The sequence below is a fragment of the Anomalospiza imberbis genome, chromosome 8 (genome assembly GCF_031753505.1).
Source record: "Anomalospiza imberbis isolate Cuckoo-Finch-1a 21T00152 chromosome 8, ASM3175350v1, whole genome shotgun sequence".
Lineage (NCBI taxonomy): Eukaryota > Metazoa > Chordata > Aves > Passeriformes > Viduidae > Anomalospiza > Anomalospiza imberbis.
The window spans coordinates 25386495-25439731 of NC_089688.1; the positions used below are offsets into that span (position 1 = coordinate 25386495).

The following is a 53237-nucleotide window of genomic DNA, read 5'->3' on the forward strand; positions in this document are numbered from 1 at the left end:
GCAGGGATTATCTGGCTGGCCAGATGAGGAAAGATGTGCTATGGGGTAGTTTGTTACAGCAAGACCTGACCATGTTGGCCCTCCACAAAATGAACAGCAGGTTCCAGTGGTGAAGGTTACTGAGGATTGCTACAATTTGTTCCCAGTGCTGCATGTGAACTCTGCATCTCCTTTCTTTCCACTCTCCTGGTAAATTTGAAGAGCAGAAGCAGCATTTTCCTCAGTGGACCCAGTAGTCAATAGGCTGCCACAAGTCCCAGCTGATAATTGATGTTTTAACATGGAAATTCCTGGAGGAGATAAGCCTACAGCTCTCAAATGCTCTATTGAGGAATCATTCTAGCCAAAAAAAAAAGAAAAATCAGATAATCTGCTTGCAATTTGCACAATCACTCTGCAGATGTGGACACATATGTGAAAACAATGAAAAAAAAAGTGGGTTTAGATAGAGGCAATGGCTTCTTTACAACTAAGATCTTTTGCTTCTTCTAAAAATCTTTCTGCTCTTCTCTTCATACCACTGCAGCTCCAACAGTGGACAACAGTGGCTGTATTATTTATTATTCATAAATAATAAACATCATAAGCCATGTGGCAAGAAAATCTAAACAGCACCATAGATGCTCATCATTTGACTTAATATATTTTAGTTGGATTTTCTCTCTGCTGTAATAAACATTATGTTTTTCCTCTTTTTCTCAAATAACTGTGACACAACCACAATGCAAGAAAGTTCCCTGCAAGCCCCCAGCATCATGCAGCCTCATTAGGAGCTTTGATTATTTGTTTGGCACGTCTCCAGCTTGCCTGAGTGGCTGAGTCTGTCAGTCCTGTGCACTGATTCATATCGCCAGTGGTTAATGCAGTTCAAGTGCCAAAGGCAAGCCAAAGGGCAAAGTCAAAATAGGTAATAGCATCAGCTGGGAAAAGTAACCAGTGCACATCATGTCAGTGACCTCATGATGACCCCACTGAGCTGGGTTTTTCAATGGTAGGCACTGGAAATGAAGATTTCATGCCTAGGGATGTATTGACAACTTCATAGAAATGACCATAGCCCCTCACTCTTCTTCTGTCAGTTGTCCTTTTAATGATTGCTAATCTTGTTTAAAGATGAGAAAAACTGCAATTTACTTGAATACTCTGGGTCTACAGGGAGGTTTCATTTCATTCTTCCCTTCCTCCTCTGAAGTACCAGATGCTACACAGGATTAGAGAGCAGTTTGAACTAGAATGCAAAAAAATAGCCTTAAGAAACATTTGCATTGCCTTAAAAGTCCTCTTGGAACCAGACGTCCAGATTTTGGTCCTCATTTGAACCAGCTATTTTTTACTTCACTGCAGCAGTGTTAAGGAGGTTGACTGAAAGTCAGCAAAGTTGTCTTACATATAATGCCCCTGGGACAACTGACCAATGACCCATTGACCATCTCCAGGTTTTAGTCAGCAGGACAGAAACGTACCTTCTGCCTTGTCTGGAAGTGCCCAGTTTTGATCTCTTTATCTTACACGAGAGGAAAAAACCAGCCCACTCTTTATTTTGTGAGAATCTGTTTTTGTAGAAACATTTCCTCTGATTTTTCACATCAAAACCTCACCTAGAAATTCTTCCCGACCATGCCGAAATATAAGCGATGAATATTATTGCCAAAGGAAGCAACAGATTAATAATAATAGCTTTTTTTTTAACATGTCCTTAAAAGGCATAAGGACCCCAGAGCTGTCCCACAGGAGTTATACTTTGCCACCACCGGATAAATAGAGATTTTTTCGGTTTGTGAAGCCCAAACCATCCATATTCATGTCAAACACATAGAGTTCCTGTCAAAAAGGCTTTAATCAGACACAAAGCAGAATGTAGGTTACTCTTACACCAATAGCTCCTGATATGGTGATCTAAAAAATGTCATAGCAACCAGTCCTGCAACGAGCTGGATTTTTCCTGAGTCCTATCAACAACTCAAATCATATCTTGGTATTCAGGCCAGAGCAAGGAACCAGCCCCAGGGACTTCCAGCACCCTCCTCTTCAAGCTGCTAAGTTCCTAAATTGCCTTGTAAGAGGAGAAAAAAAATGAATTAAAATAAAAAACAGAAGGAATTTGGACTGCAGATGTTCTTTCCACTGGTGTTAAACAGTATGTTAAAGTTGGAGCATTATGTTCAGGATCCAGCCTTTGAGAGGGCAAGTTTTCCACTCCAAGGGGTTGCTGGGATGGGATTTGGTTCCAGGTACAACATCCTTCCCAGCTGTCAGACTTCCTAGCACCCTTAAAGACTAGCTGGCTGGGCTGTGACCTTCCCAAAATACCAGCTTGTAACAGGAGAGACACACCTAGACCCAGCTACACTCCTCCAGCCCACCAAAGCTCTTGAGGGACTAGCACCAGAGAACTCTCCACCTGGAGGGTCATGACCTGGACATTTCAGGAGTACTAGAAATGTTTGGGCTGCATATAGCTCATGCAGCACAGCGTGGCCATGGTACGGCCTCAAACAGAGAATTCCAGGTGTTCTCCAGCCACAGAGCATCCCACACCAAGGCACGGTGTTATGGCTCCCACCACATCTTCAAAAAGCACTCTGGGACTCCACTGCTGTACAGCTGGCAGCTCCAGCAGCCAGGCAATGCAGCTTTTCCCACATTGTGTTTCCCTGTGTTTCCTCCCCAGCCTGTCCTTCACACTACAATCAGCCTTCAGACACCCTTCATCTCCTTGAAAGTCAGATTCCCATCTCTTCACATGCACACCATGTACTCCTCGTACTCTGCTGGGGACAAGGAGAAAAGGGGAAGGGGTCCTATCCCCCTTCAGGAAATACTAATTAGATTATTTCAACCTGCTCCCTTCGAAATGTACTGTTATGGACCAATAAATTGCACACCCAGAGGTGACATTCCCCAAATAAACGATTACTTAAGGATTAGTCACGCAGCTGTACGAAGGCATATGGCTGGCTTTGCAGGAAGGATTATTGGAGCACAGATGAATACAGATGACTCAAGCAGCCAGGGCAGGGACCCATCCTTCCACTTCAGCTGGGTATAAAGCTTCAGGCTTCAGGTCTGTCTACCTGTATTTGGCGTGTCCTAGGCACACCTACAACATTGCAGCTGGTAATTATGAAAGAAAGGAAATCCTTCGCAAAAAGAAAGAGTGACAAACTGAAAAAAGTGTTTGGCTTCCTGAAAAGGTCTTGATCAATGCACTTAAAATTCTTCCCCCTCCAACTGGCAGTTTCTGAAGGACAGTGGAAAGACAAGAACTTTCTGAAGCATTTTCAGAAGCAGAATTCATAGGGGTACCCGGGGAGCTCTTGGAGCAGCCTGAGCACATGGGCCTCAGGCTGCACAAGCAAACTCCTCTCCAAAGGGTCGTTCTCAGAGAGAGCTGAAGCTGGGGAGTTTGTGTTCTCCTTCAAAACTAGGAGCTGCACTCCCTCTAAGAAAAACTGTTCTCTGCAAGTGCATAATTCATATTTTAGCCTTGGTGGAGTGAAACGAAATGCTACAGCTGACTTCACTAAAGGTTTCATATCAACCCCATTATCTGTTACACTAATAATTGCAGCTTTTAGCATAGTGAAGCCCAGCAGTTTCTTAGGATGCAGCAGATGCCCTTTGATTGCTCTGCTTTTTTTCCTATTGCTAATTTAGGATAATGGTTGGACTCGATGATCTTAGAGATCTTTTCCAGCCTTAATGACTCTATCATTCTATTTATTACCTCCAGGACATCAATGGGACATTTCTTCCTTTTTTTTGGAAAGAGAGGATGGAGATACTGGCTGACACTGGCTGAGGCACCAGCATAGCAGAGGCAAATGTTCTCCAAGCAAAGACACCTGCACTCTGTATCCACCTAAACCCATAATCACTCCCTACTTCACTTAGGGCCCAAAAAATAATGAATAAGACTAACAGAACAAACTTGGTAGCAACAGGCATTATTAGTTTTATCAAGACTACTTTACCTTCATAATTTCAAACACTTTGTCAACAAAAATTGCTGAAAAAAAACAGCAGGTGACCGGGGAAATTGATTATGCGCTGTTTCCGCCTCATCTGTTTTTCCTTCGTCCACAGGTCTTTCCCACGTTTGCTCGCTCCCGCAGGGCTCGGGGGATGTGATCCCCGGCCGGCAGCTCCCCGTGGCCGGTCCGAGGGGTCCCTCTGCCGATGGGAAGCGGCGGCAGCGGCAGGAGCAGAGCGGGGGATGCCCCCGCGCTTTCCTTGCCCGGAGCTGCCCGACCAGCCCGGGATGCGCTGGCTCCCGGACCGCCCCGGCACCCCGCAACCTGCCCGGGATGCGCTGGCCCGAGCACCCCGCAACCTGCCCGGGATGCGCTGGCCCGAGCACCCCGCAACCTGCCCGGGATGCGCTGGCCCGAGCACCCCGCAACCTGCCCGGGATGCGCTGGCCCGAGCACCCCGCAACCTGCCCGGGATGTGCTGGCCCCGAGCACCCCGCAACCTGCCCGGGATGCGCTGGCTCCCGGACTGCCCCGGCACCCCACATCCTCCCGGATGCCCTGGATCCGTTCATCCCGCACCCTCCCGGGATGCCGTGGCCCCGGGCACTCCTCACCCTCCCGGGATGCCGTGGCCCCGGGCACTCCTCACCCTCCCGGGATGCCGTGGCCCCGGGCACTCCTCACCCTCCCGGGATGCCCTGGTCCCGGGCACTCCGCGCCCTCCCGGGATGCCCTGGCTCCCGGACCGCCCCGGCACCCCGCACCCTCCCGGGATGCGCTTGTACCCCCGGTCCAGCCCAGCAACACCGGACTCAGTCTTCTCCTTTCGGGTTTGTGCTTGTTTTCATACTAGAAGAGCGTTGAGGTGCTAGAGTGTGTGCAGAGAAGGGTCTAGAGCACCCATCATATGAGGAGCAGCTGTAGGAGCTGGGGGTTCTTAGCCTGGAGAAAAGGAGGCTCAGGGGAGACCTCGTCGGTCTCTACAACTCCCTGAAAGGAGGGCGTAGCCAGAAGAAGGTGAGACTCTTCTCCCAGGTAACAAGTGACAGGATGAGAGGAAACAGCCTCGGGTTGCACCAGGTGAGATTTAGATTGGACATTAGGAAAAATTTCTCTGCTGAAAGGGTGGTCAGGCATTGGAATAGGAGCCCTGGGAAGTGATGGAATCACCATCCCTGGAGGTGTTTGAAAGAAGTGTAGATGTGGTGATTAGGGACATGGTTTAGCGATGCTTTTGGCAGTGATGGGTAAATGTTGGACTCAATGATCTTAGAGGTTTTCTCCAACCTAAACAGTTTTATGATTCTATGATTTTAAGATGGGATTTTCATGGTGGTGCATAGCCCACTGGGGCAGGCAGCAAAGTACCAGGACAGGGCAGATACCCACCACGTCCAGGGCCATAGGATTACTTGCTCCTGCAGTAGTGCAGGTGACAGTGTGGCCCCACAGCATCCTCTCCTCCACCTCAGAGCAGGGAGGGGATCAGCAGGTCACAAACCAAACACAAAACAAGGCACTGCCTGCACTCAGGTTTTCAGGCTGCCAAATAATCTGAACTTGCATGAACAGAAAATACTATTCTTCCCCAGCCTCAGGGAAATGAATCTCTAAGTCCTCCCCTCAACAGAGACACAATCACAAATTCCAAATTCCCACACAGGCAGAAAAGGCAGAATAGGGAAAGGAGGAATGATCTTAGTGCAGTGGGCAGAGGATGGACCAATGTCAATTTTCATAAGTTCAGCAGCTCATACCCAACAAATTGTCTTCAAATACTTTTCTCACAAATCATCTACAGCAGATTTTCACTGATGTAGTTCAAAATAATGAAATCTAATTTAGAACATTATTTTCATTCTAAGTGCCCCAAATCACTGTATTGAAGATATGGATGATTCACCACCTCCAATGACCTGTCAAACCTGGGGCAAGGAGGTCAGAACCAAGGAGGTTTTTCTAAACTCCCCTGGGCTTAGTGGAGACCATAGAAATTCTACTAAGTGGAAAATAATTTGATGGTGGTCCCAATCCTTCTTTCACACTCATTTAGCCAGGTGCAAACCTGTAAATAGCAGTGGCAATACACTACTTTAACACAGGTTTAATTTAGCAGAGGGTCATGTCTGCTTTTTTCCCTGAAGAGCCTTTAGAAAAAGCAATCTGTCAGACCTTCCTATTCAGGTCATTCCCAAGTCGTGTTCTGCAATACAGTTCACAGAGAATAATGTAGAGTGTTTTCACTTTAAAGTGTGATGATAAAAGAGTACCTGATAGCCAGCAGGAAATTTTGAGGGGTGAGAGGAGTCCTTCCAACTCCTCTGGGGGTCTGACATTACATACTCGTCAGACAAGTAAGTTATTAAGTTGCTTCATTCACATCCTTTAGTGGGAAGCAGAACTAAGTGCAAATCCAAGTCCCAAGTGTTTCAGATTTCATTCCTGGTTTGCCATATTAACCATAACAGGTGTTTATCACCTGAGTAGCTCACCTTTAATGGAAGAAAAAATGTCCTCATGTTTGCTGAATACAGATGTTTGTAGCTGCACCTTTTCTAGGGGCAGTGTGCCAGCTTCCTGCCAGTGCTATAAGGCAGCAGTAAGGTGTTCTATAAACCAGAGAGGATGGCAGCTCAGAAAACTCTGAAGCATCTCTTCAACAGACTACCCAAATGGAGCTGCTGTGTTCCAGCAGTGACACACTCCAAAAAGGTCCCATCCTAATGTCCCTGATGGTGGCAATGACCCGTCATTCTCACTGACACCTGGACTATCTAAGAGCCCAGTCTTAGCCCCTCACGTGGGACTGGATATTTTGCTCCATGGTAACTCTTTTCAGTATGTTCACAGGTAATGGGCAGGACTGGCCTTGGGACCAAGTTTGCTGCAGAACACAGACATCTCTGCACACAAGCAGTTTCCTTTGCAGAGGCACTTACACATCCCTAAGCCATTTTTAGCCTAACAGAGAGGAGTTACAGGTGCCATCCGGAGAATGCGTTGCTCTTCTTATTACTTATCAGCAGAAGGTATTACTGCAGTCTGACAGTGCACTCACGCTTAGTGCTTCCTCTGCCTGGAAAAAGAGCACTAAGAGGAAACTTTATACTGCAATTTATTCCTATTTTACTTTCTTCTCATCAAAACTGCTCCCAGTCCAGCTTATAATGACAGTCTTATTCCCCAGCAAGGCAATCCTCATACCCTCAGAGATGCACTTCCCTCCACAGTTCTCACACTTACTAATGAAACTCCACTTTCTTGGCACCCTTAACCTCCAAGCACTTTGGAGGAGTGCCTGTGCCCCACTAAAGGGAACTGACAAATACACTGCCTCTGATTCTGATGGGCTCAAATTAATCTACAGGTTCAGCCCCAATTAGCTCCATCTGCAATGGACTCAAGCTCTTTGCCTGATTTGCAGAGGGCAAAAGCATTCAATAAGCTCCTTGAAAGAAGATTTGAAGATTCAAATGTGAAATCAGTATTATGGATTGATAACCACGTTTCACACAATGTTTTAATTGCCTGTTGTCCCTTTTCACAACCCAGGCTGGGAAAGCAAAATAGGTTTGTTTTACAAGCAGTACCATGCCAAAGAAGAAGCAGTGAGGACTTGGCAGTTCAGAAGCTGTCTGGCAGCTCTGGTGCTACCAAGAAACTTTGAGGGAGTTCAACACGTTCTGCAAGTTCAGCACATTGCAGTGTATTGCACAAAGAAGCCATAAGCTCTTTTCTGCATCCAACCCTGGGACAAGGATCCATTTGATCCATATCTCTTTGAGGCCCACCAAAACTTTCCCATTAGTTTGGATGAGGTTTGAGTTGGACCCAGAGACTATTTCCTAAAGAGTGACCTAGCTTTTGATAAGGTCCAGAATATAAAGATGTGAAGTATTTGTTTCTGCTTTGTGGATTTAAGATGTGTCTGTTGTATAAATAACAGGGACACCCACACCTGTAATTTCTAACTGCCAGGAGTGGGAGGGCAGGGCTGGAAGGGAGGAGAGCAGTGGCTGGATGAAGCTCTCCACCCAAAAGACAGAGCTCACCATCCCCTGTCCCTGCCAACCAGCTAATGAAGCTCTATTATGGCACCTAGGTAAAGGTCAAAATTTCCAAAATCACACCCTACTGTGGCTCTTGAAGGATGATTTTCCCACACATATGAAGGAAGGGAATATGCCCAAAGCAAAATTAGGATGTAGACATGTGAAGTGTGAAGCTGAAGGCTTATGGTATCTTTAATGTCTCAAACTCCATTAACAAGTTGATTTATTTTCCGGAAGGGTTCAATCCTGTTTCATACTTAGGGAAAGGGACAGGGTGTGAGAGTTCACAGTATTTAACTTCAGGCTTCCTTGAGAAACCCCTCTGTTGTTCCCCTGACAGGAAGCAAGGGCAGGCAAGATCTCCCACTTCTGTAGCACAGGGGGATAAATTAATGCCCAGGAGTCTAAAAGTGCAATTATCACAGATTTAGTGAGCTTTGGGATTTAAAATGTTAAATTTGATTCTGCCTAATTTTGGTAGACCATGTGTGTGCAGGGATATACTCATCCTGTCCAGAAAAAACAAAGCCAAGATCACATCAGGACAACCTAGCCTTAGCACACCCATGGCAGGCAAAATTAGTGGGTGGTGCACAGTATTAATTCAGCTCCTCACCCATGTGCGCCAGGATGCTGCCTTTAATTAAATTAGCATAAGCTATTTCTTTGACATTCTGATTTAATATTATAGACTCAAGGTTTTATCCCAGTAAATGCATAAAATGTGAATGCATCCAGGGTCATTTTTTCATGTTTCTCTATACGTTCGCTGTTTTTATTTTCTTAATGACCCAGTTTGTCTTTGCCAGCTGGAGCGTGTGTGTTACAGACCAAGCCAAGGTTTGGTCCTCAGAAGTGGAGGGCAAATCACTACAGTGGTTCTTTACTGCAGCCAGGGTGGAGGGGGTCCCCAGTGGGATGGAGGAGACTCATGGCTGCCACCTTCCCAAAAGTCATCCTGAGCCCGAGGAACAAGCAGTAACTGAGACCAGTTTGTGCTGGGCTTGAATCTACTGCTGCCCCATTCACCAGGGCAGAGCTCTTATAGGTCCCTTGACCATTCTCCAGCAAATTATGAGGGCTATGGAAAGGCTCCTCTTCTTGGGTTGTTTCCTCTGTTGAAAGAGCTTTGGCACTGTTGAGTCCTGTGAAAATGTCACAGATAGCTGAGAGTCATGTTAAATATGCAATATACACAGCAGGGCTATGTCACTCCGCCTTCCTCCTACAAGGAGATCCCCTGCACTCTGTTTGGGTAGGATTCCTTCCAGGTCCCTTGTGCATGAAGTCTCAGGACCACAGCGTCCCACCTGGCCAGGCTTATGTCCAGATCACTGCACAGCACCCTCCTTGATGGGTTTCTGCCACCCAGGTGCCAACCCAAACTCCATCCTGGACCCCACCTTGGTATGAGGACTTTTCCTTCAGACAGTGTTCTCTCTCCCTGTGTGCTGGAGGTTTGCTCTGGGGTGGTGAACTCAGGGGAACCAAGGAACCAAACTCTTCTACAGCATGTGATCTGTTGCTTCCACACAGCCTTCACATTTGCATGTTACTGAATTAATCACTTTAAATTAATGCTTGCTGGTTTTCTCATCTCAAGAAATGCACTGAATGCAAAACAGTGTCGTCCTTACAGGGACTATTTCTAGCTCTACAGCAGATTAAAACTAAATTAGCTGATGTTTCAAAACTGGCAAAACCATGTATCTGCTGTGCAATTTGTAATGCTGGCAGACTGTTATTAATGGTGGGATGGCTTGTATTAAAAATTCTATGTTTATGAAATGCACTTTTAAGTGCTTGGCTGTAGCAGCAGAACACTCCCTTGCTTTGTCCTTTAAAGGTAAAGGGAACCTGCTCTTCTCAGGGTCATTAACAAGGTCTGCTGCTTATCTGGTGCCATTGCATGTCTCCTCTTGATTCAGCAGCTGGAATTTCTCTGAATTTTTACAATTTTTCTACCCCACCTTGGGAACTCTTTTCTTCTGCTGCAGGTCTGTGTCCCCGATGTTTCTCCCTACAAAGAATATCTGAGCTGTGGTCGAGTGATGTCCCTCTGCACACAGAGAAATGGATAAATGGAGCTGGAACACCTTTTAGGCAGCCTCGCCTGTCCCAGTATTTGTACTTTTCTCTTGCAGAAAAGCCTCCTACTTTTTCAGGAACTTTTGCATTTATCCAGATCTTGCGCAGCAGCCTGTGATCACACACACTGCATGATTAATTTCATATCTTCAGGCTCAAGGAAAAGATGGGTGTCCCAACCGTTGTTAAGATGGCTTGCACTGCTCAGGAGGAAGAAAACAGGCAGGAGAGGATGGGTGAGCCCTGCCCCGGAGCTCCAGAACAGGAGCAGCAGGACATAGCAGGCCACATTGATACAACTGGGAATGCTCCTGGACAAGGCTGTTCCCTGGGGACAGCCCAATTTTGGACAGTGCCAACACCTTTTCCCAGAGTGTTGAATTCACACTATCTCCACTTTTTGTTAAATGGGACAGACAGGCACTGTGCCACCCTCCCCAAGACAGCAGCAGAGAGCTCAGGGTGCTCAGCTGGTGATTAAAGTGAGAGCCATGCAATTTTATAGCTATGCCTGGTAGGATTCAAGGTTTATTTCTACTGAGAGCTGATACTTAAAAGCAGCAATAATTTATGGTTGTCAGCTTTTACTGCCAGCTACCATTCCTGCTCTCCACCCTGGTGTCAGGGCCCACACTGCTCCCTCTTTAATACTGGCACCTCCCTGGTGCTCAGCTGGGGCTGCTTGCAGAATCCAGAGCTGGTAAGAAATTATAGCCATTGCTGCAGGAGCAGGAAAGAGCATGCAAAAAAGCTGTCTCTACTGATATTTCAAAAGAAAAATTGAGTCCTACTAAGCCTCCTTGTAGCTATGCAGAACCTTTAATATAAAATGGGTTTGCAGCTTCTGGTGAAAAGACCCTGTCAGCAAAGGTGAGGGAGCTGAGTATCTCTCCCTCAGGCTGCTCACGTTACCACGATGCTTTCAGAGGAGTTTTTGCAGATGTTGTATTTCAGCCTGGCTACATAAGGGGCTAGTTGCCCCAAAACAGCCACAGTCTCACCTGTTGCTTCCTGGCCAGGAAAAGGTTAGTGTTGCTGACTCTCTGCTTATTGTGGGGCAAACACATGTTCATGGTGGTATGGAAACACAAAACTTTGCTCCTGTGGTAATAATAAAACCAGTGCACTTTTCTTAAAAAGTGCAGTTGTAGAGGGGCTATGTTGTAAGCAATGGCCCAGGCACTGCCTCCCATCACCTCCACTCTGCAGCAGAAGCAAGGCAAACTGCTTTGGGAGACATCTCCATCCCATCCCCTGCACTGTCAGGTGTGCACGGCCTTCAGCAAGGGGAATGCAGAAGCACCAATGCCCAGGGTTATTTGTGTTCCCAAGCAGAAACATTTGGCCTTAACCCAAGGACAGTAACAGCACCTGCTGCCTCTGCCCCAGGTGGGGAGCCCTTTCAATCTGCCTTGCCATAACCTAGGCAAGAGGTTGGACAGAACACAGGTCAGCAGAGGTGGGATGCACAGGGGTCTGTGCTGGCTGCCCACAGACCCCGCAGCAGCTCTCAGCATCAGCAGGGATGCCCAAACAGCAGGCATGGTGCAGCCAGCTGCTCACCTGGTGAGCTGCACCTTCTGCAAACACAAGGTCATAGCCCTGATAGGATGAACCCACACTGGGATATCTCAGCTCATACTCCTCTTTCTCAGAAGCACTACAATCATTCCAGCAGATTTTCAGCAAAATGTTTTACTTCAGGGGATTTTTTTATGCTTTTGTGTTTCTTATCTGAAAAGTTCAAGTTCTTCAAAATTCAGCCTGCACAGGAGTTTAGGGCCAGGTTTCATCAGGTTTATGTCAAAAAATATTTTCACACTGTTTCAAAAAATGTCGGACTATCTTGCTCCAACAAATTCTAAATGGAAAACCTCTAACTAATATTTTTTCTACTACTTTGAAAACTAATCCAATCTTTTCAGTTTAGATAGAATAGCCAGTATTTACAAGATATCTCTATAAAAATAAAAATTAAAATATTTGATGGATGTGACTCTTTCAGCTCAACAATTTTTCCATGGTTTATTGTAAACAAAATTTTTCATGATCTTATCATCTCATCCCAGAACAGGACAGACCTACAAAATATTTTCAAAAGGCAGAAAAAAAGAAAGATTTTCTGTTTGTCCCTTGTTTTGACCAAGTCTAAAATTGCTGCACTGTTGAGTTCCCATAGGCACTCAGCCTCCTGAAGGAAGAAAGTGAATGTTAATTTCATGGTTGGCTTAATTAATGAAATAAAAATATTCTTGCCCAAATATTGTGCAAATAAGGCAGAATTGTTCCCAGATCCTGCCCTGATCAAGCTGCACTCAGAAACAGGTGATCTGATTATCCTCGTTTGAGCAAACTGCCTGTCAGGCTTTGTGCCCCAGCAGGAAGATGGGCTGTTAACAAGTCAGGTACTTACAGCACAGATGTCAACAATTTGGAGTATTTAATCACAGCACATTTCAATTTGTTCTCAGCTCAGACAAACGAGCTGCCTGTGCCAAGGGTGTGTGTGGAACTGGTCTGGGTTTATCTAATACCATTATATGTATCTTTGGTTTGGTACAAAAAAAGAAATAATCTCTAACCAGCAAGTGCTGGGTTAGCCTATCTCCAGCCAAGGCCATCTCCTGTATATTTACTGAGGCTGAACTCTGTGTGGGCTTAGAAAAGCCTTGGGTGGGGATGAGAAAGATTTGCTTTTTCTGACCAATGGCACGGCATACATTTTGCTTGCAAAAGGCCTCTCAGATATGAAATTTCACAAATACTATGAAAAGTTTTTTTCTGAATGCCTAGAGACAGTGCACAAGCTTAAGCTATAGCACTGAGATGATAAAAGCACACCCTGAAGGAATGAATAATTAAAGCCCAGCCCTAAATATTAATAGAATACAAGGAGAACAGGACACATTCCTCAACTTTGCACTTACCGAGCTGCCTGTTTGGATTTGAAGCACAGATATTCTCACAACCACTCTAAGCTCCTTAAATCCCCTCCTGGAAGACCACGGTGCTCCAAGCTAATTCTACATTTGTCTGAAACTCCCCAGCTCATTTTGTATTCAGACCTCAAGAGGAATGTGGTAGTGTTTGTTGGAAGATGTGTTTATTGGAAGATGTGTTCCAGAAGCAGATGGAAGCAAAGGACACTGTCTGCTCCCACAGAGGGGAGAGCAGCATTTGTGCAGGAGAGAGGATGCACAGAGGGACAGCTTGCAGTGAGTGGGGACTTCCTCCAGCTCCAGAGATGCCCAGCCAGGGAAGCCTCACAGGATGCTGAAGTGACAAGGGAATACCAAAGGAACACAGCAGGCACCCTTCAGCTGGGTAATGTTCTGCTTTGGGAGATGTTTACAACATGCTGGCCCCAGCCTGGTTTCTAAAAACAGGATCAGCCCGATGCAGATTGGTGCATGGCAGTCACAGGCTCTGAGTGCTGCAAGAAAGGGCTCACAGCCAAGCACGCACATAGGAGGCCATCCACCTTCAGGCTCTGTGGGCAAAACCCTGCCCTGACACCAGGAGCCAGAGTGAGCCATTCATCCCCAGGGACACACGAAATAGACAGAAATTGATTTTTTTTAATTCAAATGCCATCTGAGAATGGAGGTTGTTTTTCACATGGTGTCTTGTGGGAGCAGGGCAACACTTCTTCAGCAGCCCGAGGCAGTGGGCAGCCCTGATGAACCAATTCCCCTGCAACCTTCACAAGCCCTCAGGCCAGTAAAACACAAGCAATTTAAATTAAATTTTAAAAAACGCATTTCTCTCCATCTGTTGCTATGTCTTAGGTTGATGTCTGCTGGCACTAAAATAGCCTTAAGTACCTTCTGGCTGTAAATCAGAGCCATTTTAAGCATCAGAGCAGCCACACTCTCTGACCACCTCACACAAGACTGGAGGGGGAACTCCCATCCCTGTGGCTTAAATCAGGGGGAAACTCCTGAAAAGTTTGATACAGTGATGGGACATCCAGGGAACTGGCAGGATAACTTGGGACAGCCAGGAAACAGGCAGGATAACTTGGGACAGCCAGATGTCCAGGTTGGATGTGCCAAACCAGCACACCCCACTGTCAGCACGGAGCTGCCCCAGGGCTGCCAGCCCCCTCCTCCTCCTGCAGCAACTCAGAGGAGCCCTAAGAAACAGGAGGGGGTTTATGGGGTCAGACAGCATTACAGCCCTGCCTCTTTACCATGTGAATCCCCATCAGACAGACATCACTCTGCTGCCTCGTGGAAGCAAACACATCCGTGGGCATCCGCCACTTCCCAAATTTAGAACAATTTTTAACAAGCTGGAAGCAACAAAATAAACAACACTTGATCTGCAAGCTCCCAGCTCTTGACAGCGTCCCCAGAGGTGGTGGAAAGCCGAGGAGATAGCTCCTTGCTTTAATTGGTACATTAAAATTCTTCCAGGCCACTACACAACTGTTAATAGGCAACTTAATTAAGCACTAACACAGTTCATATTCCACCCTCCAGAGGTTCTTGTTTCATTTTTTTTTGTTATTACATCCAAAGCCATGGGGAGTTTCGTCCTAATCATGTAAAACAAGCTGAGGGCAGTGACACCATGCAAGTTATTTAACTCCTGATCTCCAGACACCATTGCCAGATGTCCAGGCCTGCAGTTTCTTCTCCAAAAACAAGCCAGAGGACTCCAGGAACAAGGTGTGAATTGCCACAAGTCAACAAAAATAAATGTCAACAATCCTTAGCACGAGCAGCCAAGTTGCCCCACTGAGTGCCAAAAGGAAATGGTGCGGGCAAAGACAGGGCCTCTGCAGGCATGAAGTGACAAAAGCAGGTGGGGTTTTGTCCATTGCCTGAATGACCACGGGGCCTTATTCAGCATACCATGAATATCTTCCAAAATGCTCCATGCTGTCCTCTGCCTCACACCACCCAAAGGAGACTCCTGAGGAGCAGAAGTGGCAAAGGATCTCCGGATCACCAGGAGAGTTCTGATACTCAGCTGCTCCCACCACCTGGCTCTCACTGTCACCTGCTGAAGGAAGCACAGGAACAGGCACCAACGCCCCACCACGCACCCCAGACCTGCAGTGCTTCTGCACAGCCATTCTCCTGGGTGCAGCCTGCACGTCAGGCTGGTTTGATGGATTTGCTGAGGAGCCTCTCAGTGACCATGTTCTCAAAATTTTTCTTCTTTCTAACGCTGTAAATCAAAACTTGCTCCAACAGCTGTTGTGGGAAGTGACCAGTTTAATAGTCATGCAAACAATAGTGGGGTTTTGATTATAGGTGAGTTACGAGCCATTTAAGTTAAAAAACAACTGAATTTTACTGCTAGCAAGCACACTAAAGGTAATACACAGATTGAGGAAGAAGGTGTGACTAGAGAAGCCAAGCAGTCACCTGGCCTGTGGAGGCAAGAAGCACATGCTCCTGGTAAGAAATTAATATTAATCCCTCTGCTCAAGGAGAAATGGTTTATTTGCCTCAAAAGCCTTGCACACCAACAGGCACATTGCCAGTGTGTTGCATCATGATTCGTGATGGAGCTGTGGAGCTGAGGTGGGTTTTCCTTCATTGGCAAATAAGGTCTGTCTCCTGCTATAACATTTTTAGTCCAAGGGAACAAAAAATCCCAGAGCTCCTGGACACAGCAATAGTGTAGCTGGAAATTTCTAGCACAAACATTAACAAACAGCTGGGAAGGGGACAGAGAGGGCAGTGCTCTGGTGGCATAAAGCAGGGTGGCCACATGGACCTTGAGTATGGTTTGCATTTGCTGAGGTCATGTCCCAAGGGTAGAAACAGGATCCCATGGTGGTGGTGAGGTACAACCACCAAGCTGTGGTTTCCTGGGTTGGTGCAGATATAGGACCAGATGGGCTAAACCCACCTACCCCTGTAGGAGATGCTATCTCACACCACAGAAATGTGCTTTGCAGCATGATCTAAAGCTACAAGATGCCCACTAGGTTAAAAGTACTGCAAAACAAAATTGTTTGAAAATAGACCGTTAAGTATATTGTTATTGAAAATGCCCCTTCCTTCCTTCCTTCCTGCTTTCCCACAACAACAACAAAAGCTTCTATGGACCTTTTTTTTCCAGAATTAAATATTTTTTTCATTTGAAGAACATAATTTTGTGGCTATTTCTGCCGATGGTTCATACAAAAATAAAACCTAAACCTGGCAATTGTTTCCATTCAATTTTTTCTTTGCTCCTCTCTTCCTTAACTTTTTCCTTCCATCAGGAGAGGGGAAGGGAGAGACTACTCAGGGAAAGCAGGCACTAGTGGAATAAATCAAAACCTGATAAAAGGAAGGGAATCAAAGTTTAATTTCCATTGGAAACCTAAAGCTCAGACAGGACAGGATAAAAAACGTAGTTGTGTTTTCAAGGAGTGAATAGGGAGAGAGATAAATGCCTTAGCAGCTCTGCCCTACAAAACACCGTGTGCCCCTGCTGAGGTGCCAAACCCGAGAAAGGGGCAAAGATCTCCAAGCTGTGACCAAGAACTGGCGTCATATTCCCTGAAACGAAAGTCCACAGGGTTGTGTGGTGAGGGAGTGAACAGTGGGAGGGATCTGCTGAGGCTCCAGGACTGGTGTCTAGAGGAGAACACAAGTATGGGTTTCCCTACCTCTGACCCTGTGGAGGAGGCTTTGGGATGGGAATGAGCCATGAATTTCTGTGATCTGTGTGGGAATGGTCCCAGGGTGGCATCTGGCTGTAAGGAGGGTATTGAGATGGGGGAAAAGTCTAATAAGGCTATTCAAACCTAGAAAATTCCTTTTGGTGTTGTGTTCCCCCTTCACACCAAAGTGTCCACACTTTAGACTACAGGGACAAAAGCGTGTTGAAAAGAAGCGTGGCTTCTGTGTTTCTCTGTTTGGTAGAAATCCTCCTCTTCCACCTTCCTGTGGGAAAGCACCTGCCCTTACATTTGAAGAGAGACCTTTCCAGGCTGGGCCATTGCCAGGAGATCCAGGATGCTGGATCACCTCGGGAACACCCGGGTGAGCAGCACAGCCGCCCCACAGGCCTGCAGCGAGCAGCAGAGTCCGCTGGAGCTCCAGCACGGTCCTGAGCAGCTCCAGAGCGCCGGCGAGGCTGCAGCGCCGGGCTGCCAGCGTCCGAGCTCAGCCCCACTGGACACACGCGGGCTTTCCTGGGAAAGACCCGCCTTGTCACAGCCCGTGTGGAGATCCCTCGCTTGTCCTTTGACCCTGTACCCACAGGGACAACGGGTTCCTCCGGCAGAAAGGTTTTGCCCGTTCTAAGCGGCAGCACATACTCGTGAGACACCGGGCAGTGGCTGAGGTGTGAACTGGGCTGCTGCAGACACAGCTGAGCTGAAAGCTGCTGCTTCCAGCGGGTGGTGAGAAAGCACTTGACTGCAGTGGCTGGGGGTGATATTGACCTTTTAAAGCACTTATTGCACTTCTGTTTTATCACCTCCTTGGAAAAAAGGAAAAAAAAAAGCTGGGGGGGAAGAGGGAAAGAAAACTATGTACACAAACATTTGCATTTGCTCAGAAAATTTCTTTGAAATATCAGGAATTTGATTTGGTGTTACCCGCTTGCTCCTTTATTGCGGGATACTGAAGCGGAGTTTTGGTCAAACACTGGCAGCGAGCGCGGCAACGCCCGAGGAAACCGCTCAGCCCGCACTACCGCGCTCGGCCACCAGGTGTCGCTGCGCCCGGCCCGGCCCGGCCGCGCTGAGCCCGCCGCGGAGCTCGTCCTCTGTCTGTCCATTGCGGGCATATTCATTTATTTCAACTTACTCATTGCTTGTGTCCAGGAAGAGCTGCAGTGCCATGATACTGCCCACGCATCCTGCACTGCCATGGCCTATACAAGCACTCAGTAAGACATAACAATAGACAGAAGTACTGGCCCGGGCGCTCTGCACACACAAAACCTCTGCTGAGTGTCTCCATATCCTTCCAGGATCTGTCAAAAATCAGAACTGACTGCTCCTGCCAGCTCTCTCCATAACCTCTGCCCAGTGCCTGGCACCAGGCAGTCCTAAACATATTTGCTCCCTGTCCGAGTTACATGCACACATAAGGGTGGAAAGATGAGGTTCCTGTCCTTCTTCAAGCTGCCAAACTCAACATACCACTGACGGCAAGAGAAGACAGATGGAGCAAACAGCAGATTGGAATCTTTTATTCAGCAATCAGTCCTGCTGTGTGGGTAACATCTTAGCAACTGGAACCTAAGTATGCAAAAATACTGAGTTTTCACAGTGAAAAACCAGACAGTATAAAATATTCCAGTATTGCCTCTTAGAACCATTATTGAAATAAGACCTCTGTTTCAAAGGCAACGTGCTTATTTATTGTTTGTTTTCTATGCTCAACCCCTCCCCCAAAACACTTATTCAGACAGTAACCCTCCTCAGCCCCACACTACCCGCACGTGCTGTGGGGCAAGAAACACTACATGAAATTCCTTCCTGGTTTCCAAACGCTGATTGAAGAACGTCCTCCCAGGGGTGCCGAGCTCCAGGAAGACGCAGATCATCGGAACACGGAGCTCTCCTGATGTTCTACACACCGCAGGCAGTGCTGGTGCTACTGAACTCGGGCCAGAGGCTCCGTCTCCCGGAGGAGCCACCGAAGAGCTTCGTGCCGGCCTTGCCTCTCCAGCTCTGCTCCAACCACTTCCCTGCACTTCTGATGGTACTCGTTCACCCAGTTACACTGGAGAAAGGGAGGGGTAGGACATTCAGCAGGAACACAGAAGAGAGTTCCTGACCTTACAAGTTATGTACAGCCAAAAACATTTGTAGGCCCTTGTGCTCTTTGGGTCTGAGCTGTTAGGCCGGGCTGGAATCCTGTCCTGAAGAGACAGATCTCTATAATATGGAAGTGACTTGTAAATTTGATGATTTGATGAGGGTAGGAACTGAAGGAATTCATCCTGTGTTTTCAGAGGAGCCAAGAGTCATTTCAGCTGACAAGTCAAGTCTCTGCAAATCACTGCCTCCAGTGAGTCTGAATAACTACCCTGGCACAGTTTAATAAATAGCTTTGTAAAATTATAACTGGACCATGCACTCCTGAGACACAAGCTGCCTATTGATCTGAACAGGTAACCCTAGGGCAGATCTTGGTACCTCCTTCACAACCCTATTCAGGAAATGGAAATGCAAAACAGGGTTATCATCCCAAAAAGGAGGATGTGCTGAGGTAAAATAAGGAGTATAGTAGAAAAACAGGATGAAATATGCCATGGAGAAGGTAGTGGGAGACTTAAACACAAAGCTTAGGGTATGAAGCTCTTCAGGAAATAAATGCTGCTGAGCAGGTATCAGAGAAGTCTGCTCAGAGTTCATGTGTACTGAGCAATGGGGTGTGCCTGAATGGGACTGGTCACAAGCAGATGCAGACAAGAAGACGGGACAGTCATCACTTCTGTCCTTGGGGAGACAGACATTTGCCAGAAGCAAATCAAGGCAGGAGTAGGAAAAGAGATGACAGCAGCAAGTATCATATTAAGGGAACTACCAAAACAACATAATTGGTGGGATCTTCACTGTCTTCATCATATAACATAGATTGGAAGGACATCTGAAAAGCTTGTTTAGTTCACCCCCTCACTTCAAAGTGGGTCAAGCTTAAAAATAAATCAGTGTTCAGGACTGCTCTCTGGATCTATGAAAAGGAACAACGGCCAGTGGTTCTAGCAAACAGAACAAAATAAGCTGGTTCTAGTGCAAAGAAGGCAATGCAAACCTGTTTTACTTACCTCCTTTTCTGTCAGCAAATTAACATCAATCATTTTCGTCTGGATTGGAACCAGGGTTAAGGGTTCAAAGGTCAGGCTGCCTCTGTTTTTGAAATTGTACTGCAACAGAAAGACAGAGATTGTACAATTTTAGAAATAGCTCCACCTCGATTACACTTACTCCTTGGTTATGTCATCACTACAGAATAACCCAGGTAACATTCAGATGAGAGAGTAGCAACTTACAGCAACATTTTTCTTACAGCTCAAGCAAAGAATCTCGATATAAACCTTAGTTACTTCTTTCAATGGTCCCTCTCTAAAGGTCAAAATTGTACAGGACTTCAGCTTGATGACTATATGATCATTTTCAGTCTGGCATTTCTAAAAGCATAACCCAGCCAGACTGGCAACTGTAATGTCAAAATCTGCCTGTAGTTTTGTTTCTACTGCCACTGATGGCTCCCTACCAGAGAGGAAAATCCCAACTTGAGATCAACCAGTTCTACAGCAATGACTCCAAGGGGCTGAATAAAGTTGCTTCAACATACAGACAGAAAACAATTTAAAACAACTCTCACAAACACATTTTGACCCATGGAAACTCTGCAGAAGCAAAACTGTCTTCTGTGCTCCCATTATCAAAGGAGACTTAAAACCAGTGTTCCATCATTAAGGGGTTTTGGAGACCAGGAATCTTGAGTATGATTTAACTGCCTGCAGCATGGTTCCACATCAAGTTCCAGTACTTTAATTTTTATAAGCAGCAAGTCATGGAGAAAGGTGCATCTTGAGCAGGTCATTCACCTTGGTTTCAGCAGGGATGACAAGGACAACGTTTTCTATTCGGATCCCAAAGGACCCATCTTCATAATAGCCAGGCTCTGCAGAAACAGACAGTAATTAACTAAGCCACATTGCTGCACTCTGCAAGTACTTATTCCCTATGGCCAAACTTCCCCTCTATGTCTTTAGTCCACTGAAGTCACTAAGCAATCTTGACATCAGGCAACCACAGAGGCAAACAAATTTCTGATGCTACTAAATCTGCACAAAAGCCCCGAGCAAGGTGACAGCAAAAGTTCTCAAAGAGAGAAGAAACAAGACAGACAGCCCTCAAGCTTCAGAATCTCCTTGGAATTCAAGAGAGCACAGAATACTTGTGTTCAAATACCAGAAACTCTGAAAATACCAATGTCTTCATGAAAAGCAGGTGGATAACCCCTTCCTCAAAACACTCTTTTAGAGACTGTTTCCCTGACTTCCTGAGAGGACTTTGCAGCCCTGAATGAATTTAAGTCTCTCAGCAAACGCCAGCAGGCTGTTAATTTACTACTGGAAGAATAAGGCATGCAAAGATTTAACAGCTGCCTCAAATAGCCCATAGCAAAGACAGGATTAGCTCCTGAAAGCTTGGTGTCCACCTTGTACTGCAGCCAGTTCTTCCACAGTATGCCAGAGCCAGCTGGTCAGCACAGCTCTTCTGAGACCTGTGCTGTAGAGAGCAGGAAGCAGTCCTGCAGCATCCCACTGCAAAGGTGCTTCATGGAAGGTGAAAAGCTAATGTGAGGGTCTTTACCTAGAGAGCTTAAATGACAACTAAAACAGCAAGCTGAGGAGGCAGGCCCAGAGCTGTTGATGCAGCCTTTTCTTTACATCACTGTCACATTTATCTTAAAGAGCTTGGTCCCTCCCCAGTGACCAGAGAGAATCACCAGTGCTAAATACCATCAGAGACAATCATGCCAGCCTCCAAGGGCTCATCTGCAAAGGTTTTGTAGCTAATGCCACAAGGACCCTCGTGTACGTTTAGGAAAGAGCCAACTCCATGTCCTGTCCCGTGAAGGTAATCCAAGCCACAGTCCCACAGGGCAGAGCGGGCAAAGGAGTCTAGAAGGTGACCTGTAGACAGACAAGGAGGAACAATTTAATCAAGTCAGGCTCCCTCAGAGACACTGATAATCACACTGAAGGTTCAAACCTGGAAAACATAAAAAAACAAAACAAAAAAAAAAATCTTACCACCACCCCCTAAAAAAACCTCATCACCCACAAAGAAAGCAAGTCATTGGATGGCTAGAAGTTACAGGGCAGATTTGGCAATTCTGACATTCAATCCCTTTCTCAGCTAAAGAACCCTTCTCTCTTCCATTACACAGGTCTTCAAGAGATGGTTGTAACAGTAACATTGCACTGCTGCTTGTTCTACTGACATTTTCAGGAAATAATCTAATGGTTAAAAGTCCCACAGAGAATTCATTACCTGTCTTAAAAGGAGCTGCACTTATTAAACTGAAAATAAGAGACCTGCCAATTGTATTTGGTGGACTTATGAGCCAGGCTTTTTTGCCTGTCATTAATTTCACACAGTTTCATCCAGGGGGCACAGAATTTCTATTGTCTGCATGCGAACACCAAGCCCATGTATCCAAGTTCAGATACCCTTCAATTCCAGTTTGGGTTTCTTACAGCACTGTGCAGCTGCTTTTAACTTTCCTACTCAAGAATGCAAACTGAAGAAATCTCTAAAAAGAGCTGGTTTTGTATACAGTGTGACCAGAGAGAAAATTACTCTGGAACAAATTCACCAGAGGTAGACAATATGTCCCAATTTCTCCTGCACAAAATAAAACCAGCTCCTTTGTGTGTCACATCCCCATGTATTTTCCCACTGATACAAGAGATTCCACAGTAATTGGAAGAGAATTAGCCAGTCCTTATGAAGCTGGAAAGTGACCTCTCACTTTGATAGGGCCATTAGTAAAGAATAAAGACAATCTCCAAGCACATTTGTTAGAGTGCCACTGACTGATGAATATCACTATCACCCTAGAGCCAGAGCACTTCAAAATCCTTCAGACTGCCCGCCTCAGAATTTTCAGCACTGGTTGAAGCTGAGAGAGAAGGCATCAGTAATCCAGAATCCAAGCTCTTGTGATGGAAACACACAGTTCTATCAACATCTGTCTGATCTGCCTAGACCTGTCAATCATAACGCTGTTCTCAGACCACTTAATGGTCCTTCAGAGGTCAAAACACTCCAGCTCACCAACCCACCTTTGGTTCCATTTGGGAAGATGGCAGCACTCACAGCTATATGTCCCTTCAGGACATATGTGAAGCATTCCTGTCAAAGAAATGTGTGCCGTAAGTAAAGAGGGAAAGGAAAAGCTTTGTATTCCCCAAGAACAGAAAGAGAGGATGCATCTTGTAGCCAACTGCAAAGGATATGGAAAAGCTTGCTCATGCCCTTGTGTGGCTGGTAATGCCAAACCAAACCATGAGCAGAAGGAGGTTATATCACCCTGAAGACCCCTCTCCAGTAATTACAGAGAGACTATCACAAACTCAGACTGCAGGTTTAGCAGCAGCATTCAGCTGATCTACATGACTGATTTTCTTTGTGGCTGTACTTTTACTTCCTAGGCATACCCTACAGCATATTTTTGTCACTAAGTGAACTGTAATAATGAAATTAATTTTGGTTAACACTAATAAAAAGTTAAAGAAGCAATTTAAAATAAACAAAATTACACTGCTAAATTTCCAACGCAGACCCTTTCAGGTAAGTCTGAGACTGATTTTTTATATCATACACTAGGCACAATCTGACTGAAGCCTTGCATCAGACACTGAGCTTTGCACTAAATTAGACCCCCCGGCTCCCTTCTTGGACAAACCAGTAATATTTATCCTCAGTCTGCTGACTTTCTTATTTCTTAGAGGAAACAAGTCATTTTGCAGATGAGAGCTGGGCATTTTAAGATAGAAAGGTGTCAATTCTCTAAAACAGTTTATATTTTGGAAGTCTGAAGTATGATAGTCTCCTTTTCAGTCCTTGTCCAAATGCTGCCACATACTGGTAAATAAATGGTAACTCCATAGAGAACTGACTACATAACAATTGAGTACATTACTAATTTAAGTATCTGTAATAATAACAGTCAGATCACAATCCACACTGTGATCCCAACTTACCTTTTCATAGGCTGATGGTGTGCCAAAATGCATTGTCCTGGTCACATCTGTTGTACCATCCCTTCAGAGGCAAACAAAGATGCAGGAACCAAAGGGATGGGGGAAAAAGAAAGATCAAAGTGAGAATGCACAGGAAACCCAGTCACACTGCAGCAAACCAACCAAGCTCATAAATGGATAAAGTCATCTGCTCTGTGCTCCACAAGACTGATGATGTAACTGCTCCTAATCTCAAAAATTCCTGAACACAATACCACAGATGTAGCAATAATGATTTACAATTCACGCTGTTATCTTTCAATCACAAAGCTCTTCCCAAATTAGAATCTAAATTTCTCATAAAAACAATGCAAATTTGAGATTTAACAACAGGTACCTGTCCATTGAGAACAGGCTAAATTTAGCCTATTTGTATGGAAGGCAATTCACCAACAGCTTTAAAACACACACTTTTGCAAAAATGACAGCTATCAGCTCAGAAAAGGGAAGTGTAAGGGAGGATAGTACCCCTTTCATCTTCAGGATGTCTTGTGCTAATATTTCTGCAAATCATCCTGCATTTGGATAGGGGTTAATCTAACACGTCAGAAACTGGCTCTAAGTTCCTTCTGCAAATAGCATTTTGAGCCTGCTGTCAAAAACACAGTGGCTCTTGAAATAACAAGTTCCCTTTGAAACCCTCACTCCTGTCCCTGTGCTCTTCCCCAGTGCACACAGGCCGTGGGCACAAAGAGCTCACGGTTTAACTTCTCAGCAGGGACAAGCAAAGCATCCCCGTCACAATGCTGTGGTAAGTGCCATTGATGTCCAGCTTACATTGTATCCAAAGGGCTGCTTTTCATAGTGGCACTAAGGAAATCGTTAATTAGGCCATCAGAGGGGAGGAAAAAAGATCTCCTTGTAAAAATCTTATCAAAGGATGTCTGTATGGTTCTTTTTCAAAGCTCTTCCTGACTGACATAACAAAAAGGCATAGCTCTAAAGACAAAGCCCATCTCAAAGGAGCAGCCAGGCTTGTCCTGCGTCTTCCTGAACAAGCCACTTCTCATCTATTTACACTGGTTAAAAACATCATTTCTTTCATTTTCCATGGAGTCAAGAGTTCCACAGTAAAGGAACTGAGGCCACTGAATGGCACTGTCAAAACAGCATTGAGTGAGTCTTCAGACATGATGCCTTCCCAAAAACATACCCAAGACCCAAGTGGCTACTGGGATGAGGAACCCTGACTCTGAGTCTCTCTGAAAAGGCAGAGAGCACCGCAGGGCAGTGCTGTCCTGCTTCTTCACCCCTCCTTGTCCTGCCCTCAACATCAGTCAAATCTGCCCACAGGGCAGATCCCGGCAGGGTAGACACCTCAGCCAGCAGTGCAGGCTGTGGAGTAGGCAGCCCAAGGATAGGCCAAGGCAGTCAGGCCTCCTCCCTGTTCCTGCCAACAAAACCACCAGCTCAAGCACAGCTCCCATCACACTGGGGATGGATGAGACTCAGATGGGAACTGTACTTTGACATCTTGCCCCTGACCCCAGCAAGGCCTGTCAGCAGCCCTGATCGGTCTTCTCAAACCTCCACATTGCCTTGCTTGCCAAGGCAAATGTGAGCTGACCCTGCAGAGGTCATGGGGAAAAGAACACATGGCAGTTCAGCACCATTTGTCCACTCACTTGTACTGTGCTCCTGAGTCCAGGAGGAAGATCTCGTTCACTGACAGCGTTCTGTTGGTCTCAGGAACTGGCCTGTTCAGTTAAACACAAAGGTTTTTGTTCCACAGTTTTAAGGTCTCCAGCCCATGTCTGCAGTCCAGAAACCATATTAACTACAAGCTTGGATGTGTTGGCTCTGACTTCTTGTGGCAGTGATGGAAATCCCACACATGCTGAGCCAGGGATCATACTGAGGAGAGGATTTGTATACAGCAAATGGCACTACAGTACAGAGCTTTGCTGCTTCCAGCAAAACCCTCAACATCTGGCTCTGGATGTATTTCAGAGCAGTTGTGGCACTTCATACTCATCCTTCCCAGACCTCCAGCCCCAAAATAGCTCTTTTCTATGGCCCTGAGCAGATCAGCATCATAATACATGCATCCTGCCAGCAGGGAAAGATCTTTACTTAGTAAGGAGTAAAGAAAGAGGAGTAAGGAGTAAAGCAAGCAACATCTCCCTGGAGTACTCTGTTGTGACTCCATGAGGAAGTGAGACGGTTCATTCCAACTATGTTTGCTAAAGGTTGAAAGGAGTAGTTGTGTTTTTCTTACTTGTAGTGAATGATGGCTCCATTTGGACCTGTGCTTGATATGGTAGCAAAACTCAATTCAACAAAGTCTTTCTGCTGACTGAAAGAAAAGATTGTCATCACTACAACACAAGTGAGAGGAGCACACCAAGCACCTAGGACACCTGGAGTGCTTCATCCTCTATTTCACATCACCTCAGCCTTCCCCTTGGCCTTAAAAGCCACCTGGACAAATAAATTTGGGTAGAAGAAATGTACAATTTGAAGCCTTCTTCTCCCAGCCATGTGGAAACCTGTTTTCCAGATCTACTCTTTCCTTAGAAGAAGAAAATTCACTACCCCAATCATCCAGGAAGAGACGTGCTGAACAATTTCTACTTTGTTACTTATTTACTCAAAAGCATTTTAGAGGTCCTGCTGATGTGAGTAACTCTTAAAATAAATGGTGCCCCTTCTCTATCAGAAGAGGAAGAAATCTGACTTTGAAATATACATTTCTCTGTGGTAAGGAAACAACTGTCTTGTTTTTAAGTGTCCTAACCTGCAGTATTCCTCATTGCTATCTCAAAAGGAAAGTGGACAGGATCCAGTGGGCTGGGACTTGTATTTCCCAAGAGACCCAATTCTTCCTGACTCTTTCAAGTTTTCAAATAAATCCATTAGTAAAGGTTTGTCCTCAGGTAAAATATATCTGTAAATGAGATGCATTTCTAAAGAATAAAATAAAAACAACGGATAAAAAAAGCCACTCAGAAAACCTCCTCAGAGTAGATTTACTTTTTACCTGCGGAACTCCTCTGCTTTGTCTGCAGCAACTATTTCTGTTACTGTTCCCTTTGGAACCTGGTGGACAAGGACATGGGTTGCATTAGTGCAGCAACAAGCAAAGAAAACCCTGTATGCTTAAACACTGGGTCCTGTCTGTGCCTTACGAAACCCTGGAAGTGGCTTCTTTCCAGGATTTTTGTCCTCATTCCTCAGTAATGACAAACACAAACCCAGCAACACTGTGCAGGGCATTTGAGAAGAAGGAAGTGGAGACAGTCACAGCAGGATTTCTGAACCCTGACTAGGGAGCAGTTAGTGCAGTACAAACTTCACTGACGTGCACAGGCAACATCTCACAAGGCAACATCTCTTCGAAGTCAGGTAACACGAAGCTTATAACAGCCCATGCTGTTAGAAATTTTATGTTTTTAAATCAGGAATGGAAGCAGTTGCAGAAAAAACAAAGTGTGTTAAATTTTACTTTAGGCGTTTGATAGATTCAAACCTGTGACACAACTTCCCCTGGACTGGAAAACAGGCAAAGCAGGGCAAGTGCTAGGTTTCATAACCCCTGAGGCTGATTTCTTGAGGTACTCAGACATGTAAAAAGGCACCTTCTGGAAGTCATCAAGCCTTCTCCATAAATAAAGTCAATAGACTCAGACATGCAGTGGCACAGCTTAGTAAGTTGCTGTGTAACACCTGGCACTCTGCACATCCACTGTGTACTTCTAACCCAGTGAATACACAAATAATTTGGTTTTATCCTATTTTCACAGCACCTCCCATTCATAAATTCCAAGTTTCTTCATACTGGCAGACAACGCTGATTATCATGAGAATAATTCCCAAGTATTGTATGAAACTGAATATTATTTCATGATTTACACTACCAAACCAGCACAAGACAGCATTAACACTACACTACACCTGCTCAGGTAATTTCTCACCTGTTCGAGCTTTGGTCTGTATAAAATTAATGGGAGAATGTTTTCCAAAAAATTAATTCGGCCTTGGATAAAAGCATGTTTGAAATCCTCGCAAAAAAACCCAAACCACCAGATAAACCCCCAACTGTTTCCCCACTTTTAGTAAAGGCACTATGAAGACTAACAAAAAGTTTATGTCAAAGAAGAATTTTTCACAGCAATAGAACATTTAAGTTAAAAAAAATTTATACAATACCTCTTTTTCCAGCCAGTTAAAGAGCTCACACAGGGCAACAGCATCTTTAATCTATGTTAAAATAGGCACAAGAAAAGGGAATTGAGAAGGAGAAAGATTTATCAATCCTCAGTATAAACAGGTTTTGATGCAAAAGAATTCAACCTGTAAGTTTCAGAAAAACAAACTAAGAGATAATCCAAGAGGTATTTTCAGTTTTTGCATGCTGTAATTAATATAAACACTAGAAATGTATCTGGAAAGTTAAACAAATGTTAATAATTACTGCTGGGACATATCTTACTGTGTGAAGTCTGGCTTTACCCCACCCATCACTTTCAAGACTATTTTGCTTTAGCAGCCAAGATCTTGCATCTCAGATCGCAGAAGACAACCACACGACACATCTGGTGATGTGACAGGGGAACATGTGCTTTGGGCACACAGCCACCACAGTCTCTGTCACACAGCTTCTGGGTCTCTTGCCTTATGACCCCCATTTTTGTTCCTTTTTTATTTCTATTTGCAGCATGCAAGGGGCAAGAAGCAGGAGATGTGTACAAAAACAAGGCACAATTTTGTCCTCAGGTGGCAGGTGACAAACTGCCTCTTTTCAGTACAACTATTTTTACTTCCCCTTAACTAACAGAGAAAAGCATTGAAATAGAAAGTACTGGCTTCCAAGAAGCTGCAGAAAATATGGGACAAGCCCAAAACTGCCAGCCCTGCTTCAACTGGCAAATTTCTCTTATTGTGAAAGCTGCTTGAAAACTAACAGGAGATAAAAGTATAACCCCATCCTGAGCCTGTTTCACAGGCAGATTCCTTACTGGAAAATGTGAAGCTTCCTGGGAAATCACCCTCACTTCCAGTGTCAGGATGACAAGACTAAAAGAGTGCTTTGAGGACACTGGCTGCTTCTGAACATCTTGGCCTGCGCTTTGCACCATGTGTCGAAGAATTTCTGTGTGTTATTTAGGCTGTGTTTATTCAAATGATAACAATTTGAAGACTCCACTGACAAAGACAACAGAACTAGCAAAGGGGAAAGAACATCTCTTTAAGGGCCCACACTGCAAACAACATTTCTCAAGTCTGCACAGTCTTCCCACAGAGCAAGGCTGTTTCCTCACACTATTGCAAATGTTGTTCTTCAAGGGAATGCAAAACAAGCAAAAAAGCTGCTTCAACAGCAGTAGATGTCTGACAGAAGACCTTTTTTTATCCTGCCATCCAAATTCTTATTTGCTTTTTACCTAAAACATTAAAACTGAAAGGAAAATGTCATTTCTTTCCCTAAAAGTAAAGCAAACCTGTTGCCATGTGCAAGGAGACACTCAAGGCTTCACTTACGTGTGCTCTTCTCATGCCTTCTGTTTCTGCTGCGTTCTTCACAGCTTTTGCAATGCAGATGGGGGTATATGGGGTGAGGTATCGGTAAGCCTGCAGCAGAAGGACAGGGATTACTTGTGGATTAGTCAGACTACATAATCCTACAGATTTAATAACTCAGCCTGGCCACAATTTGTACTTTGGCAGCCTCTTTCAACCTTCAGCACTGTGAGATGCTGGTTGCCAACAGTCAGCTAAGTGCACTGGGGAACAGAGAGGAGAAACAGTCCCTGACTGAAAGAAGAACAGCCATAGAGAAATCCAAAGAACTAAACAACAGCTTGTCATGAAGCAGGGTGAAGACCTGGATATCCTAAATACCATATATGTACATCACTGTCTGAGCCATAGACTCCTGTTGCTGACAGATACTGAAGACCCAGAGGCCAATAAGAAACACTAATCCCTGATGCTATGGTAGAACTTAGGCCGTGGAAATGACCTAAAAGCCATCTTGACTTGTCACCTGACAGTCACCCTCAAGTAGCAGGTAGCAAAGGGTACCCAGCCCAGGTACCAAGCACTGAGCACCACACTGTCAATGATCAGCAGCTCTGACAAACACATCAAGGCCCGAGGAAACATGAAAGGCCTTGGCAAAGCTCAGCTTTACATGCTGCCAGTTCTGAAAGCAGCTTACATCAGTGGTTTGAGACAAAGCTTTCCTGTGTTTGGATGGGGTGACCCTGCATTAACAACTAGTAACTGATCCCTTACTACTGCACACTTCCTCAAACACTAGCCGTCCTTAGATTAGCAGGAATGCTTGGCTGGTTTCAGCACATCTTCAGAAATTCACCAGCTGAGATGACTTGCCCAAATCTCATCACACTTGGCATCAGAAGAAGAACCAAGTCTTTGGCCCAGTTCTCTGCTCTACCCATTATATATCAGGAGATGGGATGAGCACCTACAGAAGCATAGCCCAAGCAACATGCTGTTTCCTACTTTAAATGCATCAGCATACAAATATATATCACTCAAATTCAAGGAAAGGCCCAGTAGATCCTCTGAAAAGACTAAGTTCACATAAATCCTACAGGCTTACAATTTGCAAATTCTTAAAAACAGCAAAACAATTACACTACATATGCAGAAACTAAATTATAAAAGTAAGTCACAAGAAAGTCAGCAAAGTCCTTTCATCAGTCAGGATAAATAGTCAGATTCTTAGTTTGGCTTGCCCTTTGTAGATACTGGTAAGTACTATTAATCTTCTGTGAAAAGTATATTTACATGCAGCTGTAAACAAATCTGTAAAGGGTTTGCAGATCTGTGTTTAACAATGGAATGGATTTTTGCCAGTGTCAATATTTGGCTCTGATGGAGACAGACAGTAGATGGACTTCCAGCACTGGTGCTCTCCACACCAGCTGAGCAACTGGCCTGGAGTGCTTTGAAGTGGTAGAGAGCCAGGGAGGAACTAGAAAAACTCTGGCTCTTTCAGTGACTCTCTAAGTGGCTTTTTTTAGTCAAGACATTTCAGTTCTCCTTGCCTGCTTTCCATTGCACAGAGCTCCTTGAGGCAGGGACTCTCCCCATTGCACAGAGAGGGCATGCAGCACTGTAATGACTCGGTATCAGCCAAAACTTCCAGTGCTCAGGGGGTAAATAATGTCACTCCAACTCATATTCCTTTCTCTCAGTCAGACCTTCTGTACTTCTCCATATGGATACTGCACAAATCAACTACAGCAGCTTACCCAAAGTGGGGATAGACCATTGACTGCAACTACAGCAAGGGGCTTTCTACTCTGAAGTCAAAAGAACAACAATTTATCCTGAATGCTCCATAGACACTATGCTGTCAGTATTCTGTATTAGGAGGCCTAGAAATAGATTGATGGTGTCTGAAGATTTAACCCTGGACAGGGACAAAAACCTGTATATTTACTCACAGTATCTGTTAGTTACTAGACATCACTGTAAACTGGATGGTATTCCAGAGAATGCGATCTCTAGATGTACACAAGATCAAACAAGAGATGTACACAAGATGCATGGGAACCAGCTTATTTGTCCACAGTTGCTGTGTCCTTCCCCAGGTATCTTTCACGGCTATTAGAATATTAGGTGGACAGTGGATGTCCCAGACAGCAAGTTCAAAAGGATAGCAAGATATAGCAAGTATGGCTGTGCAGAAATTATTCTGATGCTACAACTGTCCCTCAGCAGATGCACTAAGTGTATGGACAACCACTGCCTGCAGGTTATCTGTGTCCTCACAAGATTCCAGGCTACAAAAACTGTCATCGTCTCCCTCCTGCCTTCAGTAAAGGACATCACATATTCCCTAATATCCTCAAGCAATTGAATTAAATAAGGGCAACCACCCTCAGACACTCAAATCAAGCCAAATGCACTCTCCCAGAAGTCCTGCTCAACTTTCCTGCTTCAATTTCTGCAAGTTTCCAGTTTTTGCTGCTTGTCCACATGAGGCTGATGCTCCACCCGTGGGCAGAATGAACTGAGTTCACCCTGCTGCCTCTTCCCTCCCCTCTCTCACTGGACTTGTTTTATCTTAAGCTGACAATTCTTTGGATAAATCGGCTTAGCGAGTTGGAAGGGCAGCTCCAGCAGGAGCAACCCCAGGATTAACAACCCCTCGATACCTCAGCATGGCTGGATCCCTTCTGCACAAGCTCCAGCATGCATCTGGCTTTGCAGAGGAGAAACTGAGGTCAGCTGCCCTCATTAACACCCTTCCTAACCACAATGAGCAGAGAAGAGAAAAGCATTTTCCCCTGCTAGGGCCACTGACCTTGGGAATGGCCTCAGTCAGAGCATAGCTGGCTTTGTCACTGAGCCACACTTTCTCCTTGGGTGAGAGGCCTGCACCAACAGCCTGCAGTTCCGACAGGATAGATCCGTAGGGCATCACCTGGATCTTGAACTCGGGTTCCAGGGTGGAGTCAAGCTGTAAGTGCTCTCTCACAGCTGGATCCATCATCCTGTCACCATCAATGAAGAGCCTGAGAAACAAATTGGAGAGATCAAATAGGTGAGACCACATCTGACAGTGGCTGGAGTAAAGGAGCGAAGGAAAAACCACTCTGGCAACATTTCAGGGAGAAAGGAGATCATGAATTATGCACTCTACTTTATCCTATGTCATTTTAACCACCAGCTTTCACACAGTTTAAATTTCAACTTGAAATTAAGAGTTGGCACCCCAATGAGAGGAAAGAGCTGACAGCATTTCTATTTGTATGACACAGTCAAAATGGCTACATCCTACCACTGTGCTTGAAACAGGAAAGTAACAGAAGGAAGTAACAGCCACTCTCTAACATTTAAGGGCACCATCTGGAAAGAAAAAAGCCACTGTAGCTCTAAGTATCACATTGCTCTTGCTTTGACTGAGTTGAAAAGTTCAGCTCAACCTTCACACAGCCTGTACTCACTCACCCAGCCAGGTTTTACCTTAGATGGATCCAGGTAGCAGCTTACAGGTGCCTCCAAAGGAACTATTCTTGCTGAGGCTCAATATATGGGGCAGTCACAGGAAAGAATCCTTCTGTTATAAGCCAGCCCTGAAACTTTCCTGCACTGTCCCTGCAGTTTTGAAGTGACTCAGCAATTAGACTTTTCCTTAAAGTTTGTAATGTCCAGGCCAGCCACATTTCACCCAGAGCTCCAAAGGCCCTATTATCTCAGGGTGACAGAGAACTCTGCCATCATTCCCTAGGTCACCCAGCAAGCCAGCCAAGGTGCTGAGGAGCGCAGCAGAGTTCTTGGCTGCCCCTCTAGCTCTGATCAGGGGAGGAGGGTAAATAATGTTGGAGACAAAAGAGCTCAGAAAGGACACTGAAGTACCCAAGATTAGGTGTTTTTGAAAAGACAAACATTTTGCTAGAACAGCTCTTGCCAGAAAAATGCATCTTGGGGAAAGGAATACAAGCACCTGATTGTGTTCACTCCTATGACGGCGTATGCAAAAAACACAGGATTGTACTCGACATCAGAGCCTCGAAGGTTGAAAAGCCCTGAAAAATAAGAACACCAAGAATCACAGTCCTGGTTCATCTTCTGCAACATTCGAGAAAGCCAAAAAAAATCTCACAAAAACACAGGCAAGCAATGAGACATCATGGGTGCAGGCTGTGAGTCCAGCTCCCACCCAGCTGTCCCACAGCCTGCTTCATTCCTGGCAATCCTAAATTTATGCCAGGAGATGGCACCAGAACCACAGTATGAACACTCCTGGGTGTTTAAACTGGTGTTTAACTTCTAAAATAGGGCTGGCTTGGAAAAAAGCAGGTACAGGCAAGGAAAGACAACGACGCGTGTATGAAAGGTAGGGTCTGCCCTTTCTGGGCAATAAAAGCTCACTTGGTAACAGCCAGTAAACTTCAAAGTTACAAGCTATCATTTCATTCCAATCCTTTTGACATTTGAGGTAAGAGGAAGTCACAATAGGCAAGACTACAATACCCCAAAAAGGCCTCTCATTTGGGCCCTTCCAGTATCTCAGATTCAGACTGTACAGTCTTAGCTATTTTTTACAACGATTTTATCCCACACGACTCCAGACAAAGTCAAGAGGGGAAGTACATGTTCAGCATGTCTAAAATCCCGGTTTTAGGGTCAAATAATAACTCCAGGATATCCAATTAGCTGAAATAAGTTACTCAAGCCAATAAGGCCAGCCAGCAGGACAGCTGGGAAAAGAACCAACATGTCCTAAATTACAACCCAGCACTGTATTCATCGAACTGTGCAAATTCTGCCATGAAAGTAAAAATAGAGCTTAATTCTCTCCAGGGAAGCAGTAGGTCACTTGAATGCAGGAAAGAGCCACAAAGAACTTTTTACTGCAAGGGTACCAACTTCCTAACTCAGCCAACTCCCAATGCAGTAAGAAGGCAACATTCTCCTTTGTGGCTCTTTTTCTGTCCCCAGAAACTTGTCTGGAGTTTAATACAGTGAACTGAATTAGATAAAATTAAAACAACTTTTCCCCTTCCCCATTTAGGATAAGAAATCAAGCAGGCACCCGAAAATGAGCTGCTCTTATGACCTTCTCTGGTTCATCTTAACACCCTTGATTCATAACCAAGCTTCACTTTGCTGGAGACATTTAATCTGAAACCACCTCAGGGCACCAATTTATCAGTAATTTAACTGAAGATGCGCCTGAAAAGGTGAGACATACAATCTCTGCTCAGGCAGGCCTCCCCAGGGAGGCGTCATATTCACCACTCAGAAGTACTTCTTTCACAAAAAAAAGCTCTTTGCTCAGTGTCCCAGATCCAGAACAGCCCACGGACCTCATCAAGTTGGCTTCACCCAGTGCCAGGGACATTGTGCTGGCAGTGCTGGAGTGAGGAAAACACCACCTCCATTTCTACCTTTCCAGATCAGACACAGGGCACAGGATGAGCAGCACTCACACCCTGCCAGTTTTACATTCCCCCTACAGCAGTGTGTGCACTGGTGATTTCTGAAAAAAGGACACACAGTACTAGGAACAGCAGTTCTGGGGAAACCACTGCAGTTTCTGGCCATTCTTCTTTCCTACACACTGGGCTGGGAGCCAGGGTGTAGAGACCCAGCCATCCTGGGGCCCCAAACACAGAGGGGACTCTAGTGAGACCCTGGGTTGAGATGATCTTGAAAAGCAAGTTGAGCCCTGACATACTTGTTTTAACCAAAGCATTGGCTGAACACTGGAGAGGTAGAGACTGACTTAAGAAGTTGTGACAATTAGAAAGATTACTGTGAATGCTGTGTACCCCACCCTTGCTTTATGTATACAAAGCCACATGTTGCATTGCTTTGTTTATAGCCCAGACTCCAAGCAAAAAACAGTCTCCATTTTTCCAAAGGGTGAGGCAGCATCAGGATATTTTACAGCCAGAAAATCTCACAGGTCTTTTTCTTTCCATCACACTGTGTCAGGCTTTGTACGTGACCTTCTCCCTTTGCCTGGGCTGTTTTTCAAAGGTGGTGATTTGCTGAACTTCCTGGGCCAACACATTACTCAGGAGCTGCACTGGTGTAATGAGGCATTGTGCAAAAATACAGGCTTGCTGTTTGTGACCTGTTACCACCACTGCACTTGATAAGAAGTTAATTGATGTCTAATGAACATGCTTTCAGAAGGGCCCCTCACCCTGGCATGGTTCTTCCTTTCCAAGGCAAGAAGAACATTTATTTTGTAGAAAGAACTGCGCGAGGAGATGCAAAGACTTACATGCTACTTCATCCAAGGCCGTTACCACAAACCACATGACTTTCCTCTCAGCCATTTTTGAACGGAGGGCTACAATTTTGTCTCTCCAGCTGAGCCCTGCAAAACACAATAGGAAAAGCTATAGTCCCTAACTTTGCTGGGGATGATGATGCAAACACAGACCAACATATCGTGCTTGTGGTCCTCACTCCTTTCTAATAACTGATATGAACAGTAAGCTGCCTTCTAGATGCCCATGGATTTGTTTTGAAGTCACCCAACTTCTAGAAAATGGTTATTTGAAGCTTTGAGAACAGAGGGGTCATTAAGGTTTGATCACCTTCTTGACTTATTTACCCTAACCTCATTGTGCTGTGGTACTGTTTTTCTCTCTCCTTTGTAAGAGAAAAGCAAAAGGGGGATATAGGGCAATAGGAACAACCCATGTCTATTGGGAGTTAAGCTACTCACCTGTGTAACTCAGGTCAAGCGTGATGAGAGGCTTGCAGGGGCGTTGAGGACAATCTGTCCAGATTGTATCAATCAGGTTTTCTTTGACAGGCACAAGGTCATGGCCAGCACTTCTCAAGGTTTTGGACATTCTCTTCCACTGGTCTGCCAAAGGGAAGAAAGTCAAGAGTGGGAGCTTTAAGGAACACACGTATGTTCAACAACAGCTCTCTTCACAATGGTCAAACTCAGAGTCTTTGTCTTTCCTTCCAGCCTCTCCTTCTTCCCATTCCCTTAAGAAAGACAGCAAAATCGACTGCAGTTACAGCTCCACAAACATGCCATGGTAGCCAGTAGCAGGTACAGAACCTCACAGTCCTGAAGCCTCATGCTTGAGCTAAAGAACTACTCCAGCTGGGAGACAGAAGTCTCTGGAAGAAGCCACAGCAGAAGCTGCCCTAAGGGTGTCCCCTCCCACAGTGCAGAACTGTGCTAGATCTAAGCTAGACAAGATGAGAGTCGCTTCCACACAGCCACAAGATAGGTCCTCAATCTGTCTGAACAAGCAAATATCTCCCCTTGCCTCCAGTGACCTTTGCATTGTGCCTCATGTTTTGAAGCATGAATAAATAGATACTCTGATATAAACGATACCTCTCCCTGTGCTTCCTACAGGGAAAGCTGCAGAGATCCCAAGACCGCCAAGCAGGAGTAACAGCTTGAATTGTGCCTGGATGTTCTTGCTCACATGCTGAGCAAGGCACCTTTGTACTAAAGTGCCCATGACAAGCCAAAGTACAGACAAAAAGAGGTGATCAGGACTCTGCTTTTCAGGTAAAGTCACTGCAAGCCTAGAAAGCAGTTCTCATCCTTTGTGCTTTGGAGTCAATGCACTGCTGTGTAACTCTTGTGATACATGGCTAAACCAAAATCCAACCTGTTTGGCATAACAGTTTAACCACCACTACATCTGAAACATGGTTAGCTGCACATCATCACACAACAGCTCAGCCAGAGAAGCAACGAAGCAAAATCCAGTTGCCCAACCCAGAGTTACAAATATAAAGTAAAACCAACCTGCTGGAATAATGAAAGGGTCCACTCCCACCTTTGAGCCTTCTGGGAGGACACTCACTAGCCAATCCTCCTGAGTTGGTGTATCTTTCAGACCTTCAAGGATTAAAAAAAAAAAAAGTTCAAAGAAGCAGTCGCATTGAAACATTCCCACACTATGCAAAAAGTCCAAGCTAATGCATCAGATATGTCTACTAATGAATGTCTAGACCCACAGGCAAGGGCTGTCACAGGACATTAAAGCAGAAGCAGTGTATCCAATATGTCCCGAAGTCCCTGCATGATGGGATATCCCTACAGCTCAAGATGTACTTGTGTGAAGTGACTGTTCTCCGTTGATCAGTGGAGCAGTATCCCAGGCTCCTGCATACCCATTTTCATGAGTGTCCAGTTGCTATCCATTTGATGTGCAGCTTGCAGAAAGTAGCGTCCATCAGTCCACATGGCTGCGTGCTGCTCGGTGACTATGGCAGTACCTAGGCAGGGAGGCAGAAAGGTGATTCAGGGTAGGCAGCCACCATGCAGAGACACAGACAGCAGGGACAGTGTTTGAAATTCACCCTAATTCCCTGAAAGGCACCTCTGATCACTGTTCAAAAGTAATTCTTGTTTCAGTGGAGATATTCACTGTTTCCCCTGCCCTGTGACCTTCCAAATCCTATTGGAGACAGTATGCACAAGAATGCACCTTAATGAATTGCCTCAGATGAACTCAAGCAAATCTTAGCCAACCAGTGGAACTGGGCAAGTGGGGCTTTCCAAACCTTCTGTAACAGAGACTGTGATCTAACTTGGCTGCTGTCACAGTAACATATACTGTACATCCCTGAATTCCCTCCCATCCTCTTTTGGGGAGGAAGCCTGGGCTCTGGCCACCCACAAAACACAGCTGATACCAGGCCTGCAGACAAGGCTATCACTCCCAGCTGTCAGCTGCACCCCTTTCCCAAATGTTACAGCTCTAGCAGAGATGGCTGAACAGGAAACATGAACATAAACTTCTGTTATTTTCACTGTCTGTCCCATTCCACTGACTCCATATGGAGGGATGCAAGCAGACAGCTGAGGGGCAGTGACATCCCAGCAAGGCACTCAAGGTGCCTTGCCCTTAACAATACAAAACAAAACAAACCATGGCACAAACTGAAACTGAATCCAAGTCTTTGGAGTCTGCATCTTGACAGTACTCTTTGTTGCAAAAAACTGATGCTCAGATTAGTAGAGCATAGTTTCCAATTATTAACTCATTGTCTTCTACCAAATTCCCCCAACACAAACCCCATTTTAACTTGCTTCAGCCTGAAAACATGAAGCAAGAAACACAAGGTGAGCCCCTGTGTGAAACCTCACTGATTGGCTGTGCATTAGGCTGGGAACAAACCTTCCAAGCACATAACAAAGGCACAAATTAGAGAGGAAGGTTATGAAGAGGTTGCGCAGAAGGGGCAAAATTAATACAGGATTCATGTTAGCCATTAATGGCAGCCCACAGCCTTGGATTTATCACCTTCCAAATGAGGTCCCAGAGTTCATAGGAACTGATGAATAGACCCTCCAAATATAGGTACCAGTACTTATTAAACTGATATACAATTAGAGGGGAAAATAACTTCAGCAGACTGAAGTGACTTCCAACAACCACAGAACAGAGTAATTTGCACAGCTTAGGGTACAGCTAGGGTAAAAACTAGGTCTCTTGAAACACAGACCTATCCTACAGCCAAGAAAACATCCTGTCTCGGCAAGATAAGCAAACTTTTCCACAGTGCTCAGTTTCCAAATGCAGAGTTTCTGGCCCTGGCTCTGTTCAAACAGAAAGGCCAGCTAAAGCCCGTCCACTATTCACCCAGCCCGAACGGGCAACGTAAAAATCTGTTCATACTGGCTGCACATCAAAAGAAATGACCACAGGTTAAAGGCACCACATTAAACAGTTAACAGCATTTTACTTTATGAGAGGTTCATTTAGGGGTCAAACATTTTCTGAAAACTTGTTATTCCACTGATATTACATAATTCCAGTGGGTAGCCAAGACATAATTCTGCAGATGCTGAAATGGGAATAAAACAGTCCAAACAAGCTGGATAGATTTTCTTTTCCATCTTGCCTCTATGCCATGAAAGGAACTATTTCTTTAGAGGAAAATTATGCAAGAACCCAGGTTCTGGAAAGGTACCTGCAGAGCCATCAAATCCAGAGATGAATGCCCTTCTGCAATCACAGGGTGCAATGTACTCACTCTAGAAAACAAAAGAGGCAGCGATTATTTATAGCAGCAGGGGAAAAAAACAATCATCCGATGACAAATACTTTGATAAGCTTTTCCTCCTAAAGGATACCACAGAGAGAACAAAATGAGTTAAAAATTCCTGGGCTCTACTCCACTGTGATTATAAGGTATTTATGTTGAACTGGTGGGTTTTTTTAAGCTGCAGCACTTTTCTCCCACAAACATCTGTAAACACTGAAGTGCTTCAGAGTTTGCAGACATTTATTTCACACTCAGCCTCCCCTTTGGGCAACAAACAAATCATGCCTTTGAAGCTGCAATGTGAAGGGAAGGGAAACCAGAAGCACCCCTTGATCTTGGGGTAATCAGCACATAAAATCTGAAAAATTCACTATCTCTACTGAAGTCCCCTCACTGGCATTTATAAGAGTTCCTTTAAGACACTTTTTTTCCTGCAATAGTGACATTGAAAGAAAATCATCAAGGTGGTAAGACTGTAAAAAATTTAACACTTGGGACTTTTCACAAATAGATACTGATCCTTTCACTTCTTCCTTGCCTACTCAAAATCAGACTACATCCAAAATCAAGAGTATGGTTTGATGGATGAGAGGGAATCAAAGGCAATTAGTCCATCTTCATCCTAAACCTGTCACAACCTGTGTTTCTGGACACATCTTTTCAGAATGTTGTAGAAGAGCCTGAGAATGCACAGACACCTGATATTAACAGGAACTGCCAAAATTAAAAGAACAACTGAACCTTCATAGGGCCCACATGACTTTTTTATGGGATTCCATTCTGGCAAGTTTGTAGGTCAGAACTGCTGAGTAGGCCTGTTAATGAACTACTGCAAATCAGCAAATCAGCTTAATCCAGGCTGACAGCACTGACGTTTTAGCTGCAAAACCCCTGGATTTGTACCTTACAAATGGTCTGAAATCCAAGCCTGTTTCTCTGCCCCCAGCTGTGCTTGGGCCAAAGAAACATCTTAGGAACTGAGCTAGGAAATCACAGCCCAATTCTCAGGTGCTTTTAGTCCCTACTGTGATAGAATCACCTGATTGTTTAAATATACTCCTTTCAAATCTGTTACTCTTTACTGTTCTAAGGAAGACAGAGTTCAAAGCACAGGAGTGAGTGAGCAGCACAAATCACAGCACCTGGGACCAACTCTTTATTTCTGTTCCAAATTACACCATCATCAAACCCCTTTCACAACAGCCATATCTCTCTCCTCCTGGGAGAAGCCAACCAACCATCCACCACTAACATTTTGAAACTGAACCTTGGGACAGCAAATCTCATGGCTTAAAAGAGGATCTTGTTGAGTGACTTTTGCTCCCAATTGCCAGGGAAGATTCCTGGTACGTACTCCAAAGAAATCTTCCATTTTACCCAAACACTAGTGAAAGTTGGCAGAAAGGAGGGGAGTATGGAGACCATGTGGGCCCTCCTCTCTGACCCAGTTAGTTTCCTGTGCTTTTCCTTGTCCAGCCCCACAGGGCTGTGACATGTTCAGCATGTCACATGTCTCCTGTGGGGAGAAGGGAGGTCAGGATAGACACATTGGGAAAGGATGACTGCCCTCGGCACAGCTCCAGCTGATGGGGTGGATCCCTCAGCCACACACTGCACATTATCACCACTGAGCCCCTTTAAAATAATGGCAAAGGCATCAGCAGACAGTGGACAAAGCTGTTGAGGGAACAGAATCAGGTGTCTCTTTCCCCACTGCCTGCCTCAGAGCAGCAGGACAAAACATGAAGGCAGTGATGCCAGACCTTAGGATTCCTCATTTCAACACTCCCTAGAGACTATTCAGCCTGCTCTGACTCCCCTCTCCCACACTTCCCAGCTCAAAGGTGGGACATCATCTCCCTGGGTCCAATGCTAACAGGAGATACTGGAAATTTCTCATCATGGATCACATCACTTAAATACATCCCAAATGATGTACTTAAGTACAAATGAGAGCAGTGATTTATTTTCCATTTCTCTTGACCAACATAGCAGAGACTACAGGCTAGTTTGCTTGTGAAGAAGCAACTTCACATTCATAGCATGGGTTAAGACCACAGAATGATGAAATGGATTAAAACATTTTTTAAAAAAATACAAGAGGAAAAGAACGTATGAGTTTTAGATCTGGTAAAAGCTGACCCAAATAAGCAAAGACCTTGACTATATGGACATACCTCAAGCTATCCCATTCACAGACAAATCCAGGGAGTGTTTTGAGAGTTTGCAATGAGGCAGAAGGGCTTTAAAAGGGAGTATCAGGGATCTGGAGGGAAAGACAGTTCATTCATCTGTCAGTCTGAATTCTTACACACCCACCTGTTCTGTTCCATGCAGCAACCCCCACTGTGCAAAGATGAGCCCATGTTTTGCACAAGCTAAAATTACACATGGAACACCTGTGTATGCCACACAAAGCATAGACCACAGCACACTGAGAACAAGGTATTTCCCTGGGGTTTGTCTTGCAGCTCAGATGGCCTTCAGCCTGGCCCTCCTCAGTCCTTTCACATCTGCTTCTCACCACACCTGTCAGTCACACAGACAAAACTGGGGGCTACATCACAAAAACCCATCATCTAAGCCAGGAAGAACCCCCAAAAAATCAGTGCTGCTTGTCCCCAGAGCCTGCAAGGTTGTGCAGTAAACATGTTGAAGCTCATTCTAGTCTAATGTCAACCAAGATCAGCAATGCAAAGTGCATCTGGCTACCCTTAGAGGCATGACACTGGTGTTATTAAAGAACAAAGACTGCAGTGAACCTGGAAGGAAGGGAGGTATCACTGCCAAAAACCTAACTGCACCAGTAAGATCTGGAACACACCAGAGCAACCTGTGCACAAGCCATCTCCTGCTTTATAACTTGGCTGATTCCTTAGCTTAGCACAAGTGTGTGTCAGAGGAGCCAGCCCTGAGAAGAACACAGCACCTCTGCCAACCCAAACACAGGGCCCTAAGCTGGGCAGGTGCTTCCTTCATGTGGACAACCAGCCAATCTGACCAAATTTGTTTTGAGTCAAGGCCTGGAGGGCGAAGCCAGCCGCAGTTAAGCTGTGACTGGCTCCAAACCCAAGCTCTAATCCAAACATCATTCCCTCCTATTAAGAAGCAGCTCTTCCAGTCTCTGAATAGTCCCATATGGGCAAACTCCAAATTCAATGTAAACACACATTGATTCAACATAAAAATGGATCCTGCTCTCATCACTGCAACATCCCAAAAGCTCTGACATTTTTAGCCAAACCACAAAGGGTTTAGGTGCCTCATTCCTAAAAGCATGTTTTTTCATCCCTTCGTGATCCTTGGGCACCTGTAGCCACCCAGCATACATGAAAAGAAGTGGAACTCTTTGGGCTTCATTCCACTTTTGGCTGGGACTGTCCTCCTTTCTCATCAGCCTCTGGACCACCCCAGGCCCCCAAGGAAAGAGTCTGTTTCTCTGACTTCTTATCACCAGCATCAAAGTTTTCAAAAATTAAAGCAGCCAGCCAACATCCAGGGCTGAGTGCAAGAGCCACAAATCCAAGGCAGCTTTGGTTAAGTCTGAGTCAGAGGCAGCTGTGTTTGAGAAGCTCTGCAAGTCTTTCAGCTCCTTAGACAACTAAACGTGGAAAGCAAAGGATACAACTGGTAGCAAGACTCCTGGCAGTATGAAAATCTAAGCCACCTAGCCTTGCAGGAAAACCAATATTAAAAGCATCACAGAACTCAGAGCTCATCAACATTCCCAGTGTTACAAAGTGAAATTAGTCAGCAAGTTGCATCATCAGGGGGTCCCAGCATCAGTCCAATCCAGGGGTTCCTTTGCAACCCAGAAGGGAATAAAGTTTCCAGCAATCTAAACCTTGTGGCAACACCACAGGAGGGAAAGCCCTACTTGTTGACAAGTTCTGTGATGCAGATGCCAGGACAGCCTCAGGAACAGGTGAGAGAGGCAAGGACAGCAATACATATCTTGTTTGGACTGTTGGGAGGAAATGGCTTGGGCCACCAAACACTTGGGTATCATTAAACTACAGTATTCTGACTCATGGAGGGACCTGCCTAAGAGCAAAATCTGACTGCAAGGCTGTAAAGTTCTTGTTTCCATACAGGAAACAAACTCTTGCTTGGAACATGGAGAAGTTTCAAATCACAGGTCATCACAATTTACCTGGAATCAGTAGGGCTGTTCTGGGATCAACAGGTTTCTATCATTGGCAAAAACTGCCTCAATTCCCCAACCCCTACAGAAAAAAATCCTGCACCAGCTATTCAGGAGGCACCAGAATCAGCAGTTTTTAGTAATCATTTCTATTCAGATAGATTCCCTCTGCAGAGAAACCTGACCAACTCGCCTGGCAGGAAATAGCAACATGGGGTTCTCTGCTTAACTGCACTCTGTCAAGGAAAAGAAAGCAACAGAAAAACCCAGAAGTCCTGAGGGTCACATTCTTCAACTCACATGACAGCATTTAATGTCTAGTGAAATGAAACCGGAGTTATATATGGACAGAGGCAGCTTGAGGCAGGAATGCAGCAGACAATAGCAGCTGCAGAAAACGCCTTCCCCCTACCTGCCCAAGTTTGGATCTCCCTGTGAGGAAACACGATGCTGCACATATGGTCCCAGGGCACAGGCAAGTCTGGACCCGGCTCACCCCAGTGCCAAGTCAAGGGCAAAGGTTCTGATTCAGTTGCATTTTGCTCTTGTGCACCCTGGGGTAAAAGGGAGCTTTGGGTATGTGCCAGTAAAGCTTCAGGTCTTTTGTTTCCTGAAAATGGCTGAGAAGGGAAAAACCCTCATCAGTTCTTGGGTCTCCTAACAGAGTGAACATAAGAGTGAACCTTACACATGAGCAAGCAGGGGAGGTAAAAGGCAGTTCAGCAATTTAAAATTTATGTCACAGACTACAAAATTCCTAACAGTGGAAGCAGCACACAATAGTAACTGCCATGGGTTACCACCCTGGGCCCAGACTTGAATTCTGTCTTTAGTGCACAGAACATGATGCAGAGCAGCATGGAAAGGCAAGTGTCACTGTGCCCTGTTCCTTCCCTGCCTCTCCTAAGGCCCCTCCATCTGGGATCTGAAGGGCTCTAGCGTAAGGCAACAAATTCCACCAAGAACTGGATCTAGCAAAGAGAAAACTCTGCAACTGAACCTTTGCTACCTTGCTTGAGAGTATGTATTGATCAGGAGATGCTACTGGGGAAAGTAAAGCCCAGATAAGGCCTGTTCCTCCCCCAGTAATCCCTTCCTTCCCAACAGCCAGGATGGGCACAGCAAGTGCCCTGGCAAGCTCCCTTTTCTGCACTGTGAGCTCCCTGAAGACAATCTGATGAAAAGCTGTTGGTGGAACATCCCCCCTGATTTGTTACAAGAACATAAGAACCTCAGTCTCCTGAACAGACCCCAGAAATGTCTTCCAACATGATATTTCTCAGATTTCCCAGACTTTTATGCTAGAACCATTAAAGTGAGTGAATGAAGGATGATTTTAGTTATACCTGGCTTTTATTTTTTGCAGGGAAGGAATGTATGACCATTCCCATAATGCATCCATCCATACCTGGTGGGCATCTCCAGAGGGCACTATGTAGGCTTGGACAGGCTCCTGTACATATCTGGGGTTCTTCATCACCTGCCGCAGTTGCTTCAGCAGCTCTGTTGTAATTTTTGGACTCATCTTCCTACCTGCAACTAAAACAAAGCATGAAACTTCAGTGTTTCTCCAGCCATCCCAGGTCACCCACATGCACAGGCTGGAGGAAGCTGTCTCCACTGGAAACTCCCCTTGAGGACAACTGTGCCAACATCATCCCTCTCAGATCAGAATTTCACCTGTCTTGTCCCTTCATTTCTTGAGAACAAGAAATCAGGTTAAGGCCAGAGAGTGGAAACTGGCCTGTCCTGGAAAGGATCTTTCCCACCTGGTGAAGGATGGCATGCCCTGTGGTGATACACGTAAGCTTAATGCACTGGTCAACCCCTTCTTGCACATGGACAGCACCAGGAACAAAGAACCTCAGACATACCCTCTGACAGCCAGGAAAGGTATTGCCATGGGAGCCAAGTACCCACAGATCAGAACCGCCCCACCTATCAAGTGCACTGAGAGAAACTCAGTCTTTTCACTTTAGGGCCAGGGATGCTGCAGCTTATACACCACAGGAGCACGGGCTGCTGGGAGAGGAAGACATGCACATCAGGAACTCAGAAATGGACCAATTAGAAATGTAACTTTTAGAAGTTTTATTGTAGCCCAGAGTTTCATGGTGAATTGCTGACTGAATTAACTCAGATAGAAGAAATCTGCTCCCAAGGACATTCAGAGGGACGCATTCACCGGCCACATTGACCTCAGGGCTGCATACTAGTTCACCTAGCAAGAACACAACTGTAACAGGAGGAACAGCCCATTGAGCTCTCACAAGTGACTGCCAGAGGACAACTAAGGATGCTTACAGGAATATTCTCTAAAGACCTTTGGCAAATGCTTTGCAGATCTCAGCTGGTATCAGGCAGGGGTGGGGCACAGCCTGGATGGCACACAGCAGATCAGAGGGAAAAACAAGGGCACAGGCCAGTCACCCTCCCTGGCTGTGTTTTTGCAATGGATGTGTCTTTGGCACTGCAGTGAACACCAGCCTCTCAATGTGCTCCCCCAAAACCCTCACCAGCCAGCGCCCGCTGTGAGCATCCGGCACAGTGATGCATCAGGCCCTGCTGCTGTGCTGGCACAAGAGATGGCTGCAGTGGGAGGATGACTGGCCAAGAAACTATAAAAATCAAATAGCCTGAACCTCAGAGGTTCTCCACCTTTTTCTTCACTCATATTGCCAAAGCGTGCCCAAAGTGGGATAATCCCCTTCCTGGTTTTGTCCCCGAGCCTCTCACATTTTTAAGAACTCTTATAACTTTAATGCTGTCACTTTCCAGAGCAAGGTGGGTTATGTGCTGCTTGAAGGCCATGCTATGAAGTATTTTATTCTGACCAGTTAATTTCACAGCTCATTTCACAGCAATGTCTACAAACAGGTCATAGAGAGGAGAAGCAAACAGCATGCAAGTCTCAAACATTTTTTGCTTATCCGGGCACTTATTCTTTTTGCAGCTCAGTAGCTACCAGGAGTCCCAGATGACATTACAGTCTTATGGCAAAGCACAATAAGGCACAGTCCCTGCCCTGTGATGTTTGCCATCTGAACAGGAAGGCAGAAAAGCTGCCTGCCTTTCACAACGTTTGATTTGACCAAAGTCACACAGTAGCGCTGTGACCAAATCACAAACTGAACCAAGATCTGGTGCATTCAGGTGTGAAGAAAACCTAAGACCACCATTCACATGTCTCATCACAGGAAGTTTAGAGCACACCAGACCTGTGTAAGACTTGACTCTGCCCACAGAGTCAGGTACACAGGTATGCTGTCTTTTAAAACCCAGAACACAATAAGCAAATCAAGCTCAAAAGACCCCATACTAGTGTATCCTCAAACTGGCATCTCATCCCTTTGCTGGGGATTACACCTCAGATTTATTTCCAGGACAAATTTCATTGTTTTATGCAGTGTTTGCAAGCTACATTGAACTTAGTAATACTGTGATTGTTTCTGTTTGTGCTCCACAGTGAGCTGCTGTAACACTCTATAACATTGCTGCTGATTTATGGTCAGATAGAGTGAAACATGCAGGACAGAGAACAACAACATAGTGACTAGCCAGCAGAAAAGAATCTCTTTCTACAAACTCATAAGGACACAGCTTCCTTTCTTGGCTGGTGCTTTGTCTCCAGGAGTCTAGAAGTCTCATATAAATAGGCAAGGCATGACAAGGCTTTGCCTTTTAATAAAGCTCCTTGCTGACAAGCCATGGTTTTCTTAGCAAGATGACATTCTCTCAAGGACAAAAAAAAAAAATTAAAAAGTATTCTCACTGTTGAAAGATTTGCTTATGATATTAAAAACAAAACTAAGGTAGATTAGCAACAAAACCCAAATTAAGGAGTACTTCTATTTTGGATAACCCCCACATTGTAAGAAGTGGCTTTCAAAATATTCTTCACAAACTTTACAATAAAAATTGTCTTCAGTTTCCAGAGAAATAGAAGCTGTTTTCTCAGACATAGTTGGTAGCCATTTATTCTGGTCACCCTTGTAAGTCTTAATAGGTGACTTTTCCTCCTTTGGACATAATTACAAGTCTCTACAAAGTTAAAACAGCTTCTCTATCATTATTTCTATCATTATTTAATCACTCCAGTGATTAAAATGAAACACAGCTGAAATTAAGGTAGTGGCTGTAGCAGTGCAAGAACCATCCCCATTTCCTGCCCTAACTTTTTCAAAGGTATCAGGCTCTTTTGTTACCTGTCTCTGCAGTTCCCCACGTCTGGATGCCACTTGTCTCTGCTCACACAAAACACCATCCAGCTCTTTGCTCGGCCTTCACAAGCTCCACTGTGCCTGAGAAAGCAAAGGGCAAAACTGAAGTGGCTAACAAACTTTGCCTGCCCATAAAACATTATCATCTCCTAGCAATGAGCTGAAAATGCATTAACACTATGTTCTTGGCGGTAAGATTAGAGATGCACTGAGGGTGAACCATAAGGGAACAGGGAACATCAAGGGTCAGGCATTTGCTTGCCAAGATTTCTGATTAAATCTTGCAAGTGTGTGCTGGTTTATGCCAATTTGTTTTCTCAGTCACTCTGTCAGGGGCCACTCCCCGTATTACAGATGGGGAAATTAAGGCAGAGCAGGAGTAACATGCAAAGTAGCACTGTAGCATGACAAGAGTCAGAGCTGGATCCCAAAATCTGCCACTGTCTAGACATATATTATCTACACCTCACTCAGACTGCAGGAGGCAGTTCTCCAAGAGCCCAGACCAGATCCTGCCTGGACAGCATCTCCATCAGACACATGGGGCAAAGAGCAACCACGAAAATGCTGCCAGAGGAAGCAGACACGTTCTCCTGCCTCCTACATGTACAGTGATGGGCTGCCACGAGCCCCGTGGCCAGCAATGGCCGGGGCCACCAGGCCCACAGGGTCAGGGTGTGTGCCAGAGCCACAGTGGGGAAGGGGGGCGAGGCCAGCAGGTCTGGCTGCAGCTGGGTCTGCCTGTGGCTGCTGTGTAGACCACCCTGAGTGTTTATGTCATGTTTTCTTCAGATATGCTCATCCTTGTGGAAGTTTCCTCTCCACTTTCTCTTTTATTAATAGTCTTGTTCAAAATAAGCACATTGGCTTGCACAGTCGGGAGCCAGCAGCACCACCTCAAAGCCAGGCTTCTCCGCACACAGGGCAGCCTAAGCAGCCATACACTGAGGCACAAGCCCATTGCTTGTTCCCTCTCCACAGCACCTGCAGCACCTCTAACTCACCAAACAAAATGGCAGAATTGTTAGGGTTGAAGAGGACCTCTGGTCCAGTCCAACCCGCCTGCCAAGGCAGGATCACCCGAAGCAGGTGACATAGGAACACATCCAGGTGGGTTTTGGATGTCTCCAGGGAAGGAGACACCAAGGCACCAAAGCATCCCTGGGCATCCTGTTCAGTGCTCTGCTACCCTCAATGTAAAGAAGTTCTTCCTCATGTTGAGCTGGAACTTCTTGCGTTTTAGTTTATGGCCATTGTTCCTCGTCCTGTCACTGGACACCACCTCTAGGGGCCTGGCACCATCCTCCTGCAGCCACCTTAAAACCATTTCTATGCATTGATGAGATCCCCTCTCACTCTTTTCTTCTCCAGACTGAACAGGCCCAGCTCCCACCGTATCTCCTCGTTAGAGAGATGTTCCTGCCCACCCGGGCTAAAAGCATTCCCCAGCCCTCCACAGGACTGACGGAGCCGCCTGGGCCTGGCCACGCCGGCCGGGCCCGGCTGTCAGTGCTGGATCCCCTGCAGGGCCTGGGCGCCCGGGCTGGGCCTGGAGACCCGCCGGGGACGGGCTGGAAGGGAAAGCCATGCCCAGGCCGGGCCCCGGGCACAGGTCCCGCTCCCTGCCATCAGCTCGGGGCACCCACCCGGGGCTGGCCCCGCTCGCCGCGCCTCACCTGCCGCCGGCCCGCCCGCCGCCACGTCAGCGCCCACGTGGGCCGCCAGGGCCGCCCCCATGGCGTCACTGTGATGTCACGGGGCGCGCGGGCGGCACCGCCACCGGCACCGGGACCCGGACCGGCACCGGCACCGGCGGCGCGTCCCCGCGCTGCCCGGCGTGGCCGCCCGGGTGAACCCTGCGGGGACCGCCCGTCCCTCCCGTCCCCGGCGGCGGTGTCCGGACAGGGCGCGGGGTTCCGTGTCCCGGTGAGGGGAAGGCGGTGTGGAGCCCGGGGCACCGGAGTGCGCTACAGCCGGCGGGGAGGGAGCGAAGCGCCCGTCCCACACCTCGGTCTGCGCTCGCCTCCGCCATCCGCTTCGCTGTTGAGCTTCCCAAAGCCAGCGTGGAGGAGCGATTGAGGCCGCTCCGCGAGCGCGCCCGGCTCCGCGCTCCGCGTGCCCCGCCCGCCCCGGCTGCGGGCCGCCCAAGGCGGGCGGAGAAGGAGCCGGGGCAGCACAGGAGAGGCTGGGGGCTCACACCTGCTCCCCCAGCACCACACTGCTGGACAGGCTGGAATTACATACTATGAAGGAATTCTGTGCTGAAACAGGTTGCCCAGAGAAGTTGTGGATGCTCCAGCCCTGGAAATACTCGAGGCCAGGCTGGATGGGACTTTGAGCAACCCGGTCCAGTGCCCGTGGTTGACACTAGATGATCATTAAGGTCCCTTGCAACCCAAACTACTCTATGATTCTATGAAAATCTAGTCATTTGCCATGCATGCTTCCTAAGGAAAATACATTCCATCGGCCTGCTCTGCCCTGGCAGTTTTTCATGGGCTGTAAGTGAAGCCTACTGACAGAAACAGAAGGCTGTTACAGAAATGCAGATGTGAGAAGATCACCACCAAGAAAGGCTTCAGCAAAAGAAAGAACTCTGCTTTGTGACTGTATCCAGGCAAGAGGGGTTTCCCTGCAGCAGTGGGCTTTTGGAGGTCTCCAGTTCAACCCTCTGCTAAAACAAGGCCAGCTTCAAAGCTAGAGCAGGTTGTGTAGGGACTGTCCTTCTGGGTTTTGAGTATCTCCAAGACAGGAGAAGCACAGCCACCCTGGGCAGCTGGTGCTAGTGCTGACCACCTTGAAGCAAAAGGTTTATTTCAGATACCCAAGCAGATTTCCTGCATTGCAGCTTGCCCCTTGACCTTTTGCTGTGCACATCTGGAAAGGGTCTGGCTTCTTTTTCTCTCAGACTGTTCTCCAGACTCAGCATTTCCAGCTCCCCTGCAGTCAGGCCTGGCCAGCAATTGTGGTGTTCTCCCCACTGCAGATCCCTGGAATACAATGCAGGGTACAACACAGCACAGCAAACCCTGTAATCCAACAGAACAGAATAAAAGGTCTGTCCTGCAACCAGCATCCCAGCATTGGGAAGGGTTATTGGATGGGGCTGGGATTGCAGACTGTCCCTGAGGAGGGACAGGAGAGAGGGGAGGGAGAGGCTGGTGACCAAGACCATTATAACAGGAAAATTTCTTTCCTCATTAACCTCCTTGGGTGAAGCTAATTGCTGTTTCTCGATTATTCTCGCCTTATCTTTCAGTCTTGCCACAAGGGATTCCTACAATCCTGGCAGTCTGGGCCAAAAAGGCCCATTTATTTCATCACACATCAGTGCTCCCCTCGGGGTAAACTACAGCCGTGTTTTGCATTCATGTTACAGACCACATTACGCTCACCCTGCAGAATATTTGCTGAGAAGATTAATTTCTTGGAACCCAGCCAGGATCCAGTGATGTTCATACTAAAGCACGTGTCAGGACATTTTAAAAGCACTGCAACATTGGCACGATGATCATGGAGATCATTTGCTGATGGTGAACTCTGCAGCTGAATCCAATCAGGGTTGTGAAATAGTCCTTTCAGCCTCCTCTGACTCACAATAACAGTAATAATAATAATTTGGGGTTAGATTTTGAATTTGGCTGTGGCTCTTAATAGAGGGTTGTGCAAAGCTGCACCTGTCAGAGCTGTGCACCAGCCCAGGGAAGGGAGAAGGATCAGTCCAAAACATTTCAAATGTTTGTCATGTGCCTTTCCAGCTCTCCAAGTGGGGACGCCTTTTCCTCTCCTGTTCTGCAGCATTTTCAGTTTGTTGGAATTTAGGACAGTGGCTAAACACAAGGTAATCAGCCTGTGCCAGTGAAATTGTTTGATTATTTTTTGCCAGCAAATCATTATTATATCACTTTGGGCTAGCTCATGAACCGTGGGAGCAATGGCAATCAAATACAGGGAGGAAAGAAAATACTTCTCATATGTGGGAGTGTGACTTGGGGAGCGTGCACAGTATGAAATAATCAAGCTGCTGGCAGATCCCAGTGTACCAGAGGGAGGACAGGGAAGGAGAAAGCTCAGCATTTTCACAGAACTTGCCTCAGTTGCTCCAGGTCTAGAAATGCCATTCTGCCCGTCCACAGCCAGTCCAAGGAAAACAACTACAGTGTGAAAGCAGGTCTGTCCTCCCTCCTCCTACAACCCCAGCATGAGAGGAGATCAAACCAGGAGGACTGAATTTTATTAATTTTCTCTACTTTGGACCCAGCTCAGGGCAGAAATAACAAGCATCACTGTGGACAGACTATCAATGTGATATTGATCTCTCTATGTAATTTAAAATTAATTAAGCCACCACTCAAAAACACCTTACTGCATTGTCTTGTGGCCAAAATGTGTCCCCATTCTGTCTTCCTCATCAAGTTCTTTATTTAATAAAGGTTAAAAAAGGCTTCATTCCCATGTCCTAAAAATGTGCCAAAGGAAGCAGAAAACAGAAGGGAAAATATTGATGTCTGGAAGAGCTTGTAGGTTGTTACTGAGTGCCTGATATTGCAGAGGCACATTGTTAAGGTTTCTGTACCCAGAGGTGACTTCTAACTGGTCCTGACTCATTGAGCACTGAAATTTAGACTAATTTGCTTTCCTTCCTGATAGAATTAATAATGACAAACTGATGGGTATTCTTTATAGGAACCTCATTCCTGAAGAGTAATGATCTTGTAAGAAAAGATATTTTCAGGTCACAAAGCATTTTGCGGATATCTCCTGCTTATGCTGATGACAAGTCCTCTGCAGTGAACAGCCATGTCACAGGTGGAGGTGGGACTGTGCCATGTAGCTGCTGTCCTGTCTGCCTGCAGGGACCTGGGTCTAAGCACTGCAAGCATCTCCATACCACCTGAGCCAACAGGAGCAGTGTTTAGCCCGTGGATGAGCCCTGAGGGGGTCTGGATTGCACGGGGGGTTGGTGCATGCCCATGCTGAATGAGCCAGTGGATTGCTGCTGAAGGCTTTTCCTGGGTGAGCAGAGGAGGCAGCACTATCTATTTCATTTGAATAATATATGACTAATAAGTTAAATAGAAGAAGGCAGAGTGAGCTTTCCGGTTAAGCCAAAATGTTTGATGCTTGTTTCCTGGTCCTAATGAACTTGCCAATGTAGATAATGTAAAATCTTTAATAATTCATTTTTCAGGCAGAGCTGTCTATGATATATGTTATGAAATGTTTAAAGAGGTGAAACTATCCTTTCTAAGTGGTTGCTTGACCTCAAATAAAATGGTAAAAATTCTGATGCAAAGATCTTTTAGGGAAGCACTTCAATCTACCTTGCTTTGGATCAAATTTTCCTAATTGGGCTATCTTTTATGTCCTTATAATACTGCTTTTGCATCAGATAACAAAAGAGAGGGCTGAGGGAGAAAGACCTGAGGAGTAGCAATCAAAATTCCCAGAGACCAAAGTCACCAAATAACAGCCATTAACTGTTGTCATCTTGATCTGTATCAAGTGATCAAGGCCAGGAAATAAGCCATAAAAGAACTTGCTTTATCTTATCAAC

General features: G+C 45.8%; 1 protein-coding gene across 3 annotated transcripts; it reads right to left on the bottom strand.

Moving 5' to 3' along the window:
- Positions 1–18249: 18249 nt before the first annotated feature.
- XPNPEP1 (X-prolyl aminopeptidase 1) lies at positions 18250–49471 on the bottom strand. Of its 3 annotated transcripts, none has more exons than XM_068198013.1 (21): positions 49357–49415; positions 47666–47761; positions 44869–44999; positions 39238–39305; positions 37436–37536; positions 37068–37160; positions 36012–36155; positions 35562–35657; positions 33270–33351; positions 32127–32337; positions 29327–29416; positions 27995–28045; positions 26826–26884; positions 26064–26141; positions 25471–25542; positions 23807–23867; positions 22886–22955; positions 21557–21730; positions 20636–20712; positions 19850–19948; positions 18250–18801 (listed from the first exon to the last, which is right to left on the bottom strand). In XM_068198013.1, the coding sequence occupies exons 3-21, from the start codon at positions 44983–44985 to the stop codon at positions 18673–18675; spliced, it is 1872 nt and encodes a 623-aa protein (XP_068054114.1). In that variant the 5' UTR covers positions 44986–44999; positions 47666–47761; positions 49357–49415; the 3' UTR covers positions 18250–18672. The 3 variants fall into 3 exon arrangements, with proteins under 3 accessions (XP_068054114.1, XP_068054115.1, XP_068054113.1); XM_068198014.1 differs by lacking the exon at positions 49357–49415 and adding an exon at positions 48997–49151; XM_068198012.1 differs by lacking the exon at positions 47666–47761 and having other exon boundaries at positions 49357–49471.
- Between the last annotated feature and the right edge of the window lie 3766 nt (positions 49472–53237).

Coding starts and splice junctions, on each gene's coding strand:
- XPNPEP1 (XM_068198012.1), bottom strand. CDS start 49,417: ATGGGGGCGGCCCTGGCGGCCCACGTGGGCGCTGACGTGGCGGCGGGC. Junction 37,537..39,237: donor TTTGATGGCTCTGCAGGTAC/CTTTCCAGAACC, acceptor CTGCCTAGGTAC/TGCCATAGTCACCGAGCAGC. Junction 37,161..37,435: donor CTGGACACTCATGAAAATGG/GTATGCAGGAGC, acceptor TAATCCTTGAAG/GTCTGAAAGATACACCAACT.